Source organism: Prionailurus viverrinus, chromosome X (genome assembly GCF_022837055.1).
Source record: "Prionailurus viverrinus isolate Anna chromosome X, UM_Priviv_1.0, whole genome shotgun sequence".
NCBI classification, from domain to species: Eukaryota; Metazoa; Chordata; class Mammalia; order Carnivora; family Felidae; genus Prionailurus; species Prionailurus viverrinus.
The window spans coordinates 36925587-36997206 of record NC_062579.1 but is presented as its reverse complement, the minus strand read 5'-3'; the positions used below and the strand labels follow the sequence as shown (position 1 = coordinate 36997206).

The following is a 71620-nucleotide window of genomic DNA, read 5'->3' as shown; positions in this document are numbered from 1 at the left end:
GTGTTGGGTCTGCTCTTTTTTTTTGCCCTAGATTCAGGTTCTAGGGGTTATGTGAACTTAAGATAAAAAGGAATATGATGAAAATAACTTGGCTCGCTGGGGGAAAAAAAAACGCACTTGGGCAAATGGGGAAGAGTCAAGTGTACCAGTTAAATGACACTTTTTTTTTTTTTTTTTTTTTTGGTAAAGATCTCTCCAAATGATTATGATAAACTGAATGTGGTGTGTGTCGGCAGTTAATGCCAGATTCTTTAAGAAAACGAAGGGCGTAAATGATCCCAAAGAGGATATTTCAGGGCTTCTGTTTCACTTAACATGTATCTTCCTGCCGTGTTTTTCTTAAACAACTGCTTAAGTCGTTTTACGTTGCCCAAGGGGCACGTCTCAGTCTGGCGGTAAGGGATACAGGCTCCTTGAAGAGTGCTGTGATGGGAAAGACCCAGGTCAAATGAAATAGTTACCACAGGAATATTTACCCATAGAAAGTTGAAGTGATAAGAATTAATTGGTGTTTATATCACACTATACAATGTATACAAATTTTGCATATATGTTCTCCAACTCCGGGAGATAGGAAAAGTATACATAGTTATTACCCCTAGGTTACAGATGGATGGATGGATGGATGGATGGATAGATGAATGGAAACAGAGAGGGAAAGAGGGGGAGAGAATGAATCAATAATAGGATTTTATTCTTTTATTTATTTACTTTTTTTGAAATGTTTACTTTTGAGAGAGAGCCAGAGCACAAGCGGGGGAGGGGCAGAGAGAGAGAATGAGACACAGAATCTGAAGCAGGCTCCGCACCATCAGCACAGAGTCCGACACGGGGCTCGAACCCACAGACCGTGAGATCGTGACCTGAGCCGAGTTCAAGAGTCAGACACTCAACCGACTGCGCCAAGCAGGTGCCCCTGGATGCGAAAAATTTAACCCCACCCTCCGCCAAGATAAGGTGCTTTGGCTTTGGTGATGGTGGTTTGTTCACGATGTTTCATCCTTCTCAACTGGTATAGGGCAGAACAATTTTTGTAGATTTGAAAGACCCTAATTCAGTCATTTCAAACTCCAGGGCACTAAAAATTCACCAGGGGCACTTGTTTCAAAGTAGATGCCTGGTGGGGGGTCGCCTGACTGGTTCAGTCTGCAGAGCATGTGACTCTTGATCTCGGGGTTCTGGGTTTGAGCCCCACGTGGGGTGTAGAGACTACTGAAGAATAACATCTTTTTAAAAAATGAGATGCCTGGGTCCTACCCCCAGATATTCCAATTGACTTTCTCAAGTAGGGCCAGTGAATTTGAATTTTTGACACCCTCCCTGCCCCCAACCCCGGGAATTCAAATAAATGAGATCGAGAGACTCAAGTAGCCCTCAAAATGTTTCCAACAAGATGCATCTTGCCCATCTAGGCATACCCTTTCTTTTGAAGCTTGTTCATAGAACAAATTGAGAATTCATCCAAATGCTTGGAGCTCTCATAAGGGGGTGGGTGATCTTTGTAAATCCCTCTCTATTTACGACGAATGCTCTGTTTTCTCGAAGCACCTTGACCATATGGATGAATGAATCGTGGGCTATGTTCTGCTGTGGGTCTGTCGATCTCTCTCACTTGACAGTGGGCTACCAAAGGCAAGGGCTTCCCTGTTAACAGTCTCTCCCCTGCCTTGAACTTGCCCGGAAGAGGTTTGCAATAAATGCTCACTTGATTGGCCTAAATGGACAGGATTTTAAAAATGAGAGACGTGTGTGCTTTCCTATTCCAAGAATTGCTCAAAATTGCCTTGAGATAATTCTCTCCTCCCCCTGGGCAGGGGAAGCTTCCTGTAGGTTCTTTCTACCCTCCGAAGAGGCACGTGGAAAATACGGTTTTAAAGGGCTGTTCCCCATGTTTCAGGCCTCCCTTCAGCCCACCCCAACCACAAACTGATGGAGAACAGAGAACTGACCTACCCATATTTTCGTAAAGTATTTTCTCATATAACACTTGGATCCAAGTAGAAAAATTTCACTGAAATGTTGAACCCATTGGAAAGCTTTTTGGTGAGGTCTCTGTTCAGGTCTTGTTTGATTAGTTATGAGCCTGAACCACATGCGTGCGCGCGCGTGCACACACACACACACACACACACACACGTGTCCTAGCAACAACATCTGCAAAAATGTCCCTGACCATCGTTCCATCGTGCTACTCAAAAATATAAAAGAAAATGAGTTAAATAAAAACACACAACAGTGAATGTGTCTGCTGGGAGAACTTCCTTGTGTTTTACATTATCACAGCTCAACATTAAGTCAGACCCTTAACTTGATTTTAATGTATTGAAGCAATAACCATCAAGGCGCAGGGTACTTTCTGGGAATTAACGAGAGGCACCGAGGGTTGATGGCCCAAAGTCAAACCAAGGACCGTTAACCCCAGCTGGCTATTAATTCCCCAGGAAATGCCTGGCTGAAGCTGGTATTACTATTTATAAGCCCTTTATATATATGAAGAAAAGAAATACATATATCCCCCCTGCCGTGCCTTCATTTTGCAGAGTGCTGTGGGAAAGTGGGGAGCTGAATCACAGTGTTGCTGCCGCATCAGGCCTTTTCTGCTAAATTAAAAGTAATTATCAAAATGAAGGCTTTGGTCGACAGCCAAAGACATACGTCAGAGCCCCCACACCACCCTCCTCTTCCTCGTCCCTGCCACCGGTAAATTAAAGGGAACCATTAACGGCAGCACCTTCCCGGGACATTTTTTAATGAGGTCTAACACACAAGCCGTAAAGCGCATGAATCTTAAGCGTACAGCTTGATAGAATTTTCAGATATGTACTCACTCGCATTATGACCCAGATCAAGGGTTAGAACACTTCCAGAACCCCTTAAAGCCTTCCCATTGTTTCACCCACGCCGCACCCCAGCAAAAGGGGGCCACAGTTCTGCCCTCGATCCCAGAGAGTCGTCTTGCCTCCTCCTAAATGTCATACAAATGGAATCATACAATGTGTACTCCCTTTGTGTCTTTCTTTTTCCCCCCTCACCCAACATTGTGTCTGTGAGTTCACACAGGTGGTCGTGTGTCGGCCTTTTGCATTGGTGCTCCAGTGTGACTTTCTTTTTCTTTTTAAATGTTTACTTACTTTTGAGAGGGAGAGCGCGCTCATGAGTAGGGGAGGGGCCCAGAGAGAGAAGGGGACAGAGGATCTGAAGCGGGCTGTGCACGGAGGGCACAGAGCCCGATCTGGGGCTCGAACTCACAAACCGCGAGATCATGACCTCAGCCGAAGTCAGACGCTTCACCTCTCCAGTGTAATTTTCAAAGGCGTTCAAGGTTTAGAAAGACAGAAACCGAAAACGTTTGTCTTTTGCTGACCTGTAAGAGGGTTTTCCGCCTCGAAGCGTGAATGTCTAGATTTAAAAAAAAAAAATTTTTTTTAATGTTTATTTATTTTTGAGACAGAGAGAGAGACAGAGCACAAGCGGGGAAGGGGCAGAGAGAGAGGGAGACACAGAATCCGAAGCAGGCTCCAGGCCCCGAGCTGTCAGCACAGAGCCCGACATGGGGCTCGAACTCAGGAACCACGAGATCGTGACCTGAGCCGAAGTCGGACGCTTAACCGACCGAGTCACCCAGGGACCCCCATAGTATTATTTGTTAAACTTACTCTGAATTCTGGATTTAGTGGGTGCTGAGTAATTATCAGCTATAATATATTCACTGAATCCTCCAGTAGCTTTTCATCGGGGGGCACGGGGCACATGATGGGCAATCGTTAACAGGGAGCCCACTGCCCTACCGAAGTATTAGGAGATACTCTCTGAGCGAAGATTCCGTGTTTCAATTGTTGAATATAAAAAGCGTACGGCACGATGATTAAATCACGTGTTGGGCAGTTACTCTGGTCGTCCGTTGCTGTGTGACAGGTCACCCCAACTTCGTAGCAGAGAGAAGAAGCTATTCTATTAGGCTCTCACATCGTGCAGGCAGGGGACAGGGGACAGCCAGTGTGGCTTATTTCTCTTCCACCGTGTCTGAGGCCTCAGCTGTGACGATTCAGACAGCGGTGCGTGGCCTGAGTGGCTAAGCACTGGAATCATGTAGATGTTTCGTTACAAATGGCTCCAGCGGGGGCACCTGGGTGGCTCAGTCGGTTCAGCGTCTGACTTCGGCTCAGGTCGTGATCTCACAGCTCGTGTGGGGCGATTTGAAGGCCGGAGGTAATAACTGGAAGACCTATACATGGTCCCTCCGTGTGACTTGGGCTTGCTCACAGCCTGGGATCTCAAAACAGTCGGACCTCTCGCATGGTGGCTCGGGGCCCCAAGAAAGAATGTTCTAGCAAATGAGGTAGAAGCTTGCACCGCCTTTTGTGATCCGGCCTCGGAGGTCACCCAGAACCGCTTTCGCCGGACTCTTTTGGTTAAAGCAGTCAGCCGCCCGGCAGGATTCCAAGAGGGTGATGGGGGACAAAGATCCCCACCTGTCGATGGAAGTGTCGGAGAATTTGCAGCCATGTTCCCAAATCGTGACAGTTATGCATTCACTAATGACTTCTATTGAATTGCATAAAATCTTCACCGTCCCCAGAAAGCCAAGACCGTGTTGGCTTCCACAGGAAAACAATGGAACTTGAAGCTGTTGATTTGGGACTGTTTAATACTCTGGTACCCAACTAACTTTATTCTGTACTCACGGGACATCTTGGATCTTCAGGGAAGTCTTTAAACCAAGCCCTCCCGTTAACGCGTGAGTGCCTTTGCTTTTTCCCCCATTAGAGCGAGGGGACCTTTCAGCTGACAGCTTCTCCTCTCCTGTCTCCTCACCCCTTCCTAGGCAGTGCTGTAACTTGAGATTTTCTACCTACTTCTTCCCTGTCGGAGCTGAAGGGGAATTTCCAGCTGAGGAGATAACAGTGAAGCAGAAGAATCGATATCTGAGGCCACAACCCAGGTCGATAACCTTGCGGTGAACGTGGCCCCAGTTATCTAGCAAACAGTTGCGCAGAGTATTTGCGTTTGTTATCGAGCAGATTCGTCATTTTGTAACCATCAATCTTTCTGTATGTTTGCGTGTTCTAATCTAGAATCAAATGGTCCACAACATCAGAGGGCACTAGGAGTTCGTATGTTGGTTCACTCTACGCATCTTACAGAGGAGGACACTGAGGCCAGGGAAGTCGCCGGGGAGCCTTCTCCAAGGTCAAATGGCTAGAAACCAACGGAGCACAGAATGGAACCCAGGCCTTCTTAGTGCCGGTCCAGGCTCTTTCCATGCAGAGAGAGAGGGAGACACAGAATCCGAAGCGGGCTCTGGGCTCTGAGCTGTCAGCACAGAGCCCGTCGCGGGGCTCGAACTCACAGACCGCGAGATCGTGACCTGAGCTGAAGTCGGACGCTCAACCGACTGAGTTGCCCAGGTGCCCCTAACTATATGACTTTAGATATGCTCTCGACCCATTCTTAGATCCGTGCAGCGCCCTTCAGGCTTACTTTTAAAAATGCTACCCACAGAGGCACCTGGGAACAGAGGAACTAAGACACCTCTCTCTTTTTGCTTTTCCCCTTCTCCTTCCTGTCACTAGATTGAGGGTGGGACTTTGGTAGGAAGACCAATGGGTTGGAAGAGCCGGAAGAGCTGTTGGCCTTGGGTCGTATTTTTCTGGGGTTTTAACAGTATGTGGGACCTTTTCCCCCAGAGGCATATTTGGTATTTTGTTAAGATTATTTATTTATTTTGAGAGAGACAGAGACAGCATGAGTAGGGGAGGGGTAGAGAGAGACAGAAGGAGAGAGAGAACCCCAAACAGGCTCCCCACGGCCGGCACAGAGTACAGAACCCACGAAGCCAGGAGATCATGACACGAGCCAAAACCAAGAGTCGGACACTCAACCCACTGAACCACCCGGGTGCCCCCATGGAGGTACAGTTAGGACCGGGGGTTACCTTCTACTTAGCAGATGTCTTTAGCTTCAAAGGGCTGAGGGTACCAGGACAAGGTTCAGAGGACAGGAAGTGTTTGCATGAGATTCAAAGGTAAAAGGTAGAGACATCGCAACCTCACAAACTCCACATTTTCCCAAGGCGGCCTTGATTTCCATTTTTGGCTAATTGTTTAGCCATGTATTAGATGGAGGGCTTTCCAAGCAAACTAAGAATAGAAAAAAAAAAAAAACCTTTTTCAACGTGGTTAAGAAAATCTAGGGCTGGGCGCCTGGGTGGCTCGGTTGGTTAAGCGTCTGACTTCAGCTCAGGTCACGATCTCGCAGTTTGTGGGTTCGAGCCCCGCGTCGGGCTCTGTGCTGACAGCTCAGAGCCTGGAGCCCACTTTGGATTCTATGTCTCTTTCCCTGTTCCTCCTCTGCTCACACTCTGTCTCTCTCTCTCAAAAATAAATAAAGGTTAAAAAAATTTTTTAAAAAAAGAAAAGAAAATCTAGGGGTGCCTGGCTGGCTCAGTCGACCGAACATGTGACTTCTGATCTGGGGGTTGTGAGTTCGAGCCCCACGCTGGGTGTCGAGATTACTTAAAAATAAAATCTTTAAAGAAAGGAAGTAAGGATCCTATAGTAAATTAGAAATAAGACACCGTTTTCCTAAAAGGTGATAGTAAGTAAGATAGTAAGATAAATTGTTTTTATTTTTTTAATTTTTAAAAAATGTTTAATTTGAGAGAGCGCAAATGGAGGAGGGGCAGAGAGAGAGGGACAGAGGATCTGAAGCGGGCTCTGTGCTGGCAGCAGTGAGCCCCATGTGGGGCTCGAACTCACCAACCGAGAGATCATGACCTGAGCCAAGGTCGGACGCTCAACCGACTGAGCCACCCAGGCGCCCCAGAAAAAATAAATTTTATAGAGATGTGCCTAAAGTGAAAATTGCATTACTAAATAAAAGTGACCATCTCCTATTTTTTTTTAAGTTTTATTTATTTATTTTTGAGAGAGGGAGAGAGAGCGTGCCGGTGTGAGTGAGAGCGGGGGAGAGGCAGAGAGAGAGACAGGGGGAGACAGAATCCCAAGCAGGCTCTGTGCTCTTAGCACGAGAGCGTGATTCAGGACTCGAACTCACCAACCATGAGATCATGACCTGAGCTGAAATCAAGAGTCAGACACTCAACTGAATGAGCCATCCTGGCGCCCCTTCTAATTTTTGTGTGGATAGAACAAAGATCCAAGTCCCTTTTAGGACCATTTGAGATCATACTTTCAGAAACATCCAGAAAGACTTAGTGAACTTGATCGGACCTTCCTTTTAGTCTTGAATTCAGAAGTCCTCTCCTCTCCCTTCTCCCTGACCCAGGATTTACAGGAGCCAAAGGAACTTAGGACAAAGTATGCACATGTGAAATAGGAAAGGGAAGACTTTTCCACCCTCAGGAGCTACCAGTATAAAAAGCACACAGCACCTGTACGTTTGACCTCATTACAAAAATGTATTCTGGGGCACCTGGCTGGCTCAGTCGGTAGAGCGTGTGACTCTTGATGTCCGGGTTGTGAGTTCGAGCTCCATGTTGGGCGTAGAGATTACTTCAAAATAAAATCTTAAAAAAAAAAATGTGTTCTAACCGAGATGTCCTTTTGAAAGACATTCTGAATTTTCAGTGGAAATGGATGTTAAAAATCTGTCTAAATCATTGACAGCTGTATTGTGGTTATGTAAGAGAATGTCCTTTTTGGAAACACATTCTGAAAAATTTAGGAGCAAAGGGACATGATCTCATCAATGTGTTCTAAAATGGTTTTGAAAAAATACACACGCGCACACACACACACACACACACACACACAGATGAGGATGATAAAGCAAATGGGGCAAGATGTAAACCGTTCGTGAATCTGGGCCAAAGGTACACGAGAGATCCTCAAATTTGAAATTATATCAAAATAAAAAATTTCCAAAAAATGTTTAAATCGTATACCTTTTTTTTTTTAAAGAATATTTATTCTTGAGAGAGAAAATATGAGCGGGGGAGGTGCAGAGAGAGGGGGACAGAGGACCCGAAGCGGGTTCTGCGCTGACAGCAGCCAGCCCAATGTGGGGCTCGAACTCATGAACCGCGGGATCATGACCCGAGCCGAAGCTGGATGCTCAACCAACTGAGCCACCCTGGCACCTCAAAATTGTATACCTTTCACAGCCACTGATGTAAGCTACCTGTCAATATCACATCTTCGTGGTGCCTAACCTGAACCGGAACTCTACAGACAAGGTTTTCTTTTTTCTTCTTTTTTTTAAATGTTTATTTTTGAGCGAGAAAAACAGAGAGCAAGCAGGCGAGGGGCAGAGAGAGAGAGGGAGACACAGAATCTGAAGCAGGCTCCCGGCTCTGAGCTGTCAGCCCAGAGCCCCACGCGGGGCTCGAACTCACGGACCGCGAGATCATGACCCCGGCCGAAGTCAGACACTCAACCCCGACTGAGCCACCCAGGTGCCCCTCCAGATGAGGTTTTCAAATGATTCTTCGAATGTAGAGCCCCCATCTATTATGTCTTCACAAAGAACCCATTAATACCGAAGCTCCAAGCAAAGTTCCTGTCTTTAATTAAGCAAAGTCGAACCAACATTTTGTCAGAAATAGTTTTTCTGACAATAGGAGCTGCCTGTCGATATGGCCAGGTGGCCCCAGAAAAAAATTATTGCTTCCCTGAGCTAGAAAGGAACAGGAAGAGTGGTTGGAGGAGAGCATTCTTGTTTAAATAGGGATGAATATTTGATAAATATTTGAAAGGTGATAAAGGAGAAGAGGGAGGTCTAAGAGGGGTCGCAGTAAAGACTGGCAGGTGAGAACCTAAGGAAATAATAGGAATTTCAAAAATCATCATTGCTGGTACCAACCCTGAGTTCCAGACTGGAAAGTAGAAACTGTTTTTTTGCCCCTTTGGTGCTGCAAATAAAGGAAGCGGCTCTCCGCATAATTCCTGTTATGTAAAAATGGCAAAACACAGGGTGACAAAAGGAATATGTCCAAACCTGGTGAGAAAATGAGTCCCAAAGACTGGTACAATGTATTTTAAAGAAAAAAAAAAAAAAGCAGAGGAAAATTACCCATCATTTGTTGGAAATGGAATCTTACTCAGCGCCGCTTAATTTCTTACTTTGATGAAATGTGTTTATTCTTTCTGGTATTTTCTTGAAGCGACGGGGTCGTCTATCGAATTATAGTTCTACAAGAGTGAAAATGAACATAAGAATGGTGGTCATGTTTCTCGCTGGCGTCATGGTCTTCTCTGACCTGGCCTCAAATGTCATCATATGTCTGTATTCCCACATTGTATTGGGCAAAGCAGTCCCCAAACAGAGCCCACAGTTCAAGGGTAGGGGACATAGGCTGTACCTCTTGAAGGAATGTCTGTCAAAGATACTAGCGATCATTTTTTGCAATCGTTACACTGCATGACTGCGGCTGGTGCCTCGGTGCTTCCTTCCAGCCCGTCAGATTTCTACAAAGGCGAATTCACGGTCATTTCCCACGGACATTCCTTGATCAGCCATTGTATTAGTGTCTGATGTAGCGGCTTAAAACCACACTGACTTTTTCTATCACACTTCCGGAAGTCAGACGTGCAACATGGGTCTTGCAGAGCTCAACTCAAGGCATCCATCGCCAGAACCGCTTTCCTTCTGGAAAGGAAGGCAAGAATTCTCTGCGGGGAGAATATGTTTCCTTGTGTCTCCCAGTTAGTTCCTAGCGGTCGCCTATATTGCTTGATTTGTGACTCCTTCCTTCATCATCAAAATGAACAGCGTTTCCTCTTCAAACCTCTCTCCCCACCCCTTCTCCCTGACCATGGCTTCTGTCCTGTCCTCACAGCTCCGAACTCGGACCCGCCTCCCTCTCTCTTATAAGAACCTTCGTGGTTACTTTGAGCCCACCTGGATAATCCGGGATCACCTCCCCATCTCAGGATCCTTCATTTATTTGCATCTACAAAGTGCCTTTTGCCATGTAAAGTAATACATTCACAGGGTCTGGGGATTAGAATGTGGACACCTTTAGGGGGTAATTATTCACCAGCCATAGCCAGGTGGCAGGAAGCAAAGGGTGGATTCTTGCCTTTAGAACCCCAAGGTTACTCCGTACTGCTTTGTAAAGTGCGGATTTTAGGATGTGCTGGCCAAATTAAACTCTTAAAGAAACCAGAGGCAGTATGTTCCTTTTACCTGCAGAAATTGTTATTGAAAGTTGGATGATAATCATCCATTGTATGACTATCAGCTTAATCTTGCCTTTAGAGTAGCTTTGTGCAACTTCTAGTTGTCAGGCTTTTGTGAACGATTCCTGATCTGCTTTTCTAATTCTTCGTGGCAAAATTCTATGACAATTCTTTCCAGACTTAAGCCCACTGCCAGTCGCAGAGTCCATTTTCGAATAATGTGTGCCAAATGAATTGAATCTCTGCACTGCTGATGAAAATAATGGGTATGAGTTCTCTCTTTACCAGGTGGTGCCTTCACATTGCCAATAATAACCCACAAAATGTTTTCCTGAGAGAGTGTTTTCTTTCCGAGCACCATCATTTGCTTACGGAAGTGGTCAGATGATGTTTGTGATTCTGGCAAGTGGTAAAATAAACGAGATTTCTAGACAACTGGCAGCAAGCTGACATTGACCTTCTGAAGTAAGACGTTTCACACTTCTGTATCACAAATGCTAAAACTCGCCACCGACAAAGGGACTTTTCCCAATAACGTGTTTATCAAAGGAGAAGAGATGTAAATATCTCAGCTACTTAATTGCAGCAGAGTTCTCATGTGTACCTTCAATTTCTCCTCACGGAAACCCCGGGCCGGGCTGGCTAAAATAAATGCTCCTATTCTGATTTTGTCTGTATCCTCATTTTCTTTCCACTTAATTGGCCATGGTGGCCAATTCCCACCTCAACCCATGCTGAGCCATGTTGCTCACAGTTTTATATTAGGACTGAGATGTGAATTGCAGGGGATTTGTCTTTTCTTTTTTTTAAATTTCATTTAATTTTCTAATTGTTTTATAATGTAGTTAACAGACCATGTTCTACTAATTTCAGGGGTACAATATGATTCAACAATTCTATACCTCACTCAGTGCTCATCATGAGAAGCGTACTCTTTTTTTTAATGATATAGTTGGATGTTAGTTTCGTTTTATGATATTTAAAAAAAATTTTTTTTAACGTTCATTCATTTTTGAGAGACAGAGCATGAGCGGGAGAGGGGCAGAGAGAGAGGGAGACACAGAATCCGGGGCAGGTTCCAGGCTCCGAGGTGTCAGCACAGAGCCTGACACAGGGCTTGAACTCAGGAACCGAGAGACAGCAGGGCTTGAACTCAGGAACCGCGAGACAGTGACCGGGGCCGAAGTCTGACGCTTAACCGACTGAGCCACGCAGGCAGCCCCCCACCCCCACTGCAGAATTGTACCCTTAATCCTCTTGACCTAGGGTCACCCATCCCCCCACCCACCTCCCTTCTAGTAGCCATCAGTTTGTTCTGTATAGTTAAGAATCTGCTTCCTGGTTTTGTTTTCTATCTGCCAGTGCTCAGAGTTAAGAATTCCTGGCGCCTGGGTGGCGCAGTCGGTTAAGCGTCCGACTTCAGCCAGGTCACGATCTCGCGGTCCGTGAGTTTGAGCCCCGCGTCGGGCTCTGGGCTGATGGCTCGGAGCCTGGAGCCTGTTTCCAATTCTGTGTCTCCCTCTCTCTCTACCCCTCCCCCGTTCATGCTCTCTCTCTCTCTGTCCCAAAAATAAATAAACATTGAAAAAAATTAAAAAAAAAAAAGAATTCCCATCACGATGTCTACATCACTGATGATTCTATAGCCATTTCCACTTGCTAATGGAGAGATACATACAAAAATGGAAACTTAAGGAGGAAACCTTTAGAAAGGAGGTTCACACATCAACCTCGCGGTGAGCAGAAACAAATAACTTTCAGGCGGAGTTATTTCTAGTAAATGATCCTCTCAAAGCTAGAAATCCGTATAACGTGTGCACATACCCCGTGTCAAAGTCACCGTCTTCTGTTGGTCTGTGCGTGGCTATAAAAGCTACTCTTCCTTGAACACTGCATCTCCAAAGAGTCAGGCAACTGGTTTGCCCAGTGGGCTTCCACAGGGCTAGAGTTTCTCATTGGAAACGTCAGGAGATGCAAAAATGGGGGTCTTTAACAGAAAGCCAAGGACCTGCTAGAAAGCTAAAGTCTAAGCAACTAGACAAATCCAAAGGGTGTCCTGAATGTCTGGGCTAGAAGCAGGTATACGTACAGAGCCAGGAACCTAAGCAACAGAGAGATGGAAAGAAATGGATATGGGTGGAAGATAGTAAATGGAGAGTATTCTGGGGCAAAAGCTTAGAACGGGAGCTACTGTCTATATTTTGCCTTTTTTTAAAGGTTTTTTTGGGGGGTTATTTGTTTTGAGAGAGAGAGGCAGAGAGGGCACACGCAGGGGAGGGGCGGAGAGAAGGAGGGACAGAATCCCGAGCAGACTCTGTGCCATCGGCGCAGAGCCTGATGTGGGGCCTGAACTCACGAACCATGAGATCATGACCTGGGCCGCGATCAAGAGTCGGCCGCTTAAGCGGCTGAGCCACCCAGGCGCCCCTGTCACGTTTTCTTCAGAGTCCCTTTTGGGTATGCCTTCCGTTTCCTGTTGCTGAAACCCTAACGAACGAAGAGTCAGTGAGATGGGTATTTACTATAGGTGGCTGAAAGTCTAAACAGGTCTCAACGGTGTTGCTATCTGTTGCGTGAGCGTGTATTCTGTGCTATAGCTCACCTTGTTGGGTGACTTGTGATTCAGGAAGAAAATGCTTTATTCCTGCCTTTTAGTGGCTCCTGCCGGGACGACAAGACTGCCAGAAGCCGTTAGAACACCATGAAGGCCATGCTAAATATAAAGGGCAGGGGAAGATTTGCCCAAGTTCACTTGGTGTTTTCAGGTAAAGTCTCTGTTGGCAACACAAAGAAGGAATCACTGCTGGACCTCACGTTGCTTATCGGTGTTTGTTATATCTTTATCATAGAAGACCTTCCTGAATCAAGTCTGTCTTGGGTCAGGTTCCCCAGAACAGAGAACTGAGGGGAAGATTCAGGAAGAATCCCTTTATGGAGGACGTGCTCCCAAGAGAAACCCGGAAGGGAGCAGGGCGAGCAAGACCAGAATCCCTTTATGGAGGACGTGCTCCCAGGAGAAACCCGGAAGGGAGCGGGGCGAGCAAGACCCGGGAAGGGGGAAAAGCCACGACTGTGAATGCAGGAGTCTGCACCTCAGATCCTGTTCCCTTTGTGTCAAGAGAAGCGGCGGCGGGGTGGGGGTGGGGGGCTTTCCTACTCCTGCGTCGGTCAGTTGTGGCTTATGGGCTGCCTGGGGTAGGAGGGGGAGGGTGGAAGGAACATTAACCTGCCGGGATCACAGCAGATCCAGCAAAGTGAATCGAGTAGCCCTAGGGTAGGTCGCCGAAGGCAGTTACAGGTGTGAGCAGTTAGGAACAAAGTAAAGCAAGCGGAAACTAGGGGGTACATAGAACCCATAAAGAAGGGTCTAGGGGATCTGACCACAGGACCGTCAAGGGTGAACCCACGGTTAAGCAAACTCCGGGGGGGCGGGGGGAAAACAGAAACCCAGCTTTCCTCATATGCACATATTTAGGTACTGGAGACTCTGGAGTCGATTGTGAGTGACATCTTGTATCTAAGGTGACCAAACAGTATCCCAGGATGCTGGATTTTCGGTGCCAAAACCCAGGTGGTTCGGGGTAACCTAGGACGGTCAGTCACCCTCCCTGTATCTGAAAGGCCACCCAATGAAGGACTCTCAGGTTGCCTTATGGAAGTTCTAACCCAAGCAGAGGCAGCTGTTGAGTGTGGGAAGGTTGGAGACCCACCCTGATGTAGCTGCATTTGGAGCAGGAGTCTGGAGATCCGGAAAGAGATTGAGTCTCAACTAGGGACGTGGGGGGGGGGGGGGGGTGCTGCAGAAGAGGATGGGGAGGGCTTCCATTTTGGACTATCTTTAGGGCAAGGTGATGGCTTTTATGACCCAGGGCAGGAGAGAGTGTTCTTCTCAAGATACAAGTCTCTAGAGAGGATCCCAGTAATGGTGCTAGATCAGATAAAACTCCCTCAGTATTGTTCTCATGCTCCTTAGTCTCCAGAAAGAAGGGCGGGGGGGGGGGGGGGGGGGGAAGATGTTTGAATGTGCGTTTGCATTTTTTTTTTTATTTTATTTTATTTTTTTTTTTTCAACGTTTATTTATTTTTGGGACAGAGAGAGACAGAGCATGAACCGGCGAGGGGCAGAGAGAGAGGGAGACACAGAATCGGAAACAGGCTCCAGGCTCTGAGCCATCAGCCCAGAGCCCGACGCGGGGCTCGAACTCACGGACCGCGAGATCGTGACCTGGCTGAAGTCGGACGCTTAACCGACTGCGCCACCCAGGCGCCCCACGTTTGCATTTTTTGTGTGCCACCGAGTTCTATTGATGTGATAATAAATTTCCATTTAGCAAAATTCTTGTTTAGCTTCGTTTCAGATCTAATGGGAATGACGATGAGTAAGAACACTTCAAATTATATCAATTTTCTATATGAGAAAATATGCCATTTTCTTGCCATTTTTGTTTTTTAAAAAGGGGGAATCAAAAGGTGATTCATGACTGCAGCTTTTAACTTATGTATGAGTTGAAACATTTTCTAAAGAATGTTGGCATGATGATTTCATCCTGGATAAGCTGAGAATGTTTGAGTGAGGGTTTTAAGTTATTGAATTAGAGACAAGTTTGTATGCAGGCGTCAATTGTAACTGTAAGAATCTTTTGGATTTAATGATTCCCGGAGCTGGAATGGGGCTTCGGAGGCCTTAACTGCAGATGAAAAATATTTAGGGAGCTTTAAAATGCCCCAGGGCCCAGACCCCGCTCAAGACCAGGGAAATCTGAATTTCCGGGAGTGGAGTCCGGGCAGGTGGGCTTCGTGGGCCCACGATGTGTGTCGGTTCCACGGGGTCCTGCACTTACAAGGGCCCTGCCTTGGGTTTAATGCTCTGCCGTCTTGAAACCCGAAGTCATTTTTTGAACGAGGGGCCCTGCAAATTATGTAGCAGGCCCTGGGTCTGGGCATTAGCATCTTTTTTTAAAAGCTTCCCAGGCGGTTTCGGTGTAGGAAGCACTGAATAAAGTGTACTAATAAAGAAGCTTTGGATCAGCTTGCCAGTAAACAGTGGCCTCTCTGCTGATGAAAGAACCCGGAGCCAAAGCCTCTCGAAAAGACTGGCGGTTGCCCCGCCCCTGCGCTGCTGAGCTGGGCCTTCCCCCCGCGCCCCCCGCCCCCCCCCCCCCCCCCGCGAGGCTCCTGACCCCGCCCACTTGCCCTGTGTCAATGGAAACTTGCAAGGGGCCTAGCGGTGTGAGCCTTGTGGGAAGCGCCTACCGCATCTCCTAGGTCTAGCCCTGGAACCTAGGGTTAGACCCACAAGGGTGAGCACTGCCTTCCACCCCCCCCCCCCCCCGGTCCCAAAAGGCGTGACCTCATCCTTAGCAAGGCAGAGACTAGGGAGAAAAGAAGGCAGAAAGCCCGAAGTCCTAAGTGCCTTCCCTTACTGTCCTCACCCTCCGGAGGGGACCTTGGGTGAATCTTGTGTTCTTTGAGTCAGAGACTTCCCTCCCCATCTCTGCGGTTGGAACACTTGGACTTCTGCACAGAAAGCAAGGAAACTCCAGAGCACCTGGGTGGCTCCGTCAGTTAAGCCTCCGCCTCTCGGTTCGGACTCAGGGAGTGCTGGAATGATCACTTCGGCCTTGGGCAGTGGGTAAGTTTTGTCCTCACTGCAGCCTGGGATTGGCTACCTTTCCCCTGCGCCCCTCCCCAAGGTTTAGTGCCCTGAGACCCACCTGCTGGGTGGCATTTCCAGGCACAAATCAGCCACCCTAGTCACACCATCAGGTAGGTTTACTGGTTGATGGAGTTCACGTGACTGTGAACGTCATAGCAAAAATACCATGAGTGGACCACTAGCATTTTGGATTGTCGACTTTTCTTCATGGGCCCGATTAAAAAAAAAAAAAAATCTAGGGGCACCTGGCACCTGGGTGGCTCAGTCGGTTAAGCATCCAGTGTCGGCTCAGGTCATGATCTGGTGGTCTGCGAGTTCAAGCCCCGCATCGGGCTCACTGCTGTCAGCACAGAGCCCGCTTTGGATCCTCTGTCCCCGTCCCCTGCTTGCACTCTCCCCCAAATAAATAATAAATATATTTTTTTAAAAATCGAATACAAAATTTGCTTTCATTCTACTGTAATACTTTGATTCAATCTGTGGGCTAGAGTTGAGCCACTCCCGCACATTTTCGGGAAGGACTAACTCCAGGGAGGTCTCGAGCAACTCCTGACTGCTTCAAACATTTTCATAAGTTTCTAGAGTCTAGGTATCGGAGATCCAACCACAGACACACAGAGAGAATTATTCCGGTTTTCCTTTCTTCGGAGAATTGACACTCTGCTTTTTCTTTCTCTTGGCACTTCTCACTAAAGAACCACGCTATTCATGTTCCAAGCGGTGCAGTCTTCTCTCACACGGATTTGGTTCTCTTTTCCCGATAATATACGAGGTGGGAGGATTTCTGATATTGACTGTGGGTTTGTTTATATCGGGGGTCTGTCCCAGGCGTACATTTCAAAAGGAGTTCGGCACTAACAGCACACCTCCAGCATCTCCATTAAGGAAGGACACTGGGGCTGCATCTAATTGGAATTCGGAGGTGGGGGGCAGGCATAGGGAGTCCTGCTGGGGCTTGCTTGAGGTTGTATTTGCATTGCAAATGCAGTATTTTTCTTCAGTTCAGATATTTTAGGGGGAATGGCTGGAGAGGGGGTGAGAGCTCGTGGAAGTGGTTAGAGAGGCTGAACACCCCCCCTCCCCCCGCCCTGCCTCCGTGCTAACCTTTAGGGCCACGAATGCTTCCTGGCCTTGGGAACAGTCAAGGGAATAAAGCTCCCAGCGGCCCCCTGACTTCTGTGTTCCAGTCCCATGTCATGACCAGATCCGAGTCAAGGCTATAGGACTTCTCGATCGAGCTCTGCTTCTCTCCACCCTGCCCAACCTTCATCTAGTTCTTGCTAAGCTCTGCTTCTCACTTCAGCTTCGCAAACGTTTATGGAGGATGCTCTATGAACTCAGCGTTCTGCTAGGCAGTGGCAGGGGGGATATAATGATGAGCTGATAAACATACAACTTGGGAACCGACAAGAGTTCAGGCTGGGAAGTCTTCCAGACTTATTTACATTTTAATTTGGGATTACCAAAAAGCGTTAGTTAACACAAAGGGGGGTAGGACTGAATCAGTGGGGCACGTTGGGTGTTGGGGGTGCAACGTACACAGAGGATCCCGTCCTGCACATTTTAAAGTCACGCCACCGGCGTATCACGCAGTCTCAAAAGAAGAGAAAAATCTCCAACATTCTTTGAGCACGTTAAGATTCTGTGACCCTATGATTCTCACTTGCAGCCAAGTTCCATCTTGGAGGAGCCATGAGATTAGGTAACGTCTTCCAATTCCTGGATGATCCTACCCTGCTGGCGTCCTTCATGTACAGAGATGATTCTGCCTATCAGTTTTAGACGTTCCCCAATTAGACATTTACTCTGTGCTCGATATGGCAGATTATGGGCTGGCGTCACCAGGAGTTGATGATTTCTCAGTATATTGGTTTCCTAGGGCCGCGGTAGCATAGCATCCACACACTGGATGGCTGATGAAACCACTGAAATTTAGTGTTTCACAGTCCTGGGGGCTAGGTGTCCTAAATCAAAGCATTGCCAGGGTCTCTAAGGAAGGATCCTTTCTTGTCTCTTTACATCTTTGGTAGTCTCGGGTGTTCCTTGGCTTGCGCCAGCCTAACTCCGTCCAATCTGCCTTCACCTTCACACGGCCAACTTCCCTGTGTGCGCGTGTCTCTGCTCTTCCAGCAAAAACACCGGTCATACTGGATCAAGGGTCCACCCTACTTTAGTATGGCCTCATCTCAACTTACATCTTAATTACATCTGTAAAGACCCAGTTCTCAAGTAAGGTCACATTCACATGTATCGTGGATTAGGACTTCAACATATCTTTTTGGGGGCACACAATTCCACCCACAGCATCTAGTGACCAACAACGTTTGTTTATGTCGAGGGATAAGGTTTTGATGGGCAGCCATGAAACAGACCAAAGCAAAATGGTCCACGGGGGAGGAAACCATGATCTGACTAACTTGATGTGCTTATCAGTTGTGCTAAAGAGTCCTACAGGTATTCTCCTAACAGTGGCTTTAACCTACCTTCCTTCCTTCTTTCCTTCCTTCCTTCCTTCCTTCCTTCCTTCCTTCCCTCCTTCCTCCCTTCCTTCTCCCCTCCCTCCCTTTTTTCCTTCCTTCTTTCCTCCTTCCTTCCTTCCTTCCTTCCTTCCTTCCTCCTCTCTTTCCTTCCTTCCCTCCTTCCTTCCCACCTCCTTCCCTCCTTCCTTCCTTCTCTCCTTCCTTCCCGCCTCCCTCTGTCCTTCCTTCCTCCCTCCCTCCCTTCCCTCCCTCCTCCTTCCTTCCTTCCTGCCTCCCTTCCTCTTCCTTCCTTCCTTCCTTCCTTCCTTCCTTCCATCATGACATGATCTGGTTAAATATTTGGTGTTGGGAAATTGATGGGAAGATCTGGATCCGAAAAGAGTACTTTCGGAGCACCCGGCTGGCTGGCTCAGTCAGAAGAGACTGAGACTCTTGACCTTGGGTGGTGAGTTTGAGCCCTATGTAAGATATATGAGTTTACTTAAAATAAATAAATAAAATTTTTAAAAAAGGTACTTTCCTGTGAGTAAGGTAAATATTGAAGTACTCCTTAGTTTGTCACATACCCACAAACCATCAGAGAGAGTTTACCATGAGTTTCATAACTGAAGGATCTGTTGTAAGTATTCAGGTTTATATTTGGCTTTGAATTATACATACACCCCCCCCCCCCCCACGCACATTTTAAGTAACTTAGCTTAGAGCACCAACGTTTCAATCTGAACATTATGGGTGGTAACGTCTCTTATGTGAGATAACTGGGGACACAGTTCCCTGGCACCAAGAGACCAATTAAAGTAATTGGCATTCTGCACGTTTGAATCAATGATGTTGCTCACTGAGCCCAATCAACCAAAGTGAAGAAACCCAGTGCATGCTTTTCTTAGAGCCAGGAGAGGAAAATCTGGCAAAAGAGCTGTCCTCGCAGCCCCCCTTCCCCCATAAAGCATTTCCAGTCCTCAATTATCATAGAAAAGAAAGGACAGAAGACTATGCATTATGTTCAGGCTCAGTGTGAGTTATGACGCAGCCCAAAGAGGAAATGGACAAAAAAATTACTAAAATAATGATCAGGAGAAAATTGCCCAAGAGGAGAAAGCTGGTGTGTCCTAAAATCCTGTGCCGGGGTGAGGATCAGAATGGATGCCGATAGGATTAAGCTGGTACAACAAACTCGTGTTTTGTTTTAACCTCACTGCTTTGAATACGGACTGGTCACTGGAACTCCCCTCTCCATGGGTCTACATGGGATGTTCGGATCGGTCCTCGTCAGAGTCACACACGTTTCAAAACAACTTTTGAAAACAAATGGAGACTGACACGGGATCCCTGGGGACAGCAGGAGTGTCTGGTTGCACTTTTCTTATTTAAAGATTAGTGAAAAATTCTCACTAGCACAGGAAGGAAAAGGGAAATGTGAAATGTAATGGTATTTGGTCAGTGGAGCTAGGGATTTGTAGTGGTGAAAGAAAATACAGACGAAGTTATTTGGATTGTGCCTTTTATATATCTCTTAGCATAATTCGGGCTTAGAACGGATCTCCACTGTGATTTTGTTGGCTTAGTTTTGACCTGAACAAAACGGATTTGCTAGTTCTGTTTCTTCTTTTTATTCAAATGGCACACACCCTCCGGGTTTTGAGAAATCTGATGGTTATCTCTTAGTCAGAACCAAGCTTGCAGAAGTACTCTTTCCAATATTGGATGGTTAATCATACTGGCTTCTTACCAAAGACCTCAAGGGAGACTTAACTTGAAGGACAAAGATGGTTGTCAAGCGAGCTATGGATTAGGCAAAGGTGGATTCAATAAGGCAGACGGCAAGAAATAAAATATGCTTCTGGGGAAGAAGCAAGGCAAAGCAAACACACAGGAACTCATTAAAGAAGTATTTGTTATCCTTGCCTTGAAAAGGGGATCATCAGTTTATCACTCACGTTGTCCTCATTTACCCAGCAACAAATACGCCACGAATATGCTTTTCATTAGTCAATTTAATTTTGGTTCAAAATGTTAATTGAAAAGTGCACATTTCATCCTTATAGGGCTGGAACTTAAAAAAAAAAACAACCTCTTGGTTCTCAAGTGTTGGGTTCAATTACTAAAAGCGGGGTTGACAAACAGGCTTAATCAGTGTGAAATTTAGTATCATGAGCCTGGAGTTTGATTTTGGTAATCGATTATAATGAATTTTCCTATCCCTTTCAGGAAACAAAGGCTCAAAAAATCATGGTTATCTATTGCTTTACTTACATTTAGGGAGAGAATTTTGAAGGGAACAAATGTAAGAGGACAGAGAAAGGAAGTTTGCCTCAAAGAGAGAAACACTGAGGAAAAAGCTGCTAGAAAATGAGAATTTTATTATTTCTTCCTTAAAAAACAAAACAAAACAAAACCTGCCCTTTGCCAAATCTAAGAATGTTGCCAACCTGGGAGAAAAAGGATCCATTTTCCTACATAACCACATGTAATAATTTCCATGAAATTGACATTTTAGAATGATGGCAAAAAGCCAAATGAAAATTTATGGATTCCTGATCCCTAAATTCTGAGCCCATTTTCTTAAGAAATACCTAAAATACACTTTAAAAAGAACCCAATTAATATAATTACAGAGGGTTGAAACAACGCACACAAACGGGATCTGTTTCCGTAAAACACAGCTGTTCTGTTATTTATATTTTGCTATTATTTAAAATGAGAAATGTGGCCATTATGTCAAGCAACTTTTTCAAAGGAGTGAATCTGTTGTCTTCTGCATCATTACATTTTTAAAAGGCCCCTACAACCAATTAGCTTGGAAATCTTATATTCAAGCCTCCTCTGAATATTGCCCCACTTGTAACAAGGAAAGCGTTACATCCAGGTATTTAACGTAACAGAAACAAGGCACAGGCAGCAACTTCTCTCTCGCTCACTCTACCCCGCTTCATCAACCCCCTTCCCCCCAAGAAACGAGGCACCCTTTGGGCCTCGGAAGGTGCCCGGCGGGGAGTGGAGCCGCCGGAAGAGCGAGGGCAGAGCGCGCGGTGCCCACACCCTTGACCGCGGGGTGAGCGCGGGTGGCCGCCGTTGGCGCGGGAGAGGGGCGCGGGGTAGGAGTGCGGGGTCTAGGCGGAGCCCCCCACCCCACCCCCCTCCGCCCGGGTCTGGGCATCTGCGACACGAGGCCCGGGGCCCGCAGCCCCCGGCTGGGCCCGGGCGGGGATGGGCGGGCGGGGGGCGGAGCGCGGCGCTGCGCGGCGGGAAAGGGGCGGGGAGGACAGCTCGGGCTCTGGCGGGCAGAGAGGGACGGTGGCAGAACCTGCGGGCTAGGTGGGAGGCTCACCCTCTGGGAGGAAAGGAAGCGAGGATCGCGCGGCCGGAGAGCGAGGAGACGCTTGGAGTCCAGGGCTCGGGCCGCCCACACCTCCTCCTGTGGCGGACACGGCACAGCGGACGGCGCACCGGCCGCATCCGCGACCCTGCGCGCAGGTGGGCACCCCCGAGCGCGGCGCTCTGCCCCCTCCAGGGCCGCCGCGGGCCGGATGCCCTGGCTTCCAGGCCACCGAGCTCGCGGCCGAGGGCCGGGCAGGTCCGGGGGCAGCGGGAAGGTGCCCGGCCCCTTGGTGTGCACGCTTGTGTGCGCGCGCTGGGCGAGGTAGGGAAGAGGTGCGGCGCGGCTGCCTCCCTCGGGATTCTCCCCCTCGGGTCTCACAGTCCCCACCCCCACCCCCTTCTCACGAGCTGAGCCCCCGAGCGGCTTTGGAAGACTGCGCTCCCCCCCCCCCCCCGCCCTCCATCTCCGTGGTGCGTGCAGGTCGCCCCTCTCTTCGCACTCTGCACCCGGCAACCATCCGGAGGCCCCCTGCACTGGGCCCGCGGGACTGTAGAAACCCGGGGAAAGCAGAGAGTGGTGGCAGGACCAGCCGGGGCGTGTGCGGGGAAGGCTGGAGTTGTTCGAGTATTGTCTGCCCGACCGGTGCCTGAGCCCGCGCGCTCGCTCGCGCCCCAGGGCCGGAGTGGGGTTGGGGGGGGGGACGGGTGGGATGGGGTTTGCCGAACTTCTCTCTGAAGGCTGACGGTGCACATGCACTTGGCGCCCCGTGCACGTTTGGACGAGGGTTTAATGGAGGCACGTGGGAGCAGGATTGGTCGCTGGCGGGCCCCCAGAGAGCCTCTCCGGATGGCCCAGCGCGTGTTCGGGGTGGGGAAGGGAGTGTTGAGTGTGTGTGAAATGTCCGTCCTAGGGAGCAGGAGGAGAATGGCTCAAGGAGACTTGATTTTCTTGGATTTGCTGCAATTCCTTAAACCGAACCAGGCTTTCGGGGCGTTAAAGGAAATTACCGGTAAGTGGGGACGGATCTCTGGTGGGGCTTAAAAAAAAAAAAAAAGGCTCGCGGGGTTGCGGGCTCGGCGGGCACGCCGGCTGGGTGGCTTGTGGCGCTGTCTCGCCCGGCGGGTGGGGGTGGGGCCGGGGGTGAGGGTGGGGGTGGGGGTGGGGGTGGTGCTTGCGTCTTTGGCTTAAGGTGCAGGAGCTGGGGTACTTGTTCTCGGTGGACTGTGGGACTCGCAGGAGGTAAAAAGCTGTGCGGCGCGGTGTGTTATTCGCAATTAACTCTAGAATCTGTGTCTCCGTCTCTGTTCGGTCTCTCTCACACGCGCGCACACACACGCGCACACACACACCCTGGTTCCGTCTGTTATTCTCACTCAACTCTAGAATCTTTGTCTCTCTGCTCTCTCACTCACACAGAACACACCCTGGTTTGATCTGTGATTCTCAGTTAACTCTAGAATCTGAATCTGTGTCTCTATCTCTGACTCTTCGCGCTCGCGCGCGCGCGCGCGCACACGCGCGCACACACACACACACACACACACACACACACACACACATCCCTCTCATCTCATGGCCGCATTAACTCATTGATAGTTGCTCGTGGATTTTTATTTATTGCTTGTTGTGCTCCTGGATTTTGATACGTCTTTTTATTCCCCCCCCCCCAAGGGGGGGAAAAACCCCTACCTGTATTAAAATCTGTGGGGTTTCAGCGTTGTTCGTTCACGTTCAAGATGGGAATAGGGCAGTATGATGAAAATAACCCGATCTAGCTGCTGTTTAGATTGGATAAAGCACTAGTTCATTTTAGACTTGATATTATTATTTGAAATGTACGTTTTACAACCCCGTGGAGAAAGTATCCTTTGCCTGGATCTCGCCCTCTTTTTTTTTTCTTCCTTTGTGGTAATTGACAGAATTCTTAATTACCCAGTTAACAAAGTGGTTGAGTTGTCTTCTGATTTTAAATGGCAGATCTTGAAATGGTTGTAGGTTGGCGTGTGGATGACTCCATGTCTTTCTTTAATGAACTGATCAGAATGGTGTTCGTCTGAGACTTAGTGAGTGTATGTTTCGATTCCTAAGTAATTTCTCAAACCATCCGGGGAGAGGGACTCCTCAGAAATTCTCCACACAGAGGAGAAAGAACACTTTTACCTCTTGGAGCAAATATTTGGGCCACTTTTCCCCCAGTTATCCCTGTTAGTTGCCTGGAAAAGATGCTTGGTTGATGAGTACATGGCTTATTTCTCTTTTAAGTCTACAGGTGGCAGTGTGGAAGCCAAAACGGGAGCTTCCAGAAGTGGTTTCTGAAAAATAAGAGTGAATATGCACGAGGGAGCTCGGACAGGAATCACAAAAACCGCAGGTATGTGGAACAATTAATATACCTAGCCAGCTTTGTAATTATTGCATTCCAATATCTTGACATTTACATAGACTTTCATGAAGTGAAACATACTTTCAGGTATTCTCAGAGGAGAAAACAAAGCTCATTTTATTTTAGACGATGGATTTAAATAAAATGCTGCAGGTCGGTCTGCTGCGTTACTTTTTAACTGTTCTAAAAGAAGCGTTGCTTTTCTGTTGTGGCCATGTGGCGTTTGCCTTTAACCAGTTGTTGCTTGACGCTTGCTGTTAAAAACACTTCCTGAACAAATCACCCTGTTGAGCCTACGTAACAGCTCTGCTTTTCACAAAAACTACGTCTCACTGTTAACTTGGCATACGCTTATCAGAATACCAGTGCGCTTTAAACCAGCGCCAACCCCCTTTTTAACCATCTCGTCCTTTTTTTTTTTCCTGCCAAATCTAACACATACGAGGTACCTTCATAATTCACTGCTTTGCTGAATGAATGGCAGGTTTAATATGGGATCAACGACCACCAAGTTCAGCAAGTTTTTCATTGTGATGCATTTTTAGAGGATTTGCCTTGATGATCGTTCAAATAGAAAGTTTTGCATATTTTTTTAAAGTTTATTTATTTGGAGGAAGAGAGAGTGACCATGAATGCGGTGGGGGGGGGGCGCATAGAGCGAGGGAGGGAGAAACCCAAGTGGGCTCTGTGTTGCCAGCGCAGAGCCCGAGGAGGGGCTCGAACCCTTGAACCGTGAGATCATGACCCAAGCCGAAATCAAGAGTGGGATGCTTAACCGACTGAGGCAACCTCTGTAAAGTTTTGCATATTAAGGCCTCTTTTCAGCAACTGGGTAGCACAGTGTTACGAATGATAGAAGAAGTCGGGGGGGGGGGTCATCCTTGTGGATTTTTATCTTTCCTCACAATGGTGGGCCGTAGCTAATGCTCTCACAAGGAAACGAAAGTCATCACCATATTGGCTGTACGAGGGACAGGCATCAAAATGGCTGTTAGAATGAAGCTTTCTCGTTCCACGGGGTGTATGCATTCATCACAATGCCGGAATGTGGTGATGTCTTGTGATTTTTGACGTTCTGCCTTTACAGCTGAAGAGGGATTGAATTAGCCCCTGCCAGTTGAGGGTGTAAAACAAAGTCAGATGCTGTTCTCGAAGCTTAAAAAGATCAAATTGGACACTTACCAGTAGAAAGCAAATCAGGAGCTCTGACTCAGAAAGCATAGGCTAAGCTAGGGACCTAGAGGTTCCTACTGTAGAGACCCCACGGACATATGGAGTGGCTTCAGGAAACCCCGTCGTGACATTTAGGAGCACGTAAGTTTGCACTGCGTGGGACTTCGATTCGTGATAGGACTCCGGCGCTGGGAGGTAACCAGTCATCCCTAAGGCATCTGGCACGAATAGGGTCTAATCTTCTAAGTCAGAAGGGAAAAGAGCAAACAGTTGAGATTTTATGCCTCTTTTGAATCGTACTGTTCTCATGGTAGGGACATTAGGTGCTTCAGAGATCTATCATTTTTGTCTGTAACATGCATACAATAGATTGTAAAATGCGTTATGCTAAAGTATACTGCTTTGTGAATTTTGATGTGTGTGCACACCCATCCATGGGAGCACCACCCAGGTCGAGATCTAGAACACTTCTAGGCACCCCCCCCCCCCAGTTTTTATCCTCTTTCCCCTTCTGGACAGTTTTGATCCCATTTCCCACCTGAAGGTAACCACATTCTGGTTTTTCTTTCACATCGTGATTTGTCAAAACCGGGGGCGCCTGGGTGGCTGGGTTAAGCGTCTGACTTCGGCTCAGGTCATGATCTCACGGTTTGTGGGTTCGAGCCCCGCATCGGGCTGTGGGCGGAAGCCCAGAGCCTGGAGCCTGCTTCGGATTCTGTGTCTCCCTCTCTCTCTGCCCCTCCCCCACTCACGCTCTGTCTGTCTCCCTTTCTCAAAAATAAATAAACATTAAAAGAAATGAAAAAACATCCCTCCATCCACTAGTTTTGTCTCCCATGACGCTCCACATGAATAGTGTCCTATAGAAGGGACGCTCGCGCCTGCCATTCCCATTAACATAATGTCTAGGACAGTCGTCCATGTTACTGCGTGTGGTAGTAATTCAGTCTCGTTTATTGTTGATTGGTAGTTCCGTTGTATGGACGTAGCCGCATTTGTTGATCCATTCTCCTGTTGCATTTCTGGGTTTTCAGCGTGTGGCCAATGTGAAAAAGCAGCTATGAGCATTCTTGCTAACGTTTTTCACTGCACGTACCCACTCATTTCTCTTGCTCACATTCCTGGGAATGGAGTGGCGGGGTCATAGAGTAGGCTTTTATTTAGCTTTAGTAGACAATTGCCAAATAGTCTTCCAAAGTGACTGCAGCAATTTAAAGTCTACCAGTAATTGGGGTGCCTGGGTGGCCCACTCGATTAAGCTTCCGACTTGGGCCCCGGTCATGATCTCACAGTTCCGTGGGTTCGAATCCCGCCTCGGGCTCTGTGCTTGACAGCTCAGAGCCTGGAGCCTGCTTCAGATTCTGTGTCGCCCTCTCTCTCTGCCTCTCCCCCTCTCATGCCCTGTCTCTGTCTCTCTCTCTCTCAAAAATAAATAAACATTAAAAATAAATAAATTCTACCAGTAGTGTAAGGAGCTCTGTGTTTTTGCTAACACTTGGTTTTGTGGGGCCTTTTAACTTCATCTATTTTCTAAATATTTATTTTTGAGAGAGAGAGAGAGTGAGCGCATGTGCGAGTGAGCGGAAGAGGGGTGGAGAGAGAGAGGGACAGAGGATCCGAAGCAGGCTCCATATTGACAGCAGAGAACCCGATGCAGGGCTCGAACCTGTGGACCCTGAGATCATGAACTGAGCCGAAGTCGGACGCTTACCTGACGAAGCCACCCAGGGCGCCCCTAACTTCAGCTGTTTTTGGTGGGGGCATACTGGTATCTCCCTGTGGGTTTTAAATTAAAAAAAAAAAAAAAAGAACTGTGGTAAAAACACACATAACACTACCATCCATCTCCAGAACTCTTTTCATCTTGCAGCTTGCAGAACTGAAACTGTGCCTGTGAAACAGTAAATCCGTACCCCCCCCCCCCCCCGGCCCAAATCCCTGTTCTCTCTTGCCCCAGCCCCTGACAACCACCATTGTATTTTCCGTCTCTATGAACCGGACTACTTTAAAGGACCTCAGATGAGTAGAATCATAGAATATTTGTTCTTTTTTAACCGGCTTCTTTTACGTAGCATAATGCCCTTAGGATTCATTCACGTTGGGGCGCCTGGGTGGCTCAGCTGGTTAAGCATCCGACTCTCTTGATTGCGACTCAGGTCATGATCTCACGGTTTGGGAGATCGAGCCCCGCCTCTGGTTCTGTGCCCACCTCGCAGAGCCTGCTTGGAAGGTTCTCTCTCCTCTCCCTCTGCCCCTTCCCCCACTTGTGCTCTCTTTCTCTCTCAAATAAATAAACTTAAAAAAAGGGTCATGTTGTAGTATGTGTTAGAATTTTTTTTAAGGCTGAATAATATTCTGTACACCTATACCCCCTTTTGTTTAGCCACTTGTCTGTCCGTGGACACTTGTTTGCTGCCCCCTTTTGGCCACTGTGAATAGTGCTGCCCTGAACATGGGTGTCAAAACATTTTGAGACCCTGCTTTCTATTTTCTGGAACTGTGTGTAGGGGGTTCTGGTTTCTCCTCATCCTTGCCAACTTCTCTTCTCTTCTCCTGTCTTCTCTTCTCTCCTCTTCTCTCCTCTCCCCTCCTTTCCCTCCCTTCTTTTCTCTTCTTCCTTTCCTTTCCTTTCCTTCTTTTTTTCTTCTTTTCTCTTTTCCTTTTTCTTCTCTCTTTTTTTTTTCTTTTCTTTTTCACTTTTCTTCCCCCTTCTGTCTTTTTTTTCTTTCTTTTCCTTTCCTTTTCTCTTTTCCCTTTTCTTTTCTCTCCTTTTATTTCTTCCTTCTTTTCTTTTTCCCTTCTCCCTTTTCTTCTCTTTCTTTTCCTTTTGCTTCGTTTCCTTTTTTCTTTTTTTCTTTTCCCTTTTCTTATCTCTTCTCTCTTTTTATTTTCTTCCTTTTCTTTTCTCCTTTTTCATTTTTTCTCCTTCTTTCCTTTCCTTCTGTTTTCTTTTCCCTTTTCTTCTCTCTTCTCTCCTTTTTTCTTTTTTCCTTTTATTTTCTTTTTTCCCTTCTCTTCTCCCTTCTGTCTCCTTTTTCTTTTCTTTTGTTTCCTTTCCTTTCCTTTTTTTTTCTTTTCTCTTTTTCCCTTTTCTTCTCCCTTTTTTTTCTTTCTTTTCCTTTCCTTTCCTTTTCTTTTCTTCTTTATTTCTTTTCTCTTTTTCCCTTTTCTTCTCCCTTTTCTTCTCTCCTTTCCTTCTCTTCTCTTGTCTTCTCTTGTTTATCTTTTCTTCCTGATAGTAGTCCTCCTAATGGGTGTGAGTTGGTCCTTATTTATGGTTTTAATTTATGTTTCCTGGTAAGTAATGTTAAGTGCCATTTCATATACTTGCTGGCATTGCAATATCTTTGTGGGAAATTTCTATTAAAATGTTTTGGCCGATGTTGATTTTGGTTTTGATTTCTTTGTTTGAGTCCTTTCATATTCTGCGTAGGAGTCTTTCGTCAGGTATACATATCACAGATATTTCCTCCCAGTCTGTGGCTTGCCTTGTCACTCACTGTCTTCATGCTATCTTTGAACAGTTTTTAATGAAGCCCAGTGATGGTTTTTTTTTTTTTTTCTTTTATGGCTGTTGCTTTTTGTGTTCTGTTTATAAAATCTTTGCCTGCTTTGGGGTTATTTTTTAAAGCCTCTCTTTTAGTTATTGAAAATACATGAAGGCAATCTGCTTGGAAAATGCAGTATATTACTTATAAGCGTATTTCAAAAAAGTGCCCTAAGAATGAAAGTTGGTAATGGTCTTTGCTGCAGCAGGTGCCAGAGAAGGGGTTTGAAAAGGTGTGTTTTTGAATAAGATACGTGGACACAGATGCTGTTACTCAAGTGGCCCCTGCTCCGGTCTCCCCGTGACACTGATTATGTCTTCAGGACCCGTCTGGAGTAGGAAGTGCCCTAGGGAAGAGCCTGGTGATGACTTAGCTAGAGGAAAGAATGTGGCAAAATGGATGACGATCCATTTTTCCTTAATTCATAATCCATACTGGCTGAATGATCCTTCCCCTCTCCTTTCCTTTCCTTCCCTTCTTCCCTCCGCAAGAAGGGTTGCTCTGTTTGATCTCCCTTCTTTCCTTTGCCCCTGAAATAGGAATGGCCCTCAGGATTCTGCCATTCGTTAGCTTTTTCTCTTCTCCACCTGTATTTTGTTGCCTCAGAGCCCTGTGTTCAAGTTCACTCTCAGGCCTTGAGTTGCCCCTCTCCCTCTGCCCCTCTGCCCTCTGTTCTAAAGACTCCCCAGGTCTTGGGGCGCCTGGGTGGCTCAGCCCGTTAAGCGACCGACCCTTGATCTCAGCTCAGGTCATGATCTCCCGGTTCGTGAGTTCGAGCCCCACATCGGACTCTGTGCTGACAGCACGGAGCCTGTGTGGCATTCTGTCTCCCCCCGCCCCCCCCCCCCCCATCGCGCCCACCTCTCAAAATAAATACACCTAACAAAAAGCAGACTCAGGTCTTTATCTCCTACTCCCACCTCCTGGCCTTCCACAGAAGGTCTGGATCTATATCCTTATCTGCCTCCTGGACGGCTCCCACGGGATATCCTACAGGTGCCTTTGTAAAGCACACGTGTTGTTCTTCTTCAGTCTGCTCTTCCTGCTTTCCTGCCTTCATGAATGTATTTACCATTAATCCAGGATCCCAAAGTAGAAATCCTGGCCCTGTCTCCAGCCTCCTGCGCAACTCCTATCCCTCTCACAGCCTATATTTAGTTGGGTTCAGGTCCCCTTTGGGATCGCAGTAATAGCCTTCCGACTGATCTCTCTGATTCTTCCCCTTGCCTCTAACCCCCCACCTGTCATCAGCTTTCCTTTCCCCAAACGCAGGTTTAATCGTGTCATTTCCTACTTAAGAATGATTTGTAGCTCTCTACGGCCTACAAGAGGCATTCACATTCCTTCGCCTTCAACCTTCTTTTCCTGTTCCATCGTCTGCCGTTGCCTCCCCGCACTCCATCTGTCCTAAACTATTTTCCATTCCTAGAACATTCCTTGAGTTCTTTCCTCAAGCATCTGTGCTTTCTGCACGTGCCGTTTCTCTCCTACTTCTGATGCCCGTTCCTATCTGCTGGTGACTTCCCATTTTTTGCTTTAAAGTGTTGTGTTTATTATTTATTCTCAGAAAGACAGAGAGAGCGTGAGCAGGGGAGCGGCCGAGAGAGAGAGAGGGAGGGGGAGGGAGAGAATCCCAAGCAGGCTCCACACTGGTAGCCACGCTAGAGCCCGGGAACCGTGAGGCCACGGCGTGAGCCGAGATCAAGAGTTGGACGCCTGACCGACTGAGCCACCCAGGCGCCCCTACTTTTTCTTGAAAAACTGGCTCCCGTGTGACCTTTTCTTTGAGGGAGCCCTCCTGTCCTCTAAGTAGATCGTGTTATTCACACTTCTTTTAGGGTTGTTAGAGGCGATGCCAAACTTTGGCACCATTGCGTGTTAATCTTGGTGGTGCCCTCCGTAATTACCGAGAGTAGTACTTCCAGTGTGAAGGCATTTAACACTTGCTCACTGAATGAATCCTTTCTTTACTATAGCAGTTAGCTTTTGCTGCTTAACAGAACACCACAATATGGGTTGAGTCAGTGGTTTCAAGCCACCCGCATTGTCATTAGTTAGCTCTTAGGTCAGTTGGCTACTTGGACGGGACTCCGTTAGGCAGTTCTTTGGATCTGGGCAGGTTTTCTGCCGGGTGGGTTGGGGGCTGGCTCTTCTAGGATAGCCTCAGCTCCAGCCCCATGTTTTTGTGGTTTTTTTTCCTTTTAATTTTCTTTCTTTCTTTTCTTTCTTTCTTTCTTTCTTTCTTTCTTTCTTTTGTTCTTTCTTTCTTTTTTAAAGTAATCTCTATGCCCATTGCGGGGCTCAAACTCATGACCCCGAGATCCAAGAGTCCAGGAGTCACATGCTCTTCCGACTGAGCCAGCCAGGTGACCCCCCTGTGCTTTTTTTAAATTTTTTTTTAACATTTATTTATTTTTGAGACAGAGAGAGACAGAGCATGAACGGGGGGAGGGCCAGAGAGAGAAGGAGACACAGAATCTGAAGCAGGCTCCAGGCTCTGAATGGTCAGCACAGAGCCTGATGCGGGGCTCGAACTCACGGACCGTGAGATCATGACCTGAGCGAAGTCGGACGCTCAACCGACTGAGCCACCCAGGCGCCCCCCCCCCCCCCCCGTGCTTTTTTAAAAAATATCTTTTAACCAGGCTAGCTCGGGCTCGTTCGCACTGGGGGTGTTAGGGTTCTAAGAGGGCCCAGGTATGCAAGGTCTCTTGAGGCCTAGGCTTGTAACTGCCTCCAGGTTACTTCCTCTGAATTCTGTTAGCCAAAACGAGTCCCAGAGCCAGGGAGGTGGCGAAATAGCTTCTGTCTCTTGAAGGCAGGAGCTCCGTCATGCTGTAAGGAGCACGGATAGAGGAGAAATATTGCAGCTTTTTTTGCGAGTAACATACTGCGTTTGCCTAGAAGCAGGAATATGAGATACGGCCAGGTGTGGTCCAGGGGGTTGGAGGGAGGATGGTTGTATCCCCAAGTGCATCCAATCGCATCTAAGAGGAGCCCAACTAAGATGGCCCCGTGTTTCCTAGCGTGCTCTTGATTCTCCCCTCAAGTCCTCTCTCCTCATCCTTTCATCCAAAGCATATTTGAGACAGCCCCAGTTTCTTTTTGGCCTTGATGAGGTACCTTTGATGCTGTAGGATGGGCAGATTGCTCTCGGTGTGGGAGAACGGACAAGCATCTCTCTGTTTCCTCTGTATTCTGGAAGCCGCTGTAGATACCCTTGGGCATTGGGGACCTTCTGGTTACGACGCATCCTTTAGTGTTTGCCATCGATTTGCCTCTCACATCCCATTTATTTATTTATTTATTTATTTATTTATTTTAGATTATTCAGTTTCTTTTTTTTTTAACTTTTTTTTCAATATATGAAGTTTATTGTCAAATTGGTTTCCATACAACACCCAGTGCTCATCCCAAAAGGTGCCCTCCTCAATACCCATCACCCACCCTCCCCTCCCTCCCACCCCCCATCAACCCTCAGTTTGTTCTCAGTTTTTAAGTCTCTTATGCTTTGGCTCTCTCCCACTCTAACCTCTTTTTTTTTTTTTCCTTCCCCTCCCCCATGGGTTCCTGTTAAGTTTCTCAGGATCCACAAAAGAGTGAAACCATATGGTATCTGTCTTTCTCTGTATGGCTTATTTCACTTAGCATCACACTCTCCAGTTCCATCCACGTGGCTACAAAGGGCCATACGTCATTCTTTCTCGTTGCCACGTAGTACTCCATTGTGTATATAAACCACAATGTCTTTATCCACTCGTCAGTTGATGGACATTTAGGCTCTTTCCACAATTTGGCTATTGTTGAGAGTGCTGCTATAAACATTGGGGTACAAGTGCCCCTATGCATCAGCACTCCTGTATCCCTTGGGTAAATTCCTAGCAGTGCTATTGCTGGGTCATAGGGTAGGTCTATTTTTAATTTTCTGAGGAACCTCCACACTGTTTTCCAGAGTGGCTGCACCAGTTTGCATTCCCACCAACAGTGCAAGAGGGTTCCCGTTTCTCCACGTCCTCGCCAGCACCTCTAGTCTCCTGATTTGTTCATTTTGGCCACTCTGATGGGCGTGAGGTGATATCCGAGTGTGATTTTGATTTGTATTTCCCTGATAAGGAGCGACGTTGAGCATCTTTTCATGTGCCTGTTGGCCATCTGGATGTCTTCTTTAGAGAAGTGTCTATTTATGTTTTCTGCCCATTTCTTCACTGGGTTATTTGTTTTTCGGGTGTGGAGTTTGGTGAGCTCTTTATAGATTTTGGAGACTAGCCCTTTGTCCGATATGTCATTTGCAAATATCTTTTCCCATTCCGTTGGTTGCCTTTTAGTTTTGTTGGTTGTTTCCTTTGCTGTCTTACACCCCATTTAAAAGGCATTTTGGGGGGAAGAGAACGTCAGGAAATGAAAAGAGGTCTGACTGATGGCGGCTGTTCACGTGTGAAAATTGAAGATCTTATACAGAGAAATGGTCATAGTTTACCTGGCCATAATGTGTGTGTGCTTTTCCAGCTGCTATGAACGGAATATTCAGAGTGGAAACATGAGTTTAAAGGTTTCTGGTTTGCTACCTGTTAAAGGATTCTTTTTAAGGACTCTCATACATTATAAGAAAGTGTAGTTACAATATATGGGCAGGAGCTTAGTTGAAATCTACATGAAATGCTTATTAGTAAATATTCTGAGAGAAACATATACGAAGTGACCCTGACTTTCCAGAAGTAGTAGAGTCACCTTGGGTCAGTTTTGAGTTTTTCCAGAACTTTGTTATAGTACAAATCGGTATGTTTCAGTAGAGCCGGTGGAAGGAAAGAAAACGGATCTAAATTTTTCCTCATTCAAGCCCATCTCTTCTCATCCCGGAAGTACAGATGGACTGGGGAGTGACCCAAATGCATAAAATAAGGGACACTTGAAGGGCCTCGAGACCCCCTTTGGACCTCTTTCTGACCTTGTACAGGTGTTTTGCCTGCCTATGCCACTCCAGATCGGCTACTGACACAGTTAGAGGCATGAAACATCCACAACACGAGTAATCCTCTGTCAGAATGACAGATGTGTTACTATTTATGGGGAAAATAGAACTTTTACTTATGTTAAACAAAATCTTCTTAAAATTTTTTCTCAGGGCATGCTTCTCCTTTTATTTTGTAGAGAACAAAAGACACCGCTCACTATATTCTGTTTATGAGTCAGTTTCTTCCTGGATCTCTGTATCGCATTCACTGTTTATTTAAAATAACGTAAATTCGAGGGGCTGTAGTTCCATTATTTTTAGAAGACCGTGACTAGTTTGAGTTAGAAAATCGTTATTTTTCACTGGTAACAATTGAGCGAGGGAAGGAGTTTTAACAGATTGAAATAGGATCCTCATTGAGATAGGTGTTTGTTTTTTGTTTTCTTTTTGAAACAAGTAACTAATTTTTATAGTGTAGTTTTTATTAAAATTTTTAATGTTCATTCATTTTAGAGAGAGAGAGAGAGAAACAGAGAAACAGAGCGGGAGCAGAGAAGGGGCAGGGAGAGAGGGAGGCACAGAATCCGAAGCAGGTTCCAGGCTCTGAGCTGTCAGCACAGACCCTGACACGGGGCTTGAACCCACAAGCTGTGAGATCGTGACCTGAGCCGAAGTTGGACGCTTAACTCACTGAGCTGACCAAGCGCCCCTATACTGTAGTTTTAACTTTTTAAAATGTTTTTATTTATTTTTGAAGGACAGAGAGACAGAGCATGAGCGGGGGAGGAGCAGAGAGAGAGAGGGAGACACAGAATTTGAAGCAGGCTCCAGGCTCCAAGCTGTCAGCACAGAGCCCGATGCGGCGCTCGAACTCACAAACCGTGAGATCATGACCTGAGCCAAAGGTGGACCCTTGACCGACTGAGCCACCCAGGCTCCCTTCTATACTGTAGTTTTAAAGAAATGTTTATTTATGAGAGAGAGAGAGAACAAGTGGTGGTGGAGGGATCAGGGAGAGAGAAGGACAGAGGATCCAAAGCGGGCTTTGTGCTGACAGCTTAGACCCTGACATGGGGCTTGAACTCATGAACCGTGAGATCATGACCTGAGCCAAAGTTGGATGCGTAACTGACTGAGCCACCGAGGCATCCCTCATGTTTTGTTTTTCTAAGAGCTAGTTTGATAATCTAGACAATAGTGTAAAATATTTTATACACTATATTCCTGACATGTTGTGTAATGTGAATTCTCCTTCGTATTATGTTGACTGATGTATAGATACATCAGTATAGCCTATATATACTATACTATGGGCGTGTGGCGGGGGAGAGACAGGCAGAGAGGGGGGTGGAGAGAGAGGGAGACAGAGAACACACATCTTCCTGCATAAGGTTAAAACAAAAGCTGTACAAAAATCATGAGTAAGCATAGAGCTGATTTATTCAAACAGCCACATAGAACAGTGACTTGAGCTTTATCACGGATTGTTAATATTTACATTGGAGAAGGTTATGATAGGGAAATGACTAAGGAATTCAAGGTGATAGTTTTAGGAGGAGCCTCAGACGCCACACTGAATGCTGTTACGGGGCACACTGTTGGCTTTTCAGTGGGGATTTAAAAACATACACATTTAATATGAACTAGATGGTTGGGGACGCCTGGGTGGCTCAGTGGGTTAAGCGACCAGCTCTTGATTTTGGCTTAGGTCATGATCTCACGGTTCGTGAGGTCGAGCCCCGGGTTCTGTGCTGATAGTATGAAGCCTGCTTGGGATTCTCTCTCCCCCTCTCTCTGCCCCTCTGCTTGTGCTCTGTCTCTGTCTCAAAATAAATTAAAAAAAAAAAAGATAAACTAGATGGTTAATCAGTCATCCTCCTGTCCTTTGAATACTAATCCCCGTGTTGGAAAATATTTAAAATGACCTCCCTGTTTTGTAAAAACCATGTTTTTGTTCCTGATTAACCATGGCAAAATTTTCTTCTTGTTATGCCAGCTGTCAGTATTTGGAGCACAGAGGTTGGGATCTCGGGCCCAGTGGTGGGTGAGGGAGGGTGTTGGACTGTGTTTTGACAAATGAACACAAACGAAAACGTGGCGTGTATTTGATCAGGAAAAGGTAACGGAGGAAAGCGCAGTAGAGTCTTCGTCAATATCCTAAAGAGGAAGAGGTACGGCTGCTTTAGCCAATCACAGCGCCTCAGATTTAACGGATGCGAAGTAAAAAGCCATGTGCGCCGAGGCGACATTTTGTGCTCTGGTCGTAAGGAACCCATGCAGAGGGTCGGCTGTTGTCTTTTCTTTACCTCCAGGGACGTCAGTGTGGGACACCTTCCCCCATTCACCGTCATGCATGGGAACCTGACTGCTGGGGTTTAAGTGATCGTCCCTGGCCGCACCTCTCTCGGTCTCTTTGACACGTTTTTCTGCTCTATCTGTGAGCATCAGGTTCGCAGAGTGTGACCTAAGTCAGTGTGCGTGTGTGTGTATGTGTGTGTGTAGGAGCTCTTCCCAGTGATAATGCTGGGTCTCCATATCTCCACGGTCCGTGAATGAACACCTAGGGTCTTGTATTTTGCATCACCAGCAGTGACTTTCCATCACCGTTCGTGAAACTGTATATTCGTTAAAATCCATGCATTGCAGCAAGGGTTTTCATCTTGGATTCGATTTGACCTCAGACTGGCCTGGTGCTAGAATCAGAAGTCAGGAGGCTGCCGTTCAGGTTTCCGGTCAGCTTCTAAAGAGCTGTGGGGGTTGGGTACATCATTCTCACTGCTCTGGGCTTTGGTTTTGTCAGTTTTTAACATGAGGGTTGGGCTGCTTGTCTCTAGAGTCCCGTTTTCCTCTGCTACTCCGTCAGCCTTCATGCCATGGTTGTGGTTTTTTGGTTTTTTTTTTCCTGATGTCCTTAAACTCTACCATGAGACCATCACTGGGATTAAAACATGTTGATCGCCTGGAATGAGGAGTTCCGTTACGATACGGTTAATGAACTGAGATCAGTGGCCAGGTAGAGACCAAGAGGCAACCATTCGAGTTTAATGTCACGGCGGAGTTTTCCTGTACTTGGTCAAGAGCAGAGTGATTACCACCCTGTTAAAGAATGTCAACTTTATTGTTGAGTTAGGGTACCCCTCGCACTGCCCTCTTTATTATAACCTCTCCAACAAGAAGAAGGTTAAGTTTTAGTGGACTGCATGTGGGGGTTGCTACCTGATTTTCCGTAGTGCTTGCCATGTTTTTGTACTAAGCATTTGACCTTCCCAAGTCCACGTGTGGTTTTTTTCCCTTATGTTTAACCTGGCTTTGGTTTGTGGAGTTTCTGGAACTTGAAGGTTGAGGTCTTTCATCAGTATTGCAAGGTTCGCAGCCATTTTCTCTTCAAATACTGCTTCTGCCTGTTCTGTCGCTTACTCTCTTCTGTCTCTCCAATTACGTGGTCAGGAGAGCTTCTCGTGTTCCTTATGATCTGTTTAGTTTTTCCTTTCCCCTTTTCTACTTAAAAAAAAATTTTAATTTCTTTTTTAAGTGATCTCTACACCCACCGTGGGGCTTGAACTCACAACCCCGATATCAAGAGTCCCACACCACCAACTGAGCCAGCCAGTGCCCCCCCACCTTTTCTGTTTGGGTTTTAATAGGGTTGCCTTCCATTAACTTTTATTTATTATTTACTTATTTTTTTATTTATTTTTATTAAAAATTGTTTAATGTTTATTTTTAAATTGTATTTATTTTGATTTATTAAAAATTTTGTTAATGTTTATTATTGAGAGAGACAGAGTGTGAGCAGGGGAGTGGCGGAGAGAAAGAGAGACACACACAGAATCTGAAGCAGGCACCGGTCTCTGAACTGTTAGCACAGAGCCCAATGCGAGTCTTGAACCCACAAACGGCGAGATCATGACATGAGCTGAAGTCAGACGCTTCACTGACTGAGCCACCCAGGCGCCCCAATGTTTGTTTTACTTTTGAAGAAGAGAGAGACAGAGTGTAAGCAGGGGAGGGCAGAGAGAGAGAGAGATGGTATTAGAGTGTGAGCAGGGGAGGGGCAGAGAGAGAGAGACAGAATCTGAAGCAGGCTCCAGGCTCTGAGCTGTCAGCACAGAGCCCGACGTGGGGCTCGAACTCAGGAACCGCAAGATCATGACCTGTGCCAAAGTCGGACCTTAACGACTGAGCCACCCAGGCGCCCTTAGATTATTTTTTTTACATAGATTCTAGTTCTTTTTTGAAATTCTCCATTTTTTCATCCATTTTTTTATCCATTTTTTTTCATTTTCTTTGACCAATTAATCCATTACTTTAAAGATTTTGTCTGCTGAATCCCATAATCTGGATCATCTTCGAGTCTGCATCTCTTGTCTTTGTTTTCTCTTGAACGTTGGTTACGTTTTCTTGCAATTTTTCTCCTGTCTGCTGCTTCTTTTTCTACTAGACCTGGTTCTTCCGAGCTTTTAATTGAAACCCTAGAAGATCTTTTGTCTTCTTGGCCCTGACAAACTGTGGGAGATTAAACTTTGCCCTTTGGGGGTCTTGTGCTTAGCTCCCTGTCCCCTTGACTTTTAGTCTCTCTTTTTTTTTTTTTAATTTGGGAAAGAGAGCACGCACGTGTGTGCACATGTGTGCGGGGCAGGGAAGGGCCAGAGAGAGAGGGAGAGGGAATCTGAGGTCATGACCGGACCTGAACTCGAGAATCGGACACTCAACCGACAGAGTCACCCAGGCGCCTCCTGTCCCCTTGGTTTTAAAGTCTTGCCACTGTTTTGAGGAGAAACCTGGTGATGTACTCGAGGGAGCCCTCTTCCCTCAGTAAAAATGTCGTCTCTGAAACACTGAAACCGGAGACTTCACTCTCCCTTTTAATGGCCTTTGGCCTCCCATCTCTGCATCCCTCTTAGAGCTGCGGAACTCACAAATGTGGGTATTTCCCATTTGTCCCAGGAGCCTACATTAGCGTGTTCGCCAAAAAGCTTTGCTGGTTTCTTTGGCTCCCTAGAAATCTTCTCTCTAGGCAAGTCTCCTCAGCTCCCAGGGGCCCCGAGGGAGGGAAATCCTCAGAAGGAAGGGCTCCCTTCCTTTGACATTCTTGACCTTGAATCCTTTAGTGGCTCGCGGAAGCCTCCTACTGTTTTTTTCTACCTAAAACCTATAAGGTGGGAGGGGCAGTTTCATACTCTCCATCATCTTCATGTCCTCTGTTCTCCTCGTGGAGTCCTCAGTTTACACTTTCAACATTTTTCAGCTTCATGATAAAAGTAATGTTGCCCCTGAAGCACCTGCTGACTCATTGCCATATTTCCAAAGGAGGAAAATGGCACCCCTGAGACAATACGGTCTTCGTCAAAATATTTTCATTTCACTTCCTTAGGTTCCCAAGTTTCATTTATCCAGAAAACCCTTTTCTTAGGTAGAAGATGGTAATGGAGGCCGGTTCAGTTGATTTAACGTCCTCTCAGACGGGGTCCTTATCGGACACATTTACTTCTCTTTTGTCCTAAAACGAGGCATGACTCATTCCAAAGCCTGCCATTTGTGGGGGAGAATTTGTTCCAGAGAATTCGAGGACCATTAGCAGGCAGCATCCATATGGTTTGCACATGTAGAAAGGAGAGAACGGAGCCCCTCAAATTATTTAAATTGGAACCATTTCAGTGTTAAGGAGGAGTTTCTGTTGTTAACTTTTCTTAGAAGCTGGGTAAGACCCGGCCAGCGCCGAGAGCCCCCAGGCCTGGCCGGAGCCCGGAGTTCTAGTACTTGTCCCAGGGGGAGGCCTCTGTTTTCACCTCCTGAGAATGTTTGGACATTGGAACAGTTGAACCCCAGTCCTTTCCATCTCTGCCCTTTGGATTCCAGTCATCCATCGCTTGGAAATTAAGGTTGTCCTTGAATTTCAATCGATTGAAAGGATCAAACTCTGCAAATTTCTTTTGACTCACACATTTTCTGTGTTTGTGTGACACCAAGTGGGGAATCCCAGATGCTGTGTGTCAGGGTCAAGAAACTATTTTTTTTTTTTTAAGTTTTATTGATTTATCTTCGAGACAGAGAGCAAGAGAGAGCTCACGCGCGTGCGTGCACGAGTGGGGGAAGGGGAGAGAGAGAGGGAGAGAATTCCAAGCGGGCTCTGCACTGACCCAGCACAGAGCCTGATGCGGGGCTCGAACTCAGAAACTTTGAGATCATGACCTGAGCTGAAATGGAGAGTTGGATGCTTAACCAACTGAGCCACCCAGGCGCCCCAACACTATATATTTAAATTTTTTTTTAATGTTTATTTAGTTTTGAGAGAGAGAGAGCGCGGGGGAGGGGCAGAAAGAGAGAAGGAGACCCAGAATCCGAAGCAGGCTTCAGGCTCCGAGCTCCGAACTGTCAGCACAGGGCCCGATGCGGGGCTCGAACTCACGAACCACGAGATCATGCCCTGAGCCGGAGTCGGACCCTTAACCGGCTGAGCCACCCAGGAGCCCCAGAATTTTCTATTTACATAATCGTGTCACCTGCAAAGAGATAGTTTCCTATGTGAAGGTGCTTTATAAACAGTAAAGAGCTGTAAAAACATCAATTATCATTAGGGCTGTAATGACACATCCCGTGTCGGCAGTAACCATCTGTTTGTTGTGGCTGTCACTATTAAAAGCGAGATGTGAAATCAGCCCAAGGGTATTTAAATTACAGGCACCTTGACTTTTGTTCCCACTTCAGTTTTTTTCGGGGGGGGGGTGCCAGGGAGCGAGGAGGGGGTGGGTAGGTGAACCACGAGCAAAAGTATAAGCTCTCTGCTTGAAACCATTGAAATGTAGAGCTTGGAGGGGGCAGTGGGATGATTTTAGCAAGTCCCCCTCTTTGAAAGATGCCCTTGAAGAAGTGTAACTGACTTACCGAAGGTGACTGAGCCGCTTCAAGGTAAAACCACAACTGAGACTGACTGTTACCTGTTTAAACCCAGATCTGTGCAGTGACTTCGGCACTTTTGGCCAAGGATCCCAAGAGGTTTTTCTTGGCTTTCAAACCTTGAGATTCTGCTTTCTCGTCTTCCCCTAACTTGCATTTATTTATTTATTTTTTTAATTTTTTTTTTTAACGTTTATTTCTTTTTGAGACACAGAGAGACAGAGCATGAACGGGGGAGAGTCAGAGAGAGGGAGACACAGAATCTGAAACAGGCTCCAGGCTCCGAGCCATCAGCACAGAGCCCGACGCGGGGCTCGAACTCACGGCCTGCGAGATCATGACCTGAGCTGAAGTTTGGCCGCTCAAGCGACTGAGCCACCCAAGCGCCCCTTATTTATGTATTTAAAAATGCTTTTTTTTTTCTTTTTGTGAGAGAGAGCATGAGAGGGGGAGGGGGAGAGAGAGAGGGGGAGAGAGGACCCGAAGCGGGCTCTGCGCTGACAGCACTGAGCCCGGTGTGGGGCTCGAACTCACGCAACGTGGGATCACGACCTGACCTGAAGTCGGACGCTCAACCGACCGAGCCGCCCAGGCTGCCAGTAAAGTTTATTTTTGAGAGAGAGAGAGGGAGAAGAGAGTGCGCGAACGAGTGGGGGAGGGGAAGAGAGAGAGAGAGAGAGAAAGAAAGAGAATCCCAAGCAGGCTCTGTGCTGTCAGAGCTGAGCCCGACTCGGGGCTCCGTCTCATGAAACGATCATGAGATGTGACCTGAGCTGAAAGCAGGAGTCAGAGGCTTAACCGAGTAAACCCCATTAAAAATGAAGTCTCGCGTTGAAATGTGAAAGTTGGAGATTTCATTGGCAGTTTATTGAAGCCGTCTGACACGGGAACAGACCTGTGGAAAACAGAGGACAGACCGTTAACCGGAAGTCGAACAAAATCTTGATTATATTTTGGTCAGTTTCCTTTCTGTCTGTCTTCCCCCTGTGCGTGTGTCTGTTGCGGTGGACCCACAGCCGCAGGCGTGGTTTTGTGGGTTTTGTTTTTTGTTTTTTTTGTTTGTTTGTTTTACATCATGCATCCTTCCATATCATGCGTCTCTGATAATGATTATGTTTAATGGACCGTAGGTCGTTTCCAATTTTTTTTTTTTGTATTCTTACAAATAATGCTGAAAGAACAGCTTCTGCCAGGAGCACAACCCAAAAGCACGATGCCGTGTCTGCTCGCATTAGTCAACGTGTGTCATAGGGCCGAACCCAAAGTCAAGTTAAGTGGGGACTTGTACTTTTCCCCCATGACAATTGAAAGGGTGACTAATGCTGTGATACAGAGGGAAAAACCGTTGGGAGTCACGAGCCCCTCGACCTCCTGGAAGGGAATGCGATGGTGAGATGTAGAACATAAAAAGTAGACAGGTGGAGGCAGGCCGATGGATTTCGAATTCAGGTTCTGACCTTGAGCAGAGGCCGTGTCTTCAGATGTCTCCCGTGAAATGGAATAATGAAGAGAAATGACGTATTCAAAGCATGTTGCGCCTGCCTGACACGTAAAAAGGCTGCCAGCAAATGTTCCCTTTGACGAAATTTTTCCATGGTACCGAATGTGCTGTTTGGATGGAACTTGACTTTCCTGGGTTTTGACTGGTTTTGACTCAAACGCACACAATGCGGAGGATTTTGTAGGCATAAAAGAAAAGATGGGCATAATTTCTGGATTATTCTCCTTAAGTCCCTTTACCAAGTGCATCATCCCCGGGGAGCTAACTTAAAATTCCTGCCTCCGTTCCATTTCCAAGGTGATTATGTGTTCTTTGTTACTTAAAGGGTGGTCCAAGGGCCAGCGACATCCCGCACCTGAGATTCGTTATGTACATTAAAACGTGAACAACACTGATGCGGATTGTCCTTAGAAACACGGTGTCAGGGGCGCTTGGGTGGCTCGGTCGGTTAAGCATCCGACTTCGGCTCAGATCGTGATCTCAGGCTCGTGGGTTTGAGCCCCACGTCGGGCTCTGCGCTGACAGCCTGGAACCTGCTTCAGATTCTGTGTCTCCCTCTCTCTCTGCCCCTGCCCTGCTCATGCTCTCTCTCTCTCTCTCTCTCTCTCTCTCTCTCTCTCAAAAGTAAATAAGCATTAAAAAAAATGAACAGAAACACAGTTGCAAAAGTTTTCTTTGTGAATTATGATTTGCCTTTCAATTGGACCATAATGAAAAACGATCAACAATATTTAGGTAAAATTTTTTAAAAACCTATTTTAGGGTATATAATTTAAAATGGGCATAGTTAGAACAGTAATCATTTTGGATTGTTTTTCTCTTTTCCAGCTTCTAGGAAAAACAGTTATTTTATCTAGACGGTTTAATTTCAATGATGACCTTTTGGCCCATGACCTTTGGTTTGGCTTATTTGAATTTTAGAAATCTTACTTAGATTTTATAGGATTGAACTTGAACAGTATTAGAAGTAATCTAACGTGTAATGTTCGGAATCTTTGGAACAAAATGATAATTCTTGAACTAAAGAATCTGTTCTTATCTGACCCTGCTATATGATAGTAATCTTGTTTTTGAGTTTTTTAATGTGTAGATTGTATGTCAAGAGAACCTGATTCACTGCAGGGAGGGTGTGGACACTGAATGAAGTAGGGTTTGTTTAAAACTCCTTTACACACTTGGGGTCCCTGGGCGGCTCAGTCGGTTGAGCATCCGACTTCAGCTCGGGTCATGATCTCACAGTCCGTGAGTTTGAGCCCCGTGTCGGGCTCTGTGCAGACGGCTCAGAGCCTGGCACCTGCTTCCGATTCTGTGTCTCCCTCTCTCTCTGCCCCTCCCTTGCTCACTCTCTCTCTCTGTCTCTCAAAAATAAATAAACTTAAAAAAATTTATGAAAAATCCTTGACACTCTCAGATGCCCCACCAGTGTAAGGTTTTTGCCTGGTTTTATGGCAAATGACAGCCCGTGGGCCATATCTGTACCTGTGGTTTAAGTAAAGTTTTATTGGAACACAGTCCTACCCGTTAAGTTACTCAATCGCCTATGGCTGATTTCATAGTACAGTGACAGAGTAACAGAGACCATGTATGGCCTGCAAAGCTTATAAGCTATTTACTCTCTGGCCCTTTACAGAAAGTTTGTATCAACTAATGAAGGATAACTTTTTGTATGTGTGTGAAATTCTTGTGTCTGAAGAACGTTGTTTTTTTTTTTTTAAGTAAGTCTCTTTTCTTTAAATGTTTATTTATTGACGGGGGAGGGGCAGAGAGAGAGGGAGGGGGAGAGAGAGGATCCCAAGCTGTCTCTGGGCTGTCAGTGTGGAGCCCAACTCGGGATTCGTGCTCACGAACCCGTGAGATCATGACCTGAGCTGAAATCAAGAGTCAGGCGCTCAACCGACTGAGCCACCCAGCTGCCCCGTTTTTCTTTTTTCCTTTTCTTAATTCTTTTTTTAATTTATTTTTGAGACAGAGACAGAGCATGAGCAGGGAGGGGGCAGAGAGAGAGGGAGACACAGAATCGGAAGCAGGCTCCAGGCTCTGAGCCATCAGCCCAGAGCCCGAGGCGGGGCTCGAACTCACGGACCGTGAGATCATGACCCGAGCCGAAGTTGGACGCTCAACCGACGGAGCCACCCAGGCGCCCCTCTTTTTTCCTTTTAAATAGAACCGAGGAGTCAGGCTAACGTTGAATAGGTTTTTATTTTTCTTCTTCCAAATTATATGTTCGTGTTTGGGCCCTGACCACGGGTGAAATTAACCTCGCCACTTTTTGGACCTGTTTCCTTTTAAGTCTCTCAACCAGTCCTTTTCAAAGAACTGAAGATAATGCTGTCCTCAGATGCTGACTTCATTACACAAATGCAAGAATTCATCAGCGAGCTGTGTATTCTGTATTTCCCCGCTGCGTGCTACTTGCTTCTTGCAACCCAAAGGCTATTTTTCTCTTGGAACCCAGAAACCTTAGGCTCTTCCTTCCCTAGGGTGCCGCCTTGTGGTGGGCTGTGGGTCCTTCACTGACAAACTCCCGCACAGGTTAGTCATGGAGGAAAGTGAGTCAGCCCCGGTGTGACTCATCCCAAACCCATCATACACCTAAGAGATCGTGAGTCACTAGACAGAGACAGCCTGCTGGTGGATCCGATTTGGAAAAACTCCCCTATTGTGATTTTCAACCCTTTTCCTCCTACTTCTAAATGGGCTTAGAGTAAACATTAGGAAAAAGAATAAAGACCTGACTCATGGGGGATGTTTTGGGGATTCAGTCTTGATTTTAGCTAATTCAGTATTATTCACGCTTTGTTTTGTATGGTTGTGGGTATATATTTTAAAATGATGTATATAAATAATTATAGTATTATGTGTATGCATAATTATACATAAATTATATATAAATTATTTATTTTTTAGTGTTTATTTTTGAGACAGAGAGAGACAAGCATGAACGGGGGAGGGGCAGATATAGAGGGAGACAGAGAATCTGAAGCAGGCTGCAGGCTCTGACTTATCAGCACAGAGCCCGACACGGGGCTCGAACTCATGGGCTGTGAGATCATGACATGAGCCGAAGTCGGACGCTTAACCGACTGAGCCACCCAGGCACCCCTATTTTTATTTTTTTTAAGTAGGTTCCATTCCCAACGTGGGGCTTGAACTCACGACCCTGGGATCAAGAGTTGGATGCTTTACCAACTGAGCTAACCAGGAGCCCCTAGATATATGTAATATATATATATATAATTATATAAATTATATTAAAATTAATATATTAATATATTAGAATTATATATATATACACATATACACATACTTGTATGCATATCCACGTATTATGAGTGTGTGCACGTGTATTGTGTAACTAATTCGCATTTCTGGTGAGCCTCGTTACCAAAAGTTTCAGAGAAGAGGTTGTGATTTTTCCCTATACAGGCACTTTCTGTGTCTGGACCCCATCCCAACTGTGATGAATTTTCCTCAGGGAGGTGTTAATCGACCACTCACTTTTGAGTCCGCACACGAGAGGACCTTTATGCGAAGAATCCCATCCGTTGTCTTACCTTCCACTGAAGTTACTTCTAGGGAAAACATGTTGGCAGAGAATAGCGGTCCACTGATAACTCCACTGATTCAAATAGCTACCACGGTAACTGCTCCGTTCTTACCTAAAGACTAGGACCCTTCTCAAAATCTGCATAAAGATACCATTTATTTGGAACTATTGTCAGGGGGGAGAAATACATGTGTACTAAACGATTGTTTAGCTATATATACATGTATATATATGCATATATGTGTATGTGCACATACATATGTATACATATATACATATATGCATATATGTATGCTTATAATATATGTGTATATGTGCGTATATATGCATATGCATATATATATGTGCATATGCTTATATGTGTATATGTGCGTATATATGCATATGCATATATGCGCACATATACACACACGCATATATATGCGTGTGTGTATATATATGTGTGTATATATGTATATATACACGTATATATATATACACACACACATATATATACATATATACATATACATGCTGGGAATTAATGTCTTTAACTGCAAAATACAGTAGTAACGAGTAAACTTAGGAGCCGGCTTATCCTGCTCTAGCTTTCCACTCGTCCACCTGCATGAAGATAGAGATGTGCTACTTACAAGAATTGACAGATCTGGGATGGATTCAGCACAAACAGCCCTTTCGAGACAGTTCAAACTATGGTGTTCAGCTAAATGTTCCCCTAGTTTAAAGATCTGTTCATTTCTGAATGTTGCCAGGGATCTGAGTTCTGCGAGCAGCCGGCAGCAAGGGTTTGGGTGGTTGCTATGTGCAAAAGCCCTAGAGTAAGCAAGCGGGAAATGATACCAGGGTGGGTAAATATTACTACAGTAACGCCTGATTTCTATAGGAGAAATTTGGAAAATAAACCCGGAATCCCTGGAGCATGGGTGGAAATACACGTTCCCCTAAATGGACAGTCCGGAAAAACCAAAGTCACGCTTCTGCCCCGCCCCCTCCCCCCCCCCCCACTTTTTAGTAAGGATGCTTTTCTTTTTGATACGGACTAATTGAAAGCGTTACATGGTGAGCGACTTTCTAATGCACTACTTAGCATGGATAAAACCACAAGAGAAAGCACAAAGCCCCGAGAGAAAGCAGTGGCGTTCCTTTTTTCTGTTCTTAGCATGACATTGGCAAAAGCTGCTCCTCATACGAAATGCAGGGTTCTGGAGAAGCTACGTGTGTGTCTCCTTTAATTCCGTTGTATCAAATACCTCTTGATCATGAAATTCTTTACATACAGCCTGGATCTCTTATAGCCATTGTTTTGACTGTGAAGGACTGACAATTATGTTTCTTTGCTGGCATTTCTCTTACCGTGGTGGTCTCCACCCTCGCGGCTCGTTAGAATCGCCAGGAGAAGGTTTTACAAACTATAGATACCTGTGTCATACCTCACAGTTCTGATTCACTTCTTTTTTAAAATGTTTATTTAATTTATTTTTGAAAGAGAGAGAGTGAGTGTGTGGGTGTGAACAAGTGGGGAGGGACAGACAGAGCGAGAGAGAGAGGGAGACAGAGAATCCGAAGCAAGGTCTAGGCTCTGAGCTGTCAGCACACAGCCCGACGCGGGGCTCAAACCCACAAACCGTGAGATGGTGACCTGAGCCGAACTTGGACGCTTAACCCACGGAGCCACCCAGTCGCTCCCGAGTTCATCACACTGTTTTCTCACAGGGTGAGTGGATCTCCCGTGGCCTTGCTCAAGCAAGCGCGTAGGAATAAGGTGGAACGAGGGGAGGAGAGCGCGCATGGGCCACTCAGGCTCCCATGGCGAATACTTGTGTACTTGAACACGTTTGGGCTAATGCGCATAAAGGCTCATTGTCGATGGAGGGCTATGTATGTCCTTCATGCTTTCAGGTTATACTGTGGCCATCTAAGTATATGTCAAAGGGGTTCTTAGAACTCTTTTAAGAAAAAGAACTGTTGGGAGTTGCCTGCTAAACCCGTGTTTATGGAATGTAGTAAATGAAATTAACGACAGTCCTGTACAGCTTGTCACCTGCACTTGTCGATTTCAAGTGAGGTACCTCCTGATGATCGAGTTTTATTAACTGAAGGGCTGGTAAGCCCTTTGCTCGGAACTGTGTGTCAGTTCAAGACCATACGCTTGTTAAGAATAGTGGGGACGCGGGGCGCCTGGGTGGCTCAGTCAGTTAAGCGGCCGACTTCGGCTCAGGTCACGATCTCGCGGTCCGTGAGTTCGAGCCCCGCGTCGGGCTCTGTGCTGACAGCTCGGAGCCTGGAGCCTGTTTCAGATTCTGTGCTTCCCTCCCTCTGCCCCTCCCCCATTCATACTCTGTCTCTCTCTGTCTCAAAAATAAATAAACGTTAAAAAAAATTAAAAAAAAATAATAGTGGGGACGCAGCTGAGATAATTACAAAATTTTCATTTCCTGACCTTCTATTACGTGACAAGACCCTGCAGATATTTTCTCTCTAATCCTCATGAGGTAAGTGGAATTATTTTGCAGGACAGGAAACTAGACTTTGCTAAAAAAAAAAAAAAAAAAAAAAAAAAAGCAAAAGACAAACAAACAAACAAAAATCCCCCAACTTTCAAGAATGCCATGCCACTATGTGGTAAAAGTAAGATTGAAACTTAAGGTTTTGGGACTCTAAAACCTGTGCTTTTACCTGTCTTGGTAAAGAGACTGTCTTTCTTCCTGTTAGTCCTCTTTTTTTTTCTTTTTAATGTTTATTTAATTTATTTTGAGCGCTTGCGAGACAGGGGAGTGGGGAGAGGGACAGAGAGAGTCTGGAGCAGGCTCTGCTCTGACAATGCAGAGCCCGGCTCGGGGCTCAAACTCATGAACCGTGAGCTCGTGACCTGAGCCGAAACCAAGAGTTGGATGCTCAACCGACCGAGCCACCTAGGCGCCAGTACCCCCCCCCCCCCGCCCCGTCCCCCCGCACCCCCACCGTCATCTGTTTCTTAAAAAATAACGACGTTCCACTCAACGTGTTTCTTCAACGTTCCAAATTAGTTCAGAGTTCCAAATTAGTTTAGCCTTATGTCTCAAAGAGCCGTTTGCCATACGGATCTGCCCTTTCCCCCGGTTTTGTAGCTGGTTCTTTGGGGATTTGTCAAAACCTTTTAAGTACGCGTGCATGTGTATGAAACACAATATACATGCAGGAGTGCAGTGGAAACAGTGTGCCGCTGAAAGAGGCTGTAAACAAACCCCCATCTAACCACCACCAAGGCCAAGAAATGGAACCTGGAAACCCTTTTCCACCTCCACTCATTATGCCTTTCTTCCGGAGAAATCCCGACTTTATGCAAATCCCTGCCTTGTTTTGCATTTTAATTTTGCGACCTGTGTATTTATCTCTGAATTATGTAGTTCTGCCTGTTTCTGACCTTTATGTGAATAGATTAATACATGTGGCTTTATCCTGCACATATTTTGTTAAACTTATTTCCACGTACTTGTTATATTTTGATGTGATCGAAATGGCGTATTTGTCAAAAGCTTATTTCTAAGAATGGCTAGTGTATGAAAATACATTTTATTTTGGAGCTTGGATACGGTCAGCAGTCTTCGCTAATAAAAACCCTGGAAGGGGCACCGGGGAGGCTCAGTTGGTTGTGTCCGACATCGGCTGAGGTCATGATCTTGCTGTTCATGAGTTCAAGCCCCGCCTCAGGCTCGCTGCTGTCAGCGCAGAGCCTGCTTGGGATCTTCTGCCTCCTTCTCTCTCTGCCCCTCCCTCACTCGCGCACTCTTCCTCTCTCTCAAAAATAAACATTAAACGAAAGTCCTTTAAAATTGTAATAATTGTGAGGTCTTTGATGTTTTTTTTAAATGCTTTATTTATTTTTGAGAGATAGACAGAGTGTGAGTGGGAGAGGGGACAGAGAGAGGGAGACACAGAATCGGAAGCAGGCTCCTGGCTCCGAGCTGTCAGCACAGAGCCCAACGCGGGGCTCGAACTCACAGACCGAGGGATCATGACCTGAGCCGAAGTCGGCGCTTTACTGAGTGAGCCACCCAGGTGCCCTGAGTTTTTTTTTTCCCTGTGAACATAGTCTTCTCATGTGTAAATGCATTTTTTTTCTTCCACGTTAATCCTTATATATTTTTCTTGCCTTATTGTCATGGCCAAGACCTCTAGTGCTACGCTGAGTAGAAGAAATGATGGCAGACCTCCCGTCTCATTCCCTTTTCTAAAAGGAAGTGCTTTTTATCTTTTACCAGTTAAGTGTTAGGCTTATATACATAATATGGATTTGATGTGCCTGGTATATTGTTTGAAGATTTTCTTTTTGTAAGTAACCTTACCGCCGGTGTGGGGCTCATACCTACAACCCCAAGATTGAGAGTCGCCTGCTCTACTGACTGAGCCAGCCAGGCGCCCCCCCCCCCCACCTTCGTTCTTGATTGATATGTTCACTGCGTATAGAATTCCCATTTGGCAAATAATTCATTTGAGCTCTTTGAAGATACCATTCCATTGCCTTCTGACTCCAGTAATTCTTTCCTTGTGGACAATCAGTTGTCAGTTTAATTATTGCCCCCACCTTTTTAAAAGAGTTTACTTTTAAGTAGCCTCTACCCCCCACGTGGGCTCGAACTCACAGCCCTGAGCTCAAGAGTCACACGCTCCACTGACTGAGCCAGCCAGGCGCCCCTAATTATTGCCACTTTGAATGTGATTTGCCTCTTCTCTCAGGCTACTTTTAAGATTTTAATTGCTTCTTTGGTTTTCTGCATTTTTATCGTGTTGTGCTTAACGCACAGATTTCATTTGCCCTTCTCGGGTTTATTAGGGCTTCTTGAATCTGAGAGTGGAATCTTGAGTGAATTTTGGAAACTTCTCCACTGTTCTCTTTCTATATTGTTTCTAGCCCATTTTCTCACATGTTAATTAAATATGTGTTAATTATTTTAGGGTATTTTCTCTATGTCCTTTCGTGTTGGTTATCTGTTATTGCACACAAGCCACTCTAACAATCAGTGGCTTACAACAGCATGCGTTTCATTATTTAAGATTCTGTAGGGGCGCCTGGGTGGCTCAGTTGGTTGAGCGTCCGACTCTTGATTTAAGCTCAGGTCACGGTCCCAAGGTCGTGGGATTGAGCCCCTCATTGGGCTCATGCTGGGTGTGAATCCTGCTTAAGATTCTCTCTCTTTCCCCTCTGCCCCTGTCCCCTGCTTGCTCTCTCTCTCTCTCTCTCTCTCAAAAAAAAAAAAAGGATTTGTGAGTAGACTAGGGCTCAGTTGGATGATTCTTCTGCGGTTCTTGCTTGGGATCTGTCATGAGACTGCAAACAGAAGGCATCTGGGGCTTTAGCATTGAAACTGCCTTCACTCACTTGTGTGGTGCCCTTGATGGGGACAGCTGGGAAGGCTGATGTCAGCAGTGCTGACAGGACATCTTCGTGTCAGGACTATGTCTTCTGTTGGCCTCTCATCATGGCTTCTTCATGTGGTCTGTCCAGTGGGACAGTTAGGCTTTTTTACATGGTGACCCAGGGCTCCTAAAAGGGCTTCCAGAAAAATGAAAGCGGTCAGGCTTTCTTAAGACCTAAGCCCAGAACTGGTACAGTCTCACTTTGACACCATTCCTTTAGCCATTCCCTTATGCCTCTGTCATTTATTCTGAATACTTTCTTTCCCCCCAACTTTGCTTTCGGCTCAGTCATTCTTTCTTCATCTGTTGAGTTTCTAATTTAGAAAACATTGAATTTCACACGTAGAACTGGTATTTTCTTTTTTTTCAAACTCGTGTCTTTACAAAAAAAAAGTTTCCAGTTCCCTACTGAATTGTTTTTTTTTTTTTAAAGATTTTGCTCGTGAGTAACGTCTGTCTACACCCAGCGTGGGGCTCGAACTCACAACCCCAAGATCAAGAGTCCCATGCCTCACCGGCTGAGCCAGCCAAGTGCTCCAACCTTACTGAAGTTTTTAAGTTTGGCTTTTAGCCCCGTGAGTGTGTTAAGCATAGTTATTTTCCCGTCCGATTCTCACAGTTTCTGGTATTTGGAGTCCCGTTGTTTTGTTCTGTTGTGTCTTGTTTCTGTGTTTTCTCGCTCACGATTGCTTTCCTTCCTGCATAAATGGTTGTCTTTGGTTATGTTCGGATGCTGTGTTTGAAGGGCTAAGATGCCTTATGCCTCTAGAGAATGTTTTTGTTTTCTTCTGTCGGATGCCCGAAGTACTAGCTTTCTGGAATCCTCTCATTAAGCTAAGTCATCTGAGCCACTGGCTGTAAGTGCATATGAGGGCTGCTGACTTTCTGTTCACTTTGCTTTTTCTATCCCCAAATGAGGTGGTCTCTGTGGGCCCCAACTTCTGTTTTTTTTCTCCCCCAGAGGCCATCAGAAATAACCTTCATCCTCTCATGTTCCTGGGGAATCCGCAAATACAGCCATGTTTTCACGTTTGTTTCATATTTTTTTTTTTACTTCCCAGCAACATGACAAGGTTAGTTTCGTGGCAAGAAATAGCATCTCTCTCAAATCCAAATGGACAACTTATTAAGAATTTGAAAGCCGGGGCGCCTGGGCGGCTCACTCGGTGAAGCGTCCGACTTCGGCTCCGGTCATGATCTCACGGTTCGTGGGTTCGAGCCCCATATCGGGCTTGTGTTCTCAGCCTGCCATCATTTCTTCTACTCAGCGTAGCTCTAGAGGTCTTGGCCGTGACAATAAGGCAAGAAAAAGATATAAGGATTAAAATGGAAGAAAAAAAATGGTATTTACACAGGAGAAGACTATGTTCACAGAAAAAAAAAAACAAACTTGGGGCGCCTGGGTGGCTCAGTCAGTAAAGCGCCGACTTCGGCTCAGGTCATGATCCCGCGGTCTGTGAGTTCGAGCCCCGCATCGGGCTCTGTGCTGACAGCTCCGAGCCAGGAGCCTGCTTCCGATTCTGTCTTCCTCTCTCTCTGCCCCTCCCCCGCTCATTCTCTCTCTCTCTCTCTCTCTCTCTCTCAAAAATAAATAAATAAAACAAAAAAAAAAACATGAAAAAAAAAAAAGAATTTCAAAGCTGATGGCATAAAAATACTTTACAAAATGTAAAAGCCCGGTTACCATGCCTCAGCGAAGGTCACCCCGAGTGCTATTACAGGTAATTCCGATCATTTTCTTAAGGCACACTTCCCCATTTCCACTCAAGTGACAATACTGTAGCATAGACTGACATCTACACAGGCACTTAGACATTTAATCCTGCCAAACGGAACTGTATCTGGGCGAAACAGCCCCATGTATGTCCTCCCACCCACCTTTTCAGTTGATACTCAGTGGTTTCCTCACGATTTTCTTTAACGTTTTCTTTATTTTTGAGAGAGTGCAAGTGGGGGAGGGACGGAGAGAGGGGGACAGAGGATCCACAGCAGGCTCTGTGCTGAGAACACAAGCCCGATATGGGGCTCGCACTCACGGACCGTGAGATCATGACCTGAGCCGAAGTCGGACGCTCCACCGGCTGAGCCACCCAGGCGCCCCGGTTTCTCATGATTTTAGTAGCTCTTTGGTACCTTTTAGGATGTTTTCTTCTACTTTGCCCGGCTGCTATCTTCAGGGGGTGTATTGGCCTTGACTCTCTGGGCCATTGTTACAGAAAGTAAAAGTTGCTGTAGTTTTTCATATTGATTTGCTTTTCAGTCTTTATTCCTGAGGTTTTAGGTGCATTCTTTACACGTAGAGGGAATACATATTAACGGTGATTGTGGAGGACCAAATAGCTTGTCACACCCCTAGTTTAATATTTGGTCGGGTCAGGCTGGGCTTCCTGTGTTTTGCCTCATCTTTAAACTATTTTGTAATCCTAGACCATTCGAAGCACATCCTAGGCACTGTCTGGGCCTCATGCTCCTCCCGCATAAGAATTTTCTGGGGGGAAGTTATTACAAATGACCTAGTCCAATTATTGCATTTTTCATAGACAGAAACACACGACAAGAACGGTCAAGTACGTTGAATTTAAAGTTACGGACCTCATTTGTTCAGATACAGTTGCATTTGGCACGATTAAATGTATAAACGCCTATGTAGATGTCTGTCTATGCTACAGTATGGTAACTTGTGTGGAAATGAGGATTTGCGCCTGAAGAAAATGATCGGAGTTGTGTGTGAAAGCACCCTGGGTGACCTTTGCTGAGACGTGTTAATGACGCTTTACTTTTTGTCGCCACTGGTTTTCAAATTCTTAAAAAAAAATTTTTTTTTTTAATTTTTTTTAACGTTTATTTATTTTTGAAACAGAGAGAGACAGAACATGAATGGGGGAGGGTCAGAGAGAGAGGGAGACACAGAATTAGAAACAGGCTCCAGGCTCTGAGCCATCAGCACAGAGCCTGACGCGGGGCTTGAACTCACGAACCGCGAGATCATGACCTGAGCCGAAGTCGGACGCTTAACCGACTGAGCCACCCAGGCGCCAAAAAAAAAAAAAAAAAAAAAAAAAAATTTTCTTTTAATGTTGTTTTTTGAGAGCGAGAGAGACAAAGTGTGAGCGGAGGATGGGCAGAGAGAGGGAGGGAGGCACGGAATCCGAGGCAGGCTCCAGGCTCCGAGCTGTCAGCACAGAGCCCGACGCGGGGCTCGAACTCACAGACCGTGAGACTGTGACCTGAGCCGAAGTTGGACACTTAACCCACCGAGCCAGCCAGGTGCCCCTTTACATATTTTATCTTTAAGCGATCTCCACAGCCAACATGGGGCTCCAACTCACGACCCCGAGATCGAGAGCCGCGGTTTTTCCAACCGAGCCAGCCAGGCACCCCCCGTACGTTAAAATCCTAACTCCCAAAGTGATGGTATGAGGAGGTAGGACCTTTGGTGGGAGGTGATGAGGTCATGTAGGCTTTGCCCTCATGAAGGGGATCGGTGCCCTTACAAAAGGGCCTCCCTGCCCTTTGCAACTATGTGGATGGAACTGGAGGGTATTAGGCTAAGTGAAATTAGTCAGAGAAAGACAAAAGTCCTGTGACTTCCCTCATATGAGGACTTTAAGAGACAAAACAGATGAACCTAAGGGAGAGGAAACACAAATAATATAAAAACAGGGAGGGGGACAAAACAGAAGAGACTCATAAATATGGAGAACAAACTGAGGGTTGTTGGAGGGGCTGCGGGAGGGGGAGGGGCTAAATGGGGAAGGGGCCCTGAGGCATCTACTCCTGAAATCATGGTCGCACTAGGTGCTAACTAATCTGGATGTCAGTGTAAAAGAATAAAAAATAAAATTAAAAAAAAATAATAAAATCATGAAAAAAAAAAGAGAGCCTCCCTTCCCCCACGTGAGGTTACAGAGAAAAGATCGCTATCAGGAAGCAGGCCCACACCAGACGCTGCCTGGCCTTGGACTTCTCGGCCTCCCGATCTGTGAGAAACAAATGTTTGTGTTTGGGATTTGTGTTATGGCAGCTGGAACGGACCGAGGCACCGTCCGCGTGGTGGTATTGCCTACTGGCTTGCGTAGCTGAGTATCTCTTGGTTTAAGACCGTCCGGGCAGAAGCGAGACATTTGGGAGCCATCAGTGTACAGATGGCATTCAAAATCGTGAGCTCGCATGAGGCCACCAAGGGAGGCGGCCGTGGGAGAGAGGGGGAGCCAGCTGAGCGCCGAGCCCTGGGACACCCTGCTTGTGATACAGTCGTGGCACCCAGAAGGAACCAATAAAAGACCGAGCAGCTGCGGCCGGGAAAAGTTAAGAGGAGAACCAAGAAAGCTGAGTGTCTTGGGAGTCACACGGGAAAAGCGTTTCAGAAAGCGTGTTCAGTGGTGTTTCAGTAAGATGGGGACTAAAGGTGGACCGTTGGCTGTGGCCATGTGAGGTCATGGTAGAGCTTGAGAGGCATCCTTTTGGCGAAGGGATGGCACGGAGGGGGGGGGGCATCCTTTATTGGAGTGAGATCCGGAATTAGCAAGTACGGGAACAGAGAAGTGGGGCTGTCCTTGGAAGGGGGCACGAGGTCAAGGTTTCCACTCTGGTTTTTAAGGTGGGAGAAACCCAAGTGCTGGTCACGTATATATGCGGATAAGGAGGATAGAGTAGCAGTAGAGGAAGGAACATTCATGAAACCAGAGAAACTGGGGGCAGTTAACAACTGATGTCTCTGCAGAGGCGAGAAGGGTCTAGTACAGGAGGGGGTAGGCATCACCCAGGAGGTTAGCATGTTCATAGAAGAAGAAGGTAGGGGAGGTAGGCATGTTGGAAGTCATTAGCACTAAGGTCAGACAAGGTCCGCTCTCTCTCTGCCTTCTGGACACATGGGAGGATTGTGCTTGCTGGCCCCTGATGGCATGGCGGGGTCACGTGACTGCTTGTGGCCAGCGAATCGTTCTAAGCGACACACGTCATTTGCGCACTAGCCCTTCATTGTCCGTGCGAACATCGCTGAGTTATTTCCCCCTCTTCCATGGCCAATAGCAACACTCCAAACACTGGTTTCTCATCAGCCGACATCCCTGAGTAGGGACCACATAGAGCAGAACCCTTAGCGGACCATTATGGACATTGAGCATCCTTTGCTGTTCCTACCACATGAGCTTAGCCCATCCTGAGTGTTGTAGGCACGGATGTAGATAGGAGGACTTCCGTGACGGTGGGGGATTATGGGAAGTCTGTTATGGTTGTACCTGGCGTGGCAGTGGAATAGGAAGGCGAGAGTGAAGATAGGGGAGAGGCATCGGAGATTGGAGGAGAGAGCAGAGGGGGTAGAATAGTCATTAGGGAGAATCTTAGACTAATTGGGCCAGCAAGACGGTACGATTATCAATCGGGAGGTACTCCGGGCCCATTTGAGATCGGTGGCCATGATTAAAATGAATAGTTGGTGGGGGTGTGTTTTTCTGTGACTGCTGTTGACCGAGTGGGCACAGGCATGGTGTAGACAAAGGAAGCGTTGGCTTTCACCAGGCAAATATGACCGTGCAAAGGGAATTGGAGATAACTCATACGAGAGTGATTATTTAGCGTATCCTTTTAGGACTTTTAATCAGCCTCAGACACATTCATTCTTAGGGTAGTTGACACTGAGGGCTGAGAGACATAGTAAGAGTCAAACTTGTGTCATGTAAACCTTCGTTTAAAATATACAAAGTCCTGGGGCGTCTGGGTGGCTCAGTTGGTTGAGCGTCTGACTTCAGCTTAGCACATGATCTCACGGTTCGTGAGTTCAAGCCCTGTGCTGGGCTCTCTGCGGTCAGCACAGAGCCCGCTTCAGATCCTCTCTTCGCCCTCCCTCTTTCCCTACCCCCGTTTGCACTCTCTCTCTCAAAAATAAGTAAACATTGAAAAAAAAATCTTTAAAAAAAGTAAAATTTTACAAAAGACCTACTTAAAAAAAAAGAAAGGAAGAAAAAGAAAGGAAAGTGGAGCGTCTGACTCTTGATCCCGGGTCGTGATCTCACAGTCATGAGTTCAAGCCCTGTGTGGTGCGTGGAGCCTACTTAAAAAAATTAATTGATTAAATACAATTTACAAAGGACTTCTGCACACGGCAGGATATGAAAAAGGGGAGACGGTACTGTTGGGTTGGTCGTAAAACCGGTACAGCTCCTTTGGGTTGAGGAGAAGGTCCCTTGTGTCCCCATGTTTATCCTCTGTGCTTTGTGAAGTCACTGCCACAGTGCGTCCTCTTTTTTTTTATTCCCTCCTTTCTCTCTCTCTTCCCCTAAGTATTTCTCTTTAAAATATCTGCACTCTCCCTGTGTGGTTTACTATTTTTTTAATCTTTATTTTTATTTTTTTTTTGATGTGTATTTTTATTTTTGACAGAGAGAGGCAGAGCATGAGCAGGGGAGGGGCAGAGAGAGAGGGAGACACGGAATCGGAAGCAGGCTCCGGGCTCTGAGCTGTCAGCACAGAGCCCGACACGGGGCTCGAACTCACAAACTGTGAGATCATGACCTGAGCCGAGATCGAGTCGGACGCTTAACCGACTGCACCACCCAGATGTCCCTTCCGTGTGTGGTTTAAAGTTGACCGTCATACCCCTTGTCCTTCTCTTGTCTTTGCTGCTGTTCCCTTTGTTTCGTTGCGGGATTTGGCTCACTGTTGGTTGAGCAGATGGGGAGGGAAGAGAATATGGGTGTGGCGGGTTAACTCAGTTCCCAGTGAGACCCAGTGGCCCTGTGAGCCCCAGCCCCCCACAGTGGAAGTGTGACTGACATCCCCCTGATGACCTGTGAGCTCTCCGCAAGTCAGAAGTGCGGAAACTGATGCTTGAGGTTACTCGCGTGATTTCTGCAGCAATGAATTGTTATTACCTTCACGCACACACCCCCTTTGTTGACTCCCGACTCCCCACCCCCCTGCCCCCACGTAGGGAATGTTGACCATTAATGGGAGGAATTGTCCCTGATTCTACCAGTCGGTTTCATGTGCACAGTGTGCCCCTTTCGGACCACGTGGGATCTCAATACTGTCCCAGAGGACACTCATTCAAAGCTTCTGGTCTTTCTTTGCAGCTTCTAGGTACAGATGTTGGTTCTAATTCTGGAACTGTTTAGAGGGACGCCCTGTGTTGCTGTTGGGTCACTAGAAAGCTGGAGGGGCCAGCTGCTTCTAAGTGTTGTTAAAGGTGTCTCTTCCGTCTCTGTCTTTAGATAGGGACAAGAGAGGGCTGGTTTGAGGAGGCCCTGCCGTCTGCTTTTGTGCTGAGCTTGAACCCTGGACTGAGGATCCCACATGCCCATCCTCGTGAGCATGTGTGCAGCCCGCCCTGCCTGGTTTGGGGGGGGGCTGATGCCCACATGGGGCCGCTGTGCTAGATCAGAGAGAAGCAGTTCATACCTGGGGTGTCGGGGTTGAGGTTGAGAGCCTGGGGCTGCCCTTGAGGATGGAAGGGACAGGCTTTGGCCATTGGGAGAAGTCTTCTCTGGCGTCCAGGAGTTCCCCAGTGCTCTCGTTAGAGCTTTCTTTTTTGGTGTGTCAGAGATCTTTAATGCTTCCTATTAAAACACGAACACCTTTGAGAAGAAGGGGACTTCAGACCCTCTTGAACAACAAATACCGTGTAAAGAGTCCTTTTTTTTTTAATGTTTATTTTTGAGAGAGACCATAAATGGGGGAGGGGCAGAGAGCGAGGGAGACACCGAATCCGAAGCAGGCTCCAGGCCCCGAGCTGTCAGCACAGAGCCCGACGCGGGGCTTGAACCCACGAACCGTGAGATCACGACCTGAGCCAAAGTCGGACACTCAACCGACTGAGCCACCCAGGCGCCCCTTAATGTAAATCACACAGAAACTATGCAAATATATTTCTTCACCTCGTTGGTGATCTCACATGCCTGAATGATGCCTGTGGTGAAACTTAGTGGAGACTTGTTCAGAATCCTAGATCCCCCCCAAGACCATGGAGTCATGAGCTACTGGGAAATGCAGTTCCATAGTACCTGTCTTTCAGTGTCTAAGGCCAAGATACAGAAACGTTCATTACATTTCTCTATAGGAGAACGAGCCTTGGACATTTCGAGTCCGCTCCCTTATGTAATCGTTCTTAGCCGTGGAAAGTTGAAGTCACGAGCTTTAGAAAGTGTGTAGGTGTCCTTTGAGGTCAACCTTTTCCGAAAAGAAAGCCGGGCTGACGCGAGTTCGCCCTGCCTTTTTGCTCTGTCAACTTAAGAGTTACTGTGCTCCTTACGAATAATGTTGTCTCCATAGAGTAACTTCTACGTTTCGGAAGAATGAGTCACGGATCAGTGTTGGGAGTAATGGGAAAGTAAAGAGAGGCCCGGGAGCGAGGGAACCAGTCACAGTTGTTCGCAAGCCTTATACACTCCCTCTGCGCGTGAATTATTCATTTTGCTGCCCTTGTGATAATAGCCACAGTGTTCCGTCTCTAAGGCTGTCTTGTGATATATCCCTTCTTGCGCTAAAAGGCTCCATATGATTTAGAAGCCAATTCGGCATACCACGCATACCATTCGAGAAGCATGTCGGGATCCTTCCTGCTACGAAAATGTCATGCATGCTTCAAATGACAAAGGTTGTCGCCAGCAGTGGTTTCGAGTACTTTGTAATTCTTCTAGAATCTTCAAAGCACTTTAATTCGAGGGTTCTCATTTTCAGTAAGAGAACTCACTGAGATACTTGGCTCTGCCCTTTAATATCCAAATGTTGAATTGGAAATTGAGAATGGCCAAAACGTACAGTGAAGGCAGTGTGTGTGTGTGTGTGTGTGTGTGTGTGTGTGTATGTGTGTGTGTGTGTTTAATCGTGGTAAAAAAAAAAAAAGAATTCACATACCATAAAATGTGCCATTTTAGCCATTTTTAAAGGTATACGATACAGTAGTGCAACGGACCTGTAGAACTTTTTCATCTTGTAAAACCGAAAAGTCTGTACCCATTAAACAGCCCCGCCCCCCGCTTCCCCCGCCCCTCCCCCAGCCCCTGGCAACCAGCATTCTTCTGTTTCCAGGCGTTTGACTCCTTTAGATACCTTGTATAAATGGCATCCCACCGTATTTGCCTTCTTGAGACTGGCTTATGTCACTTAGCGTAATGCCCTCGAGGTTCACCCAGGTCGTAGCATGTGATAGGACGTCCTCCTTTTCTTTTTTTTTTTTAAGGCTGAATAATATTCCGTTGCCTGCCTGTACTCCATCTTATGTGTCCATTTGTTCGCGAAGGTAGCGTATCCTGTTTTGTAAAGTGCTCTTCTGAAAGCTTTTCTTGCGAGTGAAAGCAACCGCACCACGGAGACCGTGGAAAAATCCAGTCTGAGCCCCTCGTGCTGAGAGAGATCAGACTTCCGGTGATGTTTTGTATCAGCTTTTTATACTGGCAAAACTTGGCATTTCCTCAACTGAAAAACTCCAGTGTAAGAGGTTCAGGCTCACACTCCGCCCCCGCCCCCCCCCACCTCCCTCCTGTCCCCCCACACACCCCTCGTAGCATTAAGGTCCCTCAGATTGGCCATTTTAGGGGATGGTGCGCCTGGGAAGCAGGACAGTGGAGAGCGTGTGATGAACATGGACGTTTTCTCCTCAAGTTGTGCTTCCTTCCAAGGAATCTTCTAGAGGGAAGAGATAAGGGGAAAGGGGCGGGGTGGGAAGGCAGCCGTTGCAGCAGTTGCGAAGATGGATGACGTATGAGCTCATTAGGGTGAATAATGGGTTTCCTCACCGGGCTCTGGAGTTTTCTCACGCATGGGCCTCTCTGTGGATTCCAGCCCCCGACTCGGAGTTGAAGCAGCTCTGGCTCCAGCGAAAGCACACACACACAGTAGGCTCCGTGGTCTGTTGCCCGAGCACCAGAAAGGCAAAAGGTTTGACTTGAAGACGGAACACATGGTTTGGGAGACTGAATCCTGTAGCGTTACTCTCGCCTTTTCTTGACCTAGGGTCTTCCTCTGAGCCAACGGAGGAGGCAGATTGGGGAGGCCTGATGTGGACGGTGGCGGGCCTCCTTGTCCTTCCAGAAACCGTAATGGCAGCCGTGTCCTGTCTTCCAGAGGTATGAGCTGTGAAGATGAGCCTTTCCTTGACTATTCTTGGGTAAGGGTGAGGGAGGAGCAACAGAGGGTGGGAGCCCCTCTTTTCCTTCTCCCTGCAGGAGTGAGTGATCTCCATTCTGTCCCGGAAAATGGCCGCCCCCACCCCCGGCCCACCCTAAGGCGGGCCTTGCCAGGCTCTGCGGCTGTTTTTCCTCCCAGGAAAGCCCAGCAGGGTGCCGTGGGGTGGGTGAGGGCAGGAGGATTGCCCGTGGCCGTGCCCAACAGCTTGAAGGAGAGACCTGAGGTGTCTGGGGGAAATGCCTGTGTGCTTGGAATGTGACTCCCTGGGGATCCCCAACCCTCAGGCGCTTCAGCAATGGAGGCTGAGTATGGGGTGAACGGGGCAAGGGGGGAGGGGGATTGAGGGGCCAGGTGTACCGTTCTTCAGCTGGCTCTGGCCTGCCTCCTGGGATGCACAGGTAACTGCCACGTGTCAGGGACAGTCAGCTGACTGACTTTCAGACACGAGTCGGTGAGGGCCCTGACAGATCCGTGTGCCTCATAGCAAGGGATCGTTTTTTTTAGGAGGCAGATGGGAAGGGAGGCAAGGACTTTCTGCCTCACGGATGACCGTTCGGAGACCCGAAGAAAACACTTTTCAAAGATTTTTGGCAAGCGGCTTCTAAAGATAAGTTTACAGTGTGGGTTTCGCCTCCAAACATTTTTTTTTTAATTTTTTAAAATGTTTACTTATTTTTGGTAAAGAGGGAGACAGAGCATGAGCAGAGGAGGGTAGGGAGAGAGAGGGAGGCACAGAATCCGAAGCAGGCTCCAGGCTCCGAGCTGTCGGCCCAGAGCCCGATGCGGGGCTCGAACCCACAAACTGCGAGATCATGACCCGAGCTGAAGTCGGAGGCCTAAGCCACTGAGCCACCCAGGCGCCCCTCCCAACATTTTTCTTTCTTTTTTTTTTTTTTTTTTTTTTTTTATGAAAAACTCCCAAGTCTACAGCAAAGCGGAAAGAGTTTTGGAGTGGGCACACATAGATGCCTACCACCTGGATTAGTAGCATCTTAAGATACTTGCTTTTTCAAATACCTAACCATCTAGTTGCTCGTCTAGCCATCCATGAGCCCGTCTTATTTTCCGATGTGGTAAAAAAAACAAAAAACAAAAAACACTTCTCCCCAAATGCTTCTGCATTAGTAGTTCAGTGTTTGTTTTTCAAAGGCTTTGTAGGTAAAATCTGCACGCGAGGAAACGCACAGATCGGAAGCGTAGGGTGCGGTCTTTTCCATCATTTTGTCAGATGTTACCAAACCTACCCTCTGGATCTTGTCGCAGAATTTCTATCAATTATTCAGGAAGTGCAGTTTTATTTTTTTTTCAACGTTTATTTATTTTTGGGACAGAGAGAGACAGAGCATGAACGGGGGAGGGGCAGAGAGAGAGGGAGACACAGAATCGGAAACAGGCTCCAGGCTCTGAGCTGTCAGCCTGGAGCCCGACGCGGGGCTCGAACTCATGGACCGCGAGATCATGACCTGAGCTGAAGTCGGCCGCTTAACCGACTGCACCACCCAGGCGCCCCAGGAAGTGCAGTTTTAAAAGCCGTTGGGAATGAGACCGTATGAGGAGCATGTTGTAAAGATTCTGTTCGCTGTAACATGAAGTTTGTGCCTTTACCACCCTGGCCTTTTCTCTTAGTTCTTTTCCCCTCTCCACTCCCTTTCTCCTCCCCACCCCCTCCCCGCCAGGAGGGGGGAGGTGGTAAGAAAGCAGAGTGGTTGATTGAAGATTTTTTTTTAAATTTTACTTCGATACCTTTATGAGGCATTCTTTTTTTTTTTTATTTGAGGGAGGAAGGGGACAAGGGCAAAGGGAGAGAGAGAGAGAGAGAGAGAGAGAGCACAAGCAGGGGAGGGGCAGAGAGAGAGGGAGGCACAGAATCCGAAGCAGGCCCCAGGCTCCGAGCTGTCAGCACCGCGAGATCGTGACCTGGGCTGAAGTCAGACACACCTTCTAGAAGGAGTGTACCGTTTACTTGGGAAGAGAGGATGGAGGTATGTGGTAGGTCGTGAAGAAGCAGGATATAGTAAGTGTAGGAAGTGCTCCAAGAGCAAGCAGTGGCTGGCAGCCAGCAATTAGGGAAGGTTCTGGAGGGGTATCTGCTTTGAGGTGGTTCTGTGTGGAGGGAGAGGAAAAGGGGAGAGGGCTTTCAAGGTCCCTGTGGCCTGCTCACAGCAGGGACGCTTTGGCCTTCAATCCAGCAGAACTGATGGGCGATTCGAGGAGGTCTTGACCGATAATGTTGAAAAGGTAACTTGCCACGATTGTGACTGGCCGTAAGTGACCGGTCCTTTGGAAAGGCCAGTACGGTCTCTAGTGTTCCCTGGATTATTTTCCATTTCTCCCCTGTGGTTAGCAGAAATCCTACTCTTTGATTTTTTTTTTCTTTTGGTCAGGAGAACGAATGGTATCCGTTTCTCGATCCATGGTTTGAATAAGAAACTTTTCATCTGAAGGTTTAAAGGCGAGCGTCCCCTTTTCACGAGAAGAATGAAGAGTTGTACTCCTTTTATTAATGGGGACTTGGTCACTGTTGAAACCACAAACAAACAAAAAAGGCCCAGCAGCATTTCTTGCATATAGTTACTGGGCTCCTTAAACGTTGCCAAATACCGAAGGGAAAGGAAAATCAAAAAAGTTTAGAGGGGGGGGGGGGGTTGGTGGTTTAAAAAATATAGTGACTAATTCCTTGTGCTGACTAATGCCAGTGAACTCATAATGAGTAACAATAGTGAATTTAGAAGGGAGATTAAATAGAACAGCTATTTAAAGGTTGCTTTAATTCAAAAGACAGCCGAGTTGGTCACACAAGTCAGGATTCCCTTTGGGAAATTCAGAAGTAGTTCATTTCACCCCTACAAGGAAGGTTCTGTCTCTCTCCTTTATCGAAAGGAGTCCTCTTAGGGTGGTTAGAGATCAGTTCTGTCAAGGGTAGCTCCTTTTCCACTCGTCTCTTGGGGTGGGGGGATTCTTGGCAGATGATCTTGCTTGTGCTTTTTGTGTTGGAGGAGTAACATAGGTGGCCGCTGATAAGCAAGAACAACCAATCGATGTGAAAAAACAAACAAACAAACAAAACTTGGTTGGTGATGCCCGTGAACTGGAAACACAAGGTTTGCTTGAGTTTATTTTCTCAGTTTTTGTTGCTAACCGTGGCATACAAAGAGAGGAACTGCCCGACCATCCTTTCCGTATCTGTAAATTTTTTCAATTGAATATTTTTTAAAATGAAGATTATATAATCGAGCAACAATGCAGCTGACCAAAAGGTACAAACATGGGAAAGTATGTTGTGGAATTTTCAATGATCTGAGTGTTGACCGGAAAATGGTTTGTTGTTTTTTTTTTTCCATCCTTGTTGAAAATATTTAAAAAATAGATTTTTTCAGTTTATTTTTTGGGAGAGAGAGGGAGGGAGAGCAGGGGAGGGGCAGAGAGAGAGGTAGAGCGAGAATCCCAAGCAGGCTCCGCACTGTCAGTGCAGAGCCTGAAATGGGGCTCGAACCCACGAACTATGAGATCATGACCTGAGCCGAAATCGGACGCCTAACCGACTGAGCCACTGAGGCACCCCGAAAATATTTTTAAATGTTCATTTTCCTTGGAACTCCTTTTTCCCAACTTCACTTGACCCTGAGACAGATAAGGGGACTTGTCATTTCCTGTCACACCATCTGTCGTATTTTTATTGATGCAGATTAGGGAACCGGTCTCTAAGTCCCCATTAGACTCCAGCCCGGTGCCCAGCATGTAGTAGGTACTTACTAGTTGATCAAAGAAAAAAGGTAATCACATTAAAGATGGATTTGTCTAGATATGTTTTGGGGATGATGATGTCGTAGATGATTTTATCTTGAAAAACATATCACACTCATCTAAACCTGCGACATGACTGCATATTCACCTTTTAGCTAAAATCTTTACATGAGTTTATTTTCCCATTGCTTTTTCTTTTTGTAAGTTTATTCATTTTTTAGTAATCTCTACACCCACCGTGGGGCTTGAACTCACAACCCCGAGATCAGGAGTCCCAAGCTCTACCGACTGAGCCCGGCAGGCGCCCCTCGTATTGTTTTTTTCTGTTACATTTTGTTTTCTCTCCGTATTTGGGATTTCCAGGCACTTAGGTCACTCTTCAATTTTATATTGTGTATGTATTGAGAACATAATAATATTATAATTATAATTCTATATAGATAAATAATTTTCCCCCTTTAGTATGATAAATAAGTAAGAAAATTATCTCAAAATGCATGAATTTGAATGACATGAATAGAGAAGACAAAGCCTTGTTTCCTTGGTGAAGATATTATCTGAAGGTCTTTGAACAATTTATTGAATGGGGTATTTATTTAACGAAATTCAAGTCCATAGGCAAGTTCATGAGCAATTTTGCTTTTTTTAAAGAAATCTAATGGCTTGGAAATAATGAATTGAAATTCTTATTAAAGCATATGAGTTTTCTCTCAGTTTAATTTCTTCAACATGAAGAAGCCAACATTTGCATGTAAAGCTGGAGGTAATTTAAGTAATTTTGCCTTCAATTCAGCGGACTTCTTTTTCAGAGTTCGAGGTGCTGAGGGCAGACTCCCAAAATACCCTTCCCCCCCAAAACTGGTGGTTAATTTAGATGAAGTTTTAGAGCACAAGAAAAAGCACACATACTGTAGAACTTGGTGTGGTAGTTAAGGAAAATTTCTCGTAAAAATTTGGCTTTCACACTCAGAGGAAACAGTTGTTAAAAGGAAATCGTTTGTAAGATCCAATTTGGTCATTGTCTTCTACCCTTTATAGACTTTGTTGCTTATAGGAGAATGAGAAACGAATAGAGAGAGGGATTTCTATGGACGTTTAATTAAAGAATTGCCTCAAGGGGCGCCTGGGTGGCGCAGTCGGCTAAGCGTCCGACTTCAGCCAGGTCACGATCTCGCGGTCCGTGAGTTCGAGCCCTGCGTCAGGCTCTGGGCTGATGGCTCGGAGCCTGGAGCCTGTTTCCGATTCTGTGTCTCCCTCTCTCTCTGCCCCTCCCCCGTTCATGCTCTGTCTCTCTCTGTCCCAAAAATAAATAAAAACGTTGAAAAAAAATTAAAAAAAAAAAAAAAAAGAATTGCCTCAAGCTTTTTGTGTGCCACCTTAACCTAAACTGGGATCGTCTCCTGTTTTCCTGTCTTCTGGTTGGGGCTGGGGCCAGGTGCTAGAAGTATGGTCTCTCCTGTAGAATCACTATTTCCAGTTCGTTCGGATGTACTATAAATGTTCATTCCCTACCATTCAGAGATCGAATACTCTCCAATCTTATCCGATCCAGAACTTGGGAAATAGGTTCGTGAACAGCATGACTCGATTTTCATTTTGACATGTAAGCGCCCCCAAAGGCGTTTAATCCCTTCTTTTCTTTTTCTTTTTAAAAATTTTTTTCTTTTACATTTTATTTATTTTTGAGAGAGAAAGAGAGGACACGCGAGCACCAGTGGGAGAGGGGCAGAGAGAGAGGGAGACACAGAATCTGAAGCAGGCTCCAGGCTCCGAGCCGCTAGCACAGAGCCCGACGTGTGGGGCTCGAACTCACAAACCGGGAGATCGTGACCGGAGCTGAAGTTGGATGCTTAACCGACTGAGCCACCCAGGCGCTCCTGATCCCTTTAAAAAAAAAAATCAGGGCGCCTGGGTGGCTCAGTCGGTTAAGTGGCCGACTTCGGCTCAGGTCACGATCTCGCGGTCCGTGAGTTCGAGCCCCGCGTCGGGCTCTGTGCTGACGGCTCAGAGCCTGGAGCCTGTTTCAGATTCTGTGTCTCCCTCTCTTTGACCCTCCCCCGTTCATGCTCTGTCTCTCTCTGTCTCAAAAATAAATAAAACGTTAAAAAAATTAAAAAAAAAAATCACATTAGCGGTGCTGGAAATCCCTTGCCTAAACTCGAACTTCAGAATGGAATGGAACTCAGTCTCTTGGGCCTGTTAGAGCTTCTCAGCAGAGAGCAGTGGCAAGGAGCACGGATGACTGAAATGTTTTACAAGGAAGTTATTGAATGGACCAGGAAATGCTGCAGGTCCGTCAGATTAAAGTGCAGAAACCAAACCATCCTGGATCTCGTAGACTCTTAGCTGTTTGCGGGAGGACGGGAAGCTTTTAATGTCGGTCACCGCTAAGGAACACGGGTTGCTTCAGGACGGGGCACGAATGACGGAATTCCTTAAACTTGATCTCAAAATTCTGGAATGCGAATGAAGCTTGAATCCTCAAGAAGACATTTGAAGAAAATAAAGCAAACATTGTTTCATGTAGCGAGAGCCAAGTCATAGAACCCATTGTCCAAAGACGTGGTGCCCGTTGACGCCAGTAAAATGAACTCAAGAAAAATTTCTGTCAGGTGACACCGGAAGAGGGGTCTCTGGTCACTGCAGAAAATAGGGTGCTGTCTACCCGGACCCTTTCCCTAGTGGAGTCAAATCCTGTTGTGCATTAAATACTTTCAGAAGATGCAGGTTCCTCCTAAAAACCCGTAACAATGGATTTTCTTTCTCCAAGGGTGTGTGTGTGTGTTTTTAACCTTTTTCTTTTGAGCTGATTTTGCGTGTGCAGAAGAGTTGCAAAAAAATACCATGAACAGTTCCTGTATACCCATCAGCCAGTTTCCTCAATCTCACGTTAACAGTGGTACGCCTACCAAGACCAGGAAATGAACGTTGGTGCAAAACGGGCAACGAAACTCCACGTTTTATTCAGATCTCTCACCATTTTCCCGCTTGTGTTCTGTTTCCGTTTCAGGATCTCATCCAGGACCCCCGCAGTCCTTTTAGTTATCTCGTATCCTTTCTCCTCCAATCTGAGTCGGTCCCTCCGTATAAAGGGTGTTTATTACCAAGAATCCTTGGAGATCATGGCTGCTAGGTACATTTGATAATAAGGGGATTTAGAGTGTTGAGAGGTAGTTACGAAATAAGAATTTTAATCTAGACACTTGTGAGCATCACTGAACGTATAGAGTTATCAGCTCTATTTATTTATTTAAATGTTTATTTTTGAGAGAGAGAGAGCGTGTGTGCATGCGTGCGCAGGAGGGGCAGAGAGAGGGGAACAGAGGATCCCAAGTAGGTTCTGTGCTGACAGCGGAGAGCCCAATGTGGGGCTCGAACTCACGAACCGTGAGATCACGACCTGAGCCGAAGTCGCATGCCTAACTGACTGAGCCACCCAGGCGCCCCTACGAGATTTTATTTTTAAGCCATCTCCACCCAACCTGGGGCTCAAACTCACAGCCCCAACTGAGATCGAGAGTCGTGTGCTGTACTGACTGAGCCAGCTGGGCACCCCTTTATTTTAAGACCACCCCAACATCTTCTAAAATCATTTTTTTAATATTTGCAAAATGCTTTAGAAAGTTCTACTTGCTCTGGAAAGTAGTGAGAGGCAGGAACCAAGCTTTGACAATTTGCTCATTTTATTTAAAAGCAAATTGAGCCATAGGGGAGTTGTATATTTTGCATGCACTTGAACAGAAGTTTCAGGCACACTGGCAGGTGGAAAGAAAGACGGCAAATTACCACAGCGATTGAAAAGTAAACCTCATTTCATCAACCTTTTTTTATTATGACAGTAACTGAAATTGAGAAGGAAAGACAAAATCTTCCAAAATTGTATACCCTCGAATAAATCAAATGTTTTACTCGTCAAAAGGTGAGATCGTAAGTGCTTTCAAATGCCTTCAAAATATTTGTCCCGTATATCTAGTTTGTGTTAAGATTATTTATTTATGTTATGAGAGGGAGAGTCAGCGTGAGCGGGGGAGGGGCGGAGAGAGAGGGAGCGACAGAATCCGAAGGAGGCTCCGCGCTGTCAGGGCAGAGCCCGATGTGGGGCTTGAACTCCGTCTCTCTCTCTGCTCCTCCCCCGCTTGTACTCTGTCTCTCTCTCGAAAATAAATAAGCATTTAAAAAATAGAAATAAAAAGAAGATGCTGTATATGAAAGACGAGCATGACAAATTGGGGGACACAGTCCCAAGCTTATTTTATTGATTGATGGCTTCACGATCCAGTTCTGGTGGAACTGAAAGCGGTGGAAAGGCCCGGAATTTCCACAGAGGATGTAACATTTTCCTTTCGTGCGGCCCCACACTCAACCTTTCTCGAATCAACCCCAACGTGGTGATGCCATTTGAAATGAAACCACCTTCTAAGCAAAGAGGCACGATACGGGAAGGCCTCCCTTGGCCAACACAAGACCCCTGATTTCGGAAGACTCATCATCAGGTTGATGTTGTCGTGAAGGAAGGATGGATGTTCTGTGGGTCTTCTGAGTCGAGGTCTGCCCATAAAGTAGCCAGGCTTGCAGAGGTCGCGGGACTTAGGGGAGTCAGAGTGTCTGCTTTCCCAGAATGCTTCACTTGACCGGGCAATACAGACGCGTTGCTTTTCCATGACCTGTGTACCTGGACCCTCTACATTTTCTGCCCAGTACATTTTAATTTCTGTGTTGACCTATGGGCACGGGTCAGGTTATTGGAGAGTTTCGAGCAAATGCCAAACAGTATTGGCTGCTTTTGAGGCAACCTAGAGAGGTAGAGAAATCAGGGTTTGAGGTTTCTCACCTATTAGGAACCTCCTCTCATTTCCTTGACTTCAGGAAACCCAGTGGGGGTGGGGGAGGGAGGTAGTTTCAGTTGCTTCTCACCTGGGGTCCCCTTTGCTGACGAAAACAGATTAACACGCAGTATTTATTCCTATATGAAGCGGTTAGCTATTACTCCTTTCGGGTAAAATGGTTGAAACTTAACCAAAGCCTTGCGGAGGTAATAACTGAAGGCCAAGGACTTAACCATTTCAGGTTTGGGAACACTCGAGCAAGCGAGCGTGTTTCTGCTGCTCGCTCTGTTGCTACACACACTGGGGCCAGCCCTGCCAGTGTCAAATCACATGAGAAGCACGCAAAAGTGAATCTTATAAGAAACTACTAATTATAAATACAGTTTCCTCTGGAACACAGGAAGCAAGCATTTGTCAGGCCTGTGAATGGAAGAATGCTTTCCAAATGAAGCCATTTATGCAGCGTCCTAGGTAGATTGTATTACGTCTCGCGAACTGAACCTACAGGCTACGTGGGCATGTTCCGAAGGATATGGGAGAAATAAAGAACTTGTCTCTTTGGCCGTATCCTTCGAGAAATTTGTATAACTATCTGTTCGGTCTAGACTGGACCCTTCAATAAGTTTTACATTAAAAATAATGTTTATGGGGGCGCCTGGGTGGCTTAGCCAGTTAAGTGTCCAACCCTTGGTCTTGGCTCAGGTCAAGATCTCACAGTTCATGAGGTCGAGCCCTGCGTCAGGCTCTCTGTCAGCACAGAGCCCGCTTTGGATCCTCTGTCCCCACCCCCCCTCCTGCTCCTCCCTTGCTCCAGCTCACTCTCTCAAGAAATAAATAAAACTAAAACAACAAAAAAAATATGTCGACTATCAACATAAGTGCTTTGTTAGCTTTTGAGTAATAGTTCATTCAGTTCTTCAAAATGGACATTTATCATTGTAAATCAAGAGCCCTTCAGGTGGTCAGAGAACAAGGCTGTTGTAACGAACAGACCGTTAAACTGTTCCCTCGGTTGGCCATTGTTAACCTGCTCGAGTCTTTATGTTCTGTGAGTGAGCAGTCTGTTTGTGCACTCTGTATGGTTGTTAGCGCGTAAGAAGTGTTCGATATCCTATAGCCGCATTGGGTTGCCAGGCCACGTAGTATTATCAGATTTAAGGCCTGTGAAAGAGGCTGCTAAGGTTTTCTCCATATTGGGGCTTAGGAAAAATACATTTTTCTTCATGTACTTTGAATACGGCATGCTTTTGAAACAGGCCATTTTGGGCTCTCCTTTCTTTTCATGACTTTGCCTTCATGATGATTTGATGGCGTTACCAGATAAATCAGAGCGCTTTTTTAAGCCTTAGATTTTCTTTTGGGAACACCTTGCCCTCTGAGCTCTGGGCTAAGGCAAGGGTGCTGATACTGTGTTCCATCTTGTGCTTCTTGTGTTCCTGACAATCACGTACTTCGCCAGAGGGTTGCCAGCCCGTGAGAAGATTTATTCAATCTTAAGACCCACCTTGGCCAGTAGGAGAGAGGTTTGTGGCACTAGGGGAACAGAGTTAAAGGCAGTTTTTTAAAAAAATATTTTTAATGTTTATTTTTGAGAGAGAGAGCGCGAGCGAGCGCAAAGAGAGAGGGAGACACCGAATCTGAAGCAGGCTCCAGGCTCCGAGCTGTCAGCACAGAGCCCGACACGGGGGCCGAACTCATGAACTGTGAGATCGTGACCTGAGCCAGAGTCAGACGCTTAACTGACTGAGCCACAAAGGTGCCCCGAGTTACGACAGTGTGACTGAAAGAAAGGGGAGGGATGTGGCCGGTCCTGTTTTGGGGTGAACAAGGTGTGTAGGAAATTTCCCTTTAAAAGTCTGCATTTACTCGTTGTGTTGGATTTTTCTTTTTAATTTTTTTTTAACTTTTTAAAATTTATTTTTGAGACAGGG

The 71620-nt window shown here is 46.4% G+C and overlaps 1 long non-coding RNA gene across 1 annotated transcript; it reads left to right on the top strand.

The window, feature by feature from the left end:
- Positions 1 to 21600: 21600 nt before the first annotated feature.
- On the top strand, positions 21601 to 61380 carry LOC125157340 (uncharacterized). The gene is made up of 4 exons (XR_007148944.1): positions 21601 to 21752; positions 22508 to 22606; positions 23860 to 23968; positions 60946 to 61380. It is a non-coding gene; the product is annotated as an uncharacterized LOC125157340 (long non-coding RNA).
- Positions 61381 to 71620: the final 10240 nt, after the last annotated feature.